At 33.2% G+C, this 72089-nt stretch overlaps 5 protein-coding genes and 1 pseudogene across 5 annotated transcripts; 3 read left to right on the top strand and 3 right to left on the bottom strand.

The window, feature by feature from the left end:
- Positions 1 to 9667: 9667 nt before the first annotated feature.
- LOC114180735 (protein NUCLEAR FUSION DEFECTIVE 4-like) lies at positions 9668 to 11032 on the bottom strand. The gene has a single exon (XM_028067032.2). It carries the CDS (start codon positions 10976 to 10978, stop codon positions 9752 to 9754), a length of 1227 nt encoding a protein of 408 aa, XP_027922833.2. The 5' UTR covers positions 10979 to 11032; the 3' UTR covers positions 9668 to 9751.
- A 22892-nt stretch (positions 11033 to 33924) lies between these two features.
- Positions 33925 to 36088, top strand: LOC114182168 (UDP-glycosyltransferase 74G1-like). Its single transcript, XM_028068961.2, has 2 exons — positions 33925 to 34745; positions 35111 to 36088. The coding sequence occupies exons 1-2, from the start codon at positions 34098 to 34100 to the stop codon at positions 35843 to 35845; spliced, it is 1383 nt and encodes a 460-aa protein (XP_027924762.1). The 5' UTR covers positions 33925 to 34097; the 3' UTR covers positions 35846 to 36088.
- Positions 36089 to 44070: 7982 nt separating this feature from the next.
- Positions 44071 to 45013, bottom strand: LOC146887119 (uncharacterized; annotated as a pseudogene).
- A 3040-nt stretch (positions 45014 to 48053) lies between these two features.
- On the top strand, positions 48054 to 50466 carry LOC114182473 (UDP-glycosyltransferase 74G1-like). The gene is made up of 2 exons (XM_028069348.2): positions 48054 to 48827; positions 49488 to 50466. The coding sequence occupies exons 1-2, from the start codon at positions 48180 to 48182 to the stop codon at positions 50220 to 50222; spliced, it is 1383 nt and encodes a 460-aa protein (XP_027925149.1). The 5' UTR covers positions 48054 to 48179; the 3' UTR covers positions 50223 to 50466.
- Positions 50467 to 50785: 319 nt separating this feature from the next.
- LOC114182472 (laccase-14-like) lies at positions 50786 to 54542 on the bottom strand. The gene is made up of 7 exons (XM_028069347.2): positions 54340 to 54542; positions 53910 to 54061; positions 53242 to 53486; positions 53033 to 53158; positions 51654 to 52251; positions 51181 to 51533; positions 50786 to 51076 (listed from the first exon to the last, which is right to left on the bottom strand). The coding sequence occupies exons 1-7, from the start codon at positions 54436 to 54438 to the stop codon at positions 50943 to 50945; spliced, it is 1707 nt and encodes a 568-aa protein (XP_027925148.1). The 5' UTR covers positions 54439 to 54542; the 3' UTR covers positions 50786 to 50942.
- Positions 54543 to 58528: 3986 nt separating this feature from the next.
- On the top strand, positions 58529 to 61824 carry LOC146887118 (uncharacterized). Its single transcript, XM_085672034.1, has 6 exons — positions 58529 to 59740; positions 59879 to 60037; positions 60293 to 60377; positions 60780 to 61257; positions 61612 to 61734; positions 61800 to 61824. The coding sequence occupies exons 1-6, from the start codon at positions 58529 to 58531 to the stop codon at positions 61822 to 61824; spliced, it is 2082 nt and encodes a 693-aa protein (XP_085528160.1).
- The last annotated feature ends 10265 nt before the right edge of the window (positions 61825 to 72089 follow it).

The raw sequence follows: 72089 nt of genomic DNA, 5'->3' as shown, positions 1-72089 counted from the left end.
GACTTTATTATTAGTTTATTTGATTAGATCATAAACTAGTTTAATTAATATAAAAAATGATATTTGATTATGCTAATAAGTTCCTTACTATGTTATATAACTATTTATAAACTAATTTGATGAATGTAAAAATATTTGGAAAGTATATTAAAATAGTTTACTTTAAGAATTTTTAATTTATAAGTTAAAAGCATTTTGAATTATTTTGTAGGTTATTTAATTTTTTTCATTATTATATATATATATATATATATATATATATATATATATATTTTTCAATTTTATGGAGACATTTAAGTACTTTATTTCAGTATTTGTTGAGTTTTTTTTAATATTTTATGTAGTTCAAATTAAAAAGAATTTGATATTATAAATTTAAATAACTAATGTTTCATTATATGAAAATTACATATAATGAAACGTATAGAAAATATGGTCAATGTAATAATATTTTTTTATCTTAAAAAAAAGACAAATTTCATTTATATAATGAGATTGATGTAGTTATATTCTTTCGTGTCATCTTTTATTTATATCAGATGATTTTATTAAGTACTTCTAATTCCATAAGCTAGCTGATATGCTTTAAACTTATAAATTATGAAATTATTTACTAGTTTTTTTGCAAAAATGATAAAAAAATTATTTGAATGTCGTTGGAGGTAGCTTATTTTAGAAACGTTCAACTTATAGAGTATGTTTGGTAAGATTAACTAGTCCGATATATGCTACTTGGTAAAAAAATTAAAAGTATGTTAGTGATGAAGAATTCATTTAAAGAATGCTTAAAGAAACTTGTGAATTATCCCACACATTAAAGGAGTTGAATTAGCAATGTTTTTATTTTTTATTTTTTTTATGTAAAGGGAATATAGAATTCACGTGATTCTTGAAAATATGATTCTTATGAACTTGATTAATCCCAACATATATTTTTGTAGTTTATTGATTATTAGTTTTTAAAAAATCGATACATTAACAAAGTTTCTTTTAACAAACTTTAACAAAATACTAAATAAGGTAAAAGAGTATTATTTTTATTACTTTATTTTCATTAAAAATAAAAAAATTAATGTACTTTAATTCTATTTATAGAAAGTTTGTTAAATTTGTAAAAGATTTTTTTGTCAGAAACTCATTTTTCTAGTCTTTAAAGTGATAGAGTTCACGACTGATATTCCGCATAAAGTTTCTCGATCATCTGTATAAAATTATTATAATAGGATGATAATATTTTTGACTATTTTTTATTTATTTTTAATCATCATTTTAATTATTATTCAATTATTTATTTATTTTTTTAATAGTGTAATGTGATGAATTAAAAAAGATCGAAATGGTGTGTTAAAAATAGATAAAATAACATGTAAAATTATAATTATCCTTACTTTAATCTAAAGTCAATAAAAAAAATACAGTTTTTGTTTTATGTAACTTATTTTATAATTGATGTAAAACTCATCTTTCTACCTCAATAATATATATAATAGTCAAACAAAAAAAATCTACTGTTTTAATCAAACTCTCTATATCATAACTTATTGGGATGATGTTGACCTTGTCACTTAAACAAACCTTAGAGTTGCGTTCCCAACTTGGAAGACCTTTCCCAAGACCATGTGCCAATCACAGGTCATGTACAGGTTGCTTCATCACATGATATAAGTACGATTGAAATTTTTTTGTTAAGTTTTTAACAGTTAAATGTATTTACCATTATATTTTTTTCCAGGAAATTAAAAAAAAAAATGTTTGAAAATTGGTAGAAAAATACAATAAAAGTTAAATTTATTACTCCACAGGGAATACCACAAATACCATCTATTTATCCCCTAATTCTTACATGTTGATTGAAACGGTATGGTTTATGTTTGGGCTGTTGCTTTCTGCACCAATCTTGTTTCTTCTTGCACTCCCAATAAAACTTATAAATAACAAATTACTTCACATTAAAATTATAATAAAATGGTAAAAATTACTCCTGCAGTTCCATTTTTTACATGCATTCTGGGTATAGAACAGAGATGGCAACGGCGCAGATGGAACGATTTTCGTTATCCTATAATTATTTTTATAGAAAAAATTCATCCTCATTTTTATATCTAAATTCAACCGGTATCAAAATTTTGTTTCATCTCCATCTTCATCGGATAACCGATATAATCATATCCATACTCATTTTCTTACTACTTCAATATTAATTTTAATTAATTTTTATAAAATAAAAAAATTATGATATAGTAAATATAATATTATCAAATATTCAATATTAGGAGGATTGTTGTTTGTTCGATATCAAATATTTTGAAATAAATTATAATTGTTCACATTTAGATTATAATACCGAATAAAATTTCATGAGAACCAACACATTTATTAAATTTGCAAACATTAATGAAATCTAATTGATAAAATTTAAAAATATTTTTAAAAAAATATAAAGGAAAAACAAATATTCAAATTAAAATATATTTTAAATATTTGTTTACTTCAATTTTTTAAATTCTAATGAATCTTTTTTTAATACACTAATAAAATTTATAACACATACCAAAATGATACAAAGAACAAATAATAATTATAATAATAAAATTTTAACATAGATCTTGTATATTTTGAACTCCAATATATGTTGGATGGTGATAAAAAAAAATATTCATGGCAATTACATTAAATTTTTATATTGTAGTAAATAAAAGTTATTTATACAATTATAGAGAAAAAAATATAGTATGATTGATAATGAGTTAGAAAATAAAAAATAATTAGATAACATATATCAAAATAATATTCTACATGATGAAAATAAACAACAAATAAAAATATTAAAAAATTAACAAATGTTTAGAAACAATTTGAGAGACTATTGAAAGAAATCACACAAAGGAAAACAAATGTATAATTAAGGGTATGATAAGATGAAAAATATTTTATAGATCTAAGAAAACTTTTCAAATATCAACATATATACTCAATGGTTGAGAAATAACAAAAATTATTTTAGTGAAACAAAAGAGTTCTTTAAGTAAAACAAAAATTAACAATAATAAGTAATTTTTTTATATTATTTAGTAAACGAAAGTGTTATTAAATACTTAAATTGAGAGTATTAAACATTCTCATGTGAAAGAAACATATACAATAAATAAAAATATTAAAAAATAATATAAATATTCAAATATGAGACACAATTTTTTTTAATTGGCTTTGTAAGATATTATCACCTCTTGTAACATGACCATTAATTGGCTTTGTAAGATATCCTGCAGAAGTTCTTCACATCTCCTTTCATGTGTCTTGAACATCCATTATATAGAAACTACATTGTTTTCCTTGCATCAAGACACAACTGAAACAAAGATTAAAGAGAAGATGCAGGTACCCAATTGAACTTGGGTCCTTTCATGTTAGTGGTTTGAGGTGTTCCTTTAGGTACCCATTTGTACTCTCCTTTAGGAACCCCACAATTTTTAAAATAGCAGGAATTTGATGCATGCCCAAGTTCAGAACAGTAGGAGCAAATAACAGATGTTGGTTTACTCATATTTAGAAAATTTCTGGTGCCTAATGGATTAGATTTGCCACTGTAACCTATTCCTTCTTTGTTAAGCACACTCCTTTGAGATCCTAACACTGCATCAAGGTTTGATCTTCCCAAGGTAAATTTTGAGAGAGTTGCCATTAGATAATCTATCTTTTCTAGCTGTCCTGGACAATTTTCACATTGGGGAGAGTTTGTGCCATCTTTGGACCTAGAGTGTTTCTCAAATTTTTCTAGTTTTTCAAGACTTGATATCAAATTTTCATTTTCCTATTCTAGTTGCTTTACTCTACCTTCAAGCCATTTAATTTCTCCTCTACGCTTATGATTTGACTTTTGCAGTTTCGTGGCTTCCTTATGCAATTCATTAAAAGCATCAAGTAATTCATAGTAGTTATTCTCATCATCATTGGAGTTGAAACTACTCACACTGCCCTTAGAAGATCTCTTTCTAGCCATCAAGCACAAATTGTTTTCTTCCTTAATGCTTTCGTCAGATTCACTGGATGTGCTGGAATCATTTTCTTCCCAAGCAATGTAGGCTTTCTTTTTCGTCAGATTCTCTGCCTCATTCTTTTCTTCCAGCTTCTGTTTCATCTTGAGCACAGGGTAGTCTGCCTTTATGTGTCATGTCTTGCCACACTCATAACAAGTTTGAGCATCAGAACGTTCCTGTTTTCTGGACTGCTTCTTGTTTCCTGCATAGTTGTTGTTAGTTTTATTTTTAAACTTCAAGAATTTTGAGAACTTTTTCACCATTAAACTCAAGGCTTCACTATCAGAGTTTCCATCATTAGAGTCATCTGCAGAATCTGCTTTCTTCAGTTTTGCTGTAGATTTTACAGCACTCTTCAAGGCTATTGTGTGCCTCTTTTCTCCATCCTCTTCTTCCTTAAGTCTTCCAAGCTTTAGTTCGTGTTATCTTAGCTTCCCAAAGAGTGTAGCTATGTTCATGCTAGTGAGGTCTTTGGATTCTGAAATTGCAGTGACTTTGGGCTGCCATGTCCTGTTTAAGCTCTTCAAGATTTTGATATTCAGGTCTTCTTTGTCAAAGATATTGTCAAGAGCTAAGAGGTGATTTACTATGTGTGTAAATCTCTTATGTACATCACATATGCTTTCTCCAACCTTCATTCTGAACATTTCATACTCTTGAATGAGAGTATTCTTCCTTGCTCTTTTAACCTCATTCGTGCCCTCATGGGTGACCTCCAAAACATCCCACATCTCTTTGGCTGATTCACACACAGATACCCTGTAAAATTCATCCAAAGTTAGTGCAGAGGATATAATATTTTTGGCTCTAACATCATAGTGTGCCCTCTTATTTTCATCAAGAGTCCACTGTGAGAACTCTTTAAGAACAATTTTGCCTTCCACAACTTTAATGGGTTGAAAAGGTCCATTAACTACAACATCCCAGACCCCTTTGTCCACTGATTCAAGAAAAAATTTCATTCTAATTTTCCAAAAGTGGTAGTTTTCACCAGCAAATAGAGGTGGCCTATTGATGGATGCCCCTTCAGCAAAGGTTTGAGATGTATTATACATATCAGAATCTTTCTAATCGATTATCGTGCGATTAACCAGCTCTGGTGCCAATTGTTAAAAACATATATGTCTAATAGCTCAACTCAGAAAGGGATCTGAATTGATTAATGAGTCTTTCACTTGTTTAAGTTGAATCTTGAAAGAGTCTTTAAGTCTTATAACCTAATTAATCAATTTCACAGTTTTGTGTTAATGGACTGTTTAAGGCAATTAAGAAAGATTGTAAGAGAAGAGAAAAACCAAGACACAACAGTTTATACTGGTTCAATTCAAAAAGAATCTACGTCCAGTCTTTCCTAAGTAAACCCACTTAGGAGGATTCCACTAACACAATAAAGATCCAAGAATTACAAGAACATCTATATAATTCTAGAACCTAAAAACCAAGGAACTTGATCTACCAATCAAGAACTCCCCCTAGGAGCAATGCATCCACGCAATTGTACCTAGGCCTTCACTTCACACAGTGAAACAACTGTAATCAGAAATACAACCAAAAAAGAATCAAGAAACGAATACACCTATTATTGTGCAGATTTGTCAATTTGCTCCTAGATTCAAGCTAGATCCATCAAGGTAGAATCAACCATCAATCTCCTTGAATCTTCACTTGAATGATCTTCAAGAATGCTTAAGAACTTTGTGAATCTCAGAGGGTTGTTTCTCAGAATGTTTTTCAGTGATTTGTACCTTTTTCCAGACTTGAAACAGATTTTAAAAATAACTTTTATACAGAGTTTTTTGCTGTCATTAATGGATTAGGAATTTACCTAATCGATTATCGTGAGTGTATTTTCACTGCCTTAGTGCAGTACTCACAGCTAATCCATTAGTTAAACAGCTAATCAATTCATGATTGCACAAGCAAGAGTGTGATGATTAATTACAACTTAATGCAGGTTTGATTTACATCTGATAATTTCATACAAACAGCCTAATGCACAACCTAACTAAAACATGACTAATTCTAAACTAGTAATGCACATGAAGTGTAGCCTTGGACATCATCAAAACCATCTTCATATGAGTTGAAGTAGCTCCCCCTTTCAACAGGGCGGGTCAGGGTAGTGAGCCCGCAGGCCCGCGGCCCCCGTGCCCTGCGCGGGCTGGCCGCGGCCTGCAAGCTCGTAAAAAAAAAAAAACTTACACTTATGTATATTAATTACTACTTTTATGGACTCTTGCATTAACATTTCAAATTCTTGTATAATTGGAAAAGACAAGTATTATGTAATTTTTAATGTGCTAAAAATTAAAGAATACATTGTGTATGTCATAGTATGAATATGATGAAAATGTTGAATTATTAATTTATCATCTAATTCCCTAAAGTCTTTACTTAATTTTGTGAACTTCTTAAAGTTTCCCAATTTTTAAACATTAAAAGTTTTATCATAAAAATGAAAAAAAAATAAAAATAAAAAAAAATAAAAATAAAAAAAAATTAAAGAAAAAAAGCAGGCCAGTCCACAGGCCAAGGAGTATGCGGGACATGCCAGTATTTTCAGCCCGCATAAAGTGTGCGGGGCGGCGCGGACCAACCCGCGTTGGGCGGACCAGCCCGCATTGCTACCCCTACTAAAAACTACGATTTTAACACAAGTAACAATACCAACCAACCTGTTGCTTTTAACGTTTTGACTGTATTTTTTTTAAAGAAGCTGACATGCTGTTATATAAATTCTGAGAAAAGCGCTTGCTTTCTGAAATATAACACAAAACTTACAATAAACAGTTATATTGTACATGGTTCTCCGATTATGGTTCTCCGATTACTTTTACCATTTGCTTGCCAAAAGTCACTTATCTTAGTAGATGCATCGCATTTAAAATGATTGGTTTTAATTTTTTTTTCTAAATAATATATTTGAATAGAGTAATTTGAATACCTTATATTTTAATTTTATATTTGGATAAAATAGTTAAATTTTATTTTAACAATATTTATTTTAATAGAAAAAATTTTGAAAGTAAATTTTAAAAAATATAATAGTCAACTTAAAATATTTAAATTCAATCAAATTTTGATTTAACTGATTATATTGAAATTGGCCAAATTTTGGCCAACGTAAACTCAGTCTAATTTGGCCAAATTTAGGTCAGGGTCGACTTGGTCAAATTTGTCCAAGCTCGATTTGGCCAAATTTGGTCAGGCAAAATCTGCGGCATTTGTTTAATTTTAGCTGGGAATGACTCGGTGGAATTCGGATAGGTCAACTCGGTCGAATTTTGACTATGTCTACTAGGTTGAATTTCGGTCAAGGTTGACTCGATCAAAATTTTGACTAGGGCTGACTCAACTAAATTTTACCAAATTTCGGGTGGGGTGAATTCAGCCAAATTTTTGATGGCACCATCTCGGTTGAACTCGGCCAAATTTGGGACGATGTCAACTCAGTTAAATTTGATTGAATTTCAAATGTAGTGGTATCGACCGAATTTATCTCAAGGTCGACTTGGTCATATTTGGCTAAAATTTTGCAGAGGCCGATTCGATCAAATTCGGCAAATCAGTCAGGGTTGACTCTGCCTAATTCGACCACATTTCAACCAAGGTCAACTCTGCCAAATTTGGCCAAAATTTCAGACATGTATGACTCGGGAGAATTTAGCTAAATTTCAGCTAAGTTTTTGTTTGGGACGACTTGGTCGAATTTGACCAAATTTCATTCGGGGTCCACTTGGCTGAATGTGGCCTAATTTCTAATGAGGTTGACTCACCCTAATTCGACTAAATTTTTGTCATATCAACTCGGCGAATTTTGACCGAGCCTACTCCCACCAAATTAGGTCAAGTCGGCCCTAGCCAAAATTTGTCCATACTTGGCCAAAAAGAAGTCCTAAATGAAATTTGGCCGAATTCGACTGAGTCAGTTTGGACCGAATTTCAGCCAAGTCTACTCCGACTGAAATTTGACTGAATTCAGCCGAGTCAAATTTGGTCGATTATCGACCAAGTCGACCTCGACCTTTTTTCATCTTGAACTATGAGGAATCCTACAAATTATGGAATTTTAATTTCCTTCTTTTTTTTAGTGAATTTCAAATTCTACTATTTAGTTATTTGAAATACCTTTTTAAAATTCCTCATTTTCAATTTTCTCTTAATTTACTCGCCCAAACAAATCATTTTACTTTAAAGAAATTCAAATTCTCCAAATAAATGAATTACTCTCTTAAATTGCCTCATCCAAAATCATCATTAGTCTTCATTTGCATCTAATGATTCAATCGTGTTGCAACAAGAATCTTGTCTGCACACTGAGCAGTAAAGCAAGGCATTGAGAAATGAAGGAAATCCTCTAAAAAACCTAAATTGATAGAGAGCTTGAGCACCAGAGTCAAGAGCTACGCCTAGAGAAAACTTTCATAGAGAGAAAACATTCCTAGAGACAAAACCTCACAGTTGAACATCAAGGAAGAAACTTAATTCACAAGAAAGCGGGACATAAGAAAAAACCACTACTCTTCGAGCATTGAATACAGAAGTTAGGCATCAAGTCTTATTTCTATAAAAACAAAGTTTTGTTCTATTTTTTAGGAGCTTCCTTTTTAGTCTCTAGTTTAGAAACTTTTTCTCTGTACTTCATTATAAATCTTTGAGAGACTTATGGTAGAGTATCAACTCCTCTCAAGCTTGTAAGAAGAATTATTATGAATAGCTGAACTCTCTTGTATTGAGGTTAGGTGTAGTCTTTTCTAATACATTGTACTATTTTTGATTTATATGATTATGCTTTATTCAAGTCTTAATAATCTGTATATGTTTTAAATATTGAGATGAACTGATCACTCATCTTATATAATATATTTGGATTGAGTTGGAAAATTAATCTTAAATCTATGATTTAACCAAGTCATCTAATGCGTTTGAATACAAGAAATAAATTTGAATGATGTAGTTGAGTTAAAAGTCTTGGGCTTAAAGCAATTCATTCATTAATAATTAAGGAATCATCACTATAATTGAAGTCTTTAAATTTTTTTAACTCAATAAATTTATTTAGAATGAGTCACAAATTTTCAATGATACTTGATAATTGCATTATCGTATATAGGTGAATTTTAATATCAATATGTTATATACATTGCTTGTTTCAATCTTGCTTAGTTCTCGTTTAATCCTTCACTGTACTTCCCAAAACAATGTTTTATTGAAAGTCAAAACATTTCAGAATTACTTGACATCTTAAACAAGTCCATGTGGATGCGATAAACACTCACTCATAGGAACATTCTAAGAAGAGGCTCATGATACCGATCTATAAGGTTTTTTTATGATGGAAACATAAAGTTGATAAATGAAGGAAAACAATGTAATTATTGGAAGAAAAAGAAATAATTTATTCTCATCCTGTTATTCAATGAACCAGAAATAAGATGCACTTAACAAATTTAAAACAGAAACTTTAAAAGTTCCTGAAGTTTAGGAATTTGCTGACTTAATTAACTAGCAAAAATATTAATTAAATTTCAATTACTAAAAAGCACGATTTTAACACAACTAACAATACCCACTAACATGTTGCTTTTAACGTTTTGAACGTATTTTCCTCTGAAGAACCTGACATGCTGTTATATAAATTCTGAGAAAAAACTCAGGCTTTTTGAAATATAACACAATTACAATAAACAGTTATATTGTACATGGTTCTCAAATTACTCTGACCATTTCCTTGCCAAAGTCACTTGGTCTTCATTTGCTGCTGCTGATTCAATCCTGTTGCAACAAGAACCTGTTTCAGTTTCATCAGATTTAGCTTCTTTGAATCTCTTGTATAGGTCACTTCTGTAGAATTGTTTAGTCCTAAAGACCAAAATGAGTGACAGAAGTGCCCCTAACAAGCAAACTGCAGTGATTATAATGAATGCTAACTTGAAGCACTCTTCCCCATTGCAGTTCAGCTCCTCCCCTGGACTTGTTTTTTTCCCCATAGCTTCCATTTGCCTCATGGCTTCCCTGTCATACAGATACCCTGCAACCCTCACACTGAGCAAGTATGACCCAGTTGGACCTGCTAGCTTCCCCAAATTGTACAGTGTTGAATAATGTTTGAGGCCAAAAAGTTCTGATATTACAGAAAAGAATAATGGCCAGTTAGCCCCAAAGCAGAACCCAATAACAATTGAGGCTACATAGAGGCCATTCGGGACATTGAAGGCAACTAAAAGATGACCAACACAAGATAACAAAAGCAATGATGTGAGCATGAGAGGTCTAGGGACTCTATATTTGAGTATGATAAACTCTGACACAACCCCTTGAACAATCTTACCCAAATACATCCAAATGGATGTAAGAGACACAAATGTGGTTATGGTATGAGAAGGGTATCCGAATGAAATTCCAATTTGACTCAAGTTGGTTACCATTGTCATGTTGCTACCAAGTGAACAAATAGAGGTTAAAAAGAGAAGCACCATGTCAAGGGTAAAAGTGGCTTGAAGTATTGTATGATCTTCACCTCTTGCTGGTGGGTTGAATATGTTTTCCCAAAAGGAGACTTCTTCTTGTGGAGCCTGGGAAGATTTCTCTTGATTACAATTTTCTCTAGCTATGTTTGGATAGTTTTCCAGCAGCTTCTGACTATCTTCCCTATTGATGTTTTCTAGCTTTCTCTTCCAAATCTTGTGTTCTTCCACAATAACAACAGATAGTGGAAGGATGAGTAAAAGAAGCATCACAGTGGTAGTAACACGATACTGAAACTGAGAGAAAGTGAAAAATTGTGGTGCTACAGTTACAAACATGAGGAACCCTGCAAGGACTAATGTCAGATAGAGGAACCTGTATAAAGCTTTGGTGTCATTTGGCTGTTGAACACTCTTGTGGATTCTAATAACTGGAAGAAACAGAAAAACTGCAGCAGTTGGTAGCCATGCCATGAGAAAAATGAGGAATTTGGAGTCATTTCCATAGAAGGCATAGTATAGCTGAGGAATTTGTGAATATTTATTGATAGTTAATTTGCAACATTGTAATTTTTAAAGCTATTTGAGATGGTAGTACAAGTTGTTAACATATTTGAAATTTCAAATTGTTGAAGCACGATGTATCATTGACCAAACTTTACTTATCAATAGATCTCTATAACTGAATTAGTTTAATCTAAAATCAAACAACAAAGTACGGTTTTTTTTTTATGTAACTTATTTTGTAATTGATGTAAAACTCATCTTTCTACCTCAATAATATATATAATAGACAAACAAAAAAAAAATCTATTGTTTTTATCAAACTCTCTCTGTATCATAACTTATTGCTATGATGTTGATCGTGTCACTTAAACAAACCTTAGAGTTGCATTTCCAACTGTAATGGAACACCTTTCCCAAGACCATGTGCTGCTTATCACATGTTATGTACAGGTAAGTGTCTTGCTTCGTCACATGATATAAGTATGATTGAATTTTTTTATTAAGTTTTTAACAGTTAAATGTATTTACTATATATTTTTTTTCCAGGAAATTAAAAAAAAAATGTTCGAAGATTGGTAGAAAAATACTTTTGGATCCAAAAACAGGATTTCCGAAATATATATAAAAAATGAATTTCAAGATACATATCTTGAAAAATATTTTCAAATCTCAAAATATCTCCTAGATTATATATTCCATAATATGTTTAAAAAATATATTTTGAAATATGTATTTCAAAACATGATTCCAAATCACAAAATATCTTTTGGAATATACATTCCGGAATGTATTAAAAAAAATACACTATGAAAAGATGAATCTGAAATGCATCAACATCTCATGTCCACTTAATCTAGGGGTCTACTTTCTGCACTCACATTTTTCTTCCTGCAACACCAAACTTTTCCCATTTCCCATTTCACCCCCCTCAATAATACTCTTCGAATAAGATAATTTAGTAAAAATATTTGTTAACCAGAATGGTCACTCCAAAAGTTTATCCTGGATCTGGTATTGAATACCGGATTACTGAATTTGGGAGTTATAAGAACTAGAATCTGTAATTTCGAGATCAAAATTTGAGGATGGTGCTTAACGAAATCTGCAATCCGGAATGTCACCAGATCTAGGAATACGAACTAGAATGACCAATATGATGAATATGTTTGTGTTCCAAATTGTTCAATCTTGGGAGTAATGTTTGTGTTCCGAATTGCTCAATTTGGTGAATATGTTTGTCCTCTATCTTCATCTCGCTCATCCTCTCTGACCAACAAAACCCACACATAATAGGGGTTGTTCCTCTATAATAAAACCTAGTTAACTACATGAGAGATGTTTCTCGAGCATCATGGTAAGGTCGAAGTTAAGTTTGGCATGGAGAGAATGTTCGTGAAGATGCCATTGGCGGTATGCGACGAAGTGTAAACCTCCATCATACCTCAGTCCACATGCATCACCAAAGTGGGCTACCTTCAACACCCGCTCACCATGAACAGTGCCCATAGTGTTTTTGGTTGTTGGAGTCTCCGATCATCGTTGTCACAATAAATCTCCTTCTTCTTCCTTTCGTTCACGTTGGCACCACCCCCAAGCCTCAAACACCATTGTCCACACTATTGGCGTGTGAGTGTTGGTTGTTCCATTTTCACTTTTACCCATTCCCATCTTCAATTCTTCTCCAAAAGCGAAGAAAATAATAAAATATAATCAAGAAAAATAGAAATTTAATTAAGGAATAGAGGAAGAGAAGACTAGAGTGGTAAGGGAAATAGAAGAAGACGCTCATGACAAATCCCGATTTGGAGAGAAAGAAGAAGGAAAATCTCGTACAATGGTAGCGTCGACGACACTATTGGCAACAACGACATGATGCAACGAACATGGAGTGTTGACGGTTCCTGTAGATCTTTTGAGTTTAGTTTACGGTGGATAATAAATTGAGTGGAGCGTAATTGAAAGTTCGATTTCTTTAGAAAGATAATTTATATTTTAGAGAAAAAAAAATTATTATTTAGTTGTGTAGGACAATAATTTTTTTAATTATTTTTATTAATGATTAATCTTAAAATAAATTTAGTAAGTTTGTGAAAAAATTAAGATACAATAAGAAGAAATAGATTTAAGACTTCAAAATAATATAAATTATTTTTTAAATTTACTTTCTTAACAACCAAAATTAAATTTTATTGTTTTAACTCGATGCATAGTAAAAATAGATTTAAGACTTTAAAATAATATAAATTATTTTTTAAATTTACTTTCTTAACAACCAAAATTAAATTTTATTGTTTTAACTCGATGCATAGTAAAAATAGATTTAAGACTTTAAAATAATATAAATTATTTTTTAAATTTACTTTCTTAACAACCAACATTAAATTTTATTGTTTTAACTCTATGCATAGTTAAAACATAGTTTTGTGAAAGTATGTCAGTGACTCAAAGTACTTTCATTTAGGAATTCATCTATATATTAATTGTTTTCTTGAGATATCATTACTTGAATTTTAAATTGTTATTCAAAACATTATAAAACAATCATCCATTATCCAAAATTCAAAGTTTCAAACATCCAAGGATTTCTAAACAAAAACATAGGTGTAATTACTTACGAATCTAATTTGTAAATAAAATTCATAGATAACTATTACTTATCAGAGATTTACTTACATATTCTTTTGTCGGAGATAATTAATAGGTAAATCATAATTACATACGGAGTTTGATTATTACTTACAAATTTTAGTAGTAGATAATTTTTTTTTTTTTTGTGATTGTCCTTGTATAGAAATGAAAATCTTCATATTTAAAACATTTATCCTAACATTAATCAAAAAGTTTAAATAACTTCACTTCTTTGTAATTTATTGTTCCAAACAAAATTCTTGTTGAAAATAACTACTTAAAATCTGGATATCTCTGATAAAATATTCAAACATAACCAAATTTAACTATGAACTTAACAAGGTTAAGAAGATCACTTACCATGACAAATTTATAAGGAATGCCAGAATAATATTTTTTTTAATATAATTAGCACATGAATATTTTACTCATTACCTTACAAAGATACACATAATTGCTTAGTACGTAAGATTTGTAGTATATATTTTTATTATTTATTATAAAAATAGTCTGAATTTGAATAATATGTGCCACAGGAATGGATAAGTTTCATCTGTGTTTGAAAATTCGTTTAATTATAAAGGGTTACTTCTCTTAACTCAAATATTTAATCATCTAAAGATTGTTTCGTTTTCTTAAATATTAATGAGTTAAGCATGTGTAATATATATGCTCTACATATATACATTCTTAAGTTAAATAAACCTTTATTGTATACAAATGAAAAGTTTCACTCAGAATTAATATAATAACATTAACAGTTAACAATTGTATCATATGAATATTAATTAATTAATCTTAATACTACAAAATCTCTCTATAAAAGAAAATAAAATTAGAAGACTTTGAAGGGTTGGGGCTCTCCTGTCCGAACTAAGTATCGCCCCCAGAAATAACTATTATTAGATTATGGAATATCAACATAACCGAAATATCAGGATTGAATGATAAGTTTTCAACTAATGTAGAGTGTAACAAAATTCTTAAAACTATAAAATTTAAAGGAAAAATTTAAATAAAAGGAAAAGAAAGATTTATGGAGAGAGATGGAGAGAAAGAAAGGAAGGTACTTTTCAATGAAACAAAGAAAATAATATCTTCTATTATTTATTATGTTTCAATAACTTATTAAATTAACACTATTCTTTATTAACATATAAAACGTATATTTAAAGCTACTAAAGAATAAAATATTGCATAAGCTTCGCATGGAAGTTTCTTTTTAGTTTTAAAATTGTAAGGCCATTAATTGTGACTTATTACTTTCTGCCGTAAAGTTAAGGACTGCTCTTTTGTGTTTGGGCCTATGGCTGGCTCAATTGTTAAAACCCTCTCAGGTTGCCCTAACCCTCACTTTGCACTCTTGTAGAAGATTCAGCAGCGTCACTCTTCCTTTCCCCTCACAAAACGCTCTGCTAGGGTTTGCCCTAAGGTCCACTTCGAGCTAGCTCAAACTTAGTTCCTACTCACGTAAGTCACCCCTCAGCTCATACTTCTTACTTTTCATGGTCTATGTCTGCTGTTATCGTTAGGGTTTGGTAATAACCCGCCCCTTCTTCTGCTTTACCGTTCGTTCTAGTTGCTGACCATCCTAGGGACAGTTTTACTTCCTGTGTGCGTTTCAAAGCGTTCCGCTAGCTTGATTTCCAGGTACGGGAAGTTAAGGTTCCAGTTTTTGTGTTGTTTTGGCTTGTTCTTGGGTTGGTTGCGGATTGTATGGATTAATCCTTCTATTTGATGCGTGAGAATACCTTGTATGTGTGGTTGGTTTGAAAAACTTGGCTGCTGCAGGTGAAACAGTGGTGAGACCTGTTAATCTCGCCCAAGCGAGCCAGTCTCGCCTAGGCGAGACAAACAGGGATTCGCCCAAACCAGTTTGCGCGAGAGGTCGCCTAGGCGACCCACTCAAATTTTGAGCGAGCGAACATCTCGCCCAGGCGAGAGGGGTCTCGCCTAAGCGAGATCCCGCGTTGCGTCTTGATGTCCTTTTTTAGCCCTCGCCTAGGCGAAGGGGACTCGCCTGAGCGAGACCCTTCAGCCTAAGCGAGGAGTTGGGCGAGACAGTGTTGGGTTTGGTTGTGAGTTTACTCTTGGTTGATTGGAATTGTTTGGGTATGATTGCTATGATGAAATGCATGTACTTCTGTATGGATATAAACCAAATGGATTGCTATATATGCGTGACATGATTCATAAATGGTGAATGATGGGTATTATGGGAACTTGGCATGTGAAATGAATGAGTGGGTTGGAACTAAAGTAACATGGTTTTGATATGAAATGAGGCCCTAGACTCATGGGATGGTGATGATATGTGGTACGGATTCAAATGTGATGTGTATGAGGAATTAATCCCAGGGGTTGGTATGAAATTGTAAATATGATTTAATGTTCTCTTATTGTTGATTTATGAATGTTGGTCCGTGTCAGCGTGTAAATTCCTTGGGGTCTCTAGGTGAGACCTCTGGGGTCGCGCTTCAGTGATCGGGACGTAATTCCATGACCCATGTTAGTGGGTGTTCATGGTGGTGCCCCATCTGTATAGCTAAGTAAGGATTCAAGGTAAGGTTGCATCCTGACACTCTGAGGAGTCAGTTAGTCTCACTTAGAGCGGACTGACTCCTGTGGTGAGAGTAGCAGGAGGCTTGAAATTTACTATGGGCTAACCTTGTGGTGAGGGAAAATTGATCCATCGTAACACTTGTAACACATAGTTCGGGGGTGAGCAGCTCGGGGGTGAGCAGAGGTATCCACCACAAGTGCAAGCATCCGCTAAATCCGACAAGGTTATACGTATCCGGATGAGTCGAGTCGAGTCGTAGTGTATTGAATGAAGAGTCATGACATGCTTTGTTGTATGGATATGGGATGGTGAAAATATAATTGACTATATGATGAATATGTTATTGGCTCTAGCTTACCCGTTTTGTTGTATGGTTGTATTGTATGTGGCTGTTCTTTCTTGCGATGATCATCAATTTGATTGATGGAGCAGACGGGCGAGGTTCTCGTGGCCAACAAGGGAATGGTGATTCCGCTGCTTAGCCATCTGGGTTGGAGTTATTTTCTTCATGTTTTCTTTAGGGCTACGGTCCATGTATCGCTTTATGTATTTCTACCCTACACTCTCTGTTAGACTTGTATCTGATTTCCGTTGGCATCGTGGTGTGCCCAGGTTGTAGGGGTTGGGTTAAGGACCCCAAGACTACGCTATTGCACTACCGTTTGCATGACGTTTCCTTTAATTTCGTTTAATAATTAAATGGAATTTTACAAAAATTCTCATCAACTTCTAACCAACTTAAAAATTATAATAATGTGTTCTTTTTTCAACTCCAACTAAATTCAACTCATCGTAATTTCTTAAATAGATTGAAAATACAATTTTAAATTCAAATTTTGGGATACGTTAGGATTTGGAATATTGTTTATTATTTATATGAATTTAGTTGACATATGATCCACTTAAACAATATTATTTCTTGTAAAACATGCATAAAATATATTCAAAATGTGTGGTCAGTGGCTCGTGATATGCGACCTGAAATAAAAAAGTAAAAAATATCGAACTGAGGTTTTAGGCTTCATTTGAATTATTTAGCCATAAAACTGGAAGAGCATAAAAGATAATTAGTAAACAAGAAAGAAAAGTTAGTTTACATTATTTGGACATTTGAATTCACTAAAAAAATTAGATTTATTAACGAAAAAAAAACGTTGTTAATCATAAAAATATCTTAACAGTTTACTAACCATACAAAATTCGTCGATAAAATGTGTATCGATAAATTTTATTTAGATAAAAAAATTCATCAATAATTATTAATAATAAATATTTATTTATATGTAATTATTTTTTATAGTTATTAATGACTTAAAAATTCGTTTACAATATCAATAGATATTTTTTCATAATTTGATTTTTTTTTTATCTTTTTCTTTGTTGCCACGACCATTCACATGTTTTTTTTCATTGTCATATCCGATGTGGTCGTTGTCGCCATATCTATCATCATTGTGCTGCCATCCCCAGTAAAAGAGAAAGGAGAAACAAATGAGATGTAAAGAGAAAGAGAATGAAGAATGGTCACAACTTGTAAATTGCTATTTGTGGTGCTGACTGTGTGCATTTAAAAGGAAAAAATGAGGTTTTACATTAATTACTTAACTTATTTTTTTGATATTATTTCTACAATTTATGATCACTAATTCCTTTTAAACCTCATAATACAACAAAATGCATTTGTAATAATACATGTATAAAAGAATTCTTTTTTTTATTTCCAAAAGATTTCGTAGTAAATAAAAACAACTATATTTACTTTTAATAACAATTAATTCTTTTAGGTTTTAATTAAGATTTTCACTTAATTAATAATCTTTTTTTCATTTTTACTATTGATCATACATTTTAAATATCAAAGCAATTTTCTTAAGGGTTAAATATGTTTTGATTCTTCAACTTTTAGTGAAAATCGGAATTAGTCCCTTTTAAAAACTTTAAACCAATTTAGTTTCTCAATTATGTAAATGCGTGAATTTAATCATTCTAAACAAATTTTATGCATCTCTAAATATAATGGTTTAGATTGGTTCAAAGTTTTCAAGAGGAACTAATTCCAATTTTCACTACAAGTTAAAAGATAAAAACATATTTAACTTTTTTTTCTTTTACTAAAAAATCATTTTCTTCTTGCACAAGCTTCCCCATACTTCTATTATCTTTATTTAGGTTCTCTTTGCATTTTTTTTTTCATATTCTTCAACAATGTCTAACATGTCGTCGTCAATTTATTATTATTCTTCCCCATCATCGATGGCCACCGTTGAGTTGTTGGAATATAAAGGAAAGAATAGCTTGCTCCTTTTCTTGTGTTGAAAACGAAAAAGAAAAGAAAAAAAAGGAAACTTAAGGAGGCACAAATACTAATAATTTCATATTTTATTTCTAGAAAGTAATACCAAAATAGGAGTGGACATCAATTGAAATTTTAAAACTCCAATCTAGATTATTTTAGATCTAAATAATTTGATTAAATTTTGAATCCAAATCTACTTTTGTTACAAAATTAGTTTAGATTAAATTTATTTAAATATATATTTAAATATTTAGATTAAGATTTAAATTTATATTCAAATATTTGAATCATAATTTAAATCTAAAATCTAAATATTTGAATTAAGTTGAAAATCTAAAATTCAAAATTCATTTTAGATCCATATTTTCCAATGAAAATAAACTCTTTTATAAATCTAATTTTAATTTTCTAAATATGCTGAATCCTAAGCTGCCACGTCAGTTTCATTCTCTCCAACACACAACAAACCGGCTTCGTCACTGCAGCTCCAATGCACATCATCGACCACCACATTGGAGTAGGTCGGACTCGTTGACCGCTAGGAGCGAAACCCTTTTTATAAATTTATTAAATGATATGAGAGTCGATGGTTAAAATTGGCTCATACGAATACAGGTTCTTATATCAGGAAGTCTTTCTAGCAAAGGTTTCAGGTAAACATGTTCCGTTAAATAGATTCACTTTGAAGGGAGAATTGTTAGGATTAAGTTTAAGTTCCACATTGGATAGAAATGAAAAAGTAGAATACTATACACAAATAAATATTCAAAACTCATTATCTTAAGATGTTGGGTTGAGAATACTATCAATGCTTAATGTGGTTGAATTTATATTTCATTATAAACCTCTCTGTAGACCAAACATTGACCACCGTACCTTCGTCGAAAATTGAGACGGCCATCCATTTGCAGTAAGCCGAAAAGCACGAGTCACCGAATATGCGAGCTCCTCCATGCAAGAGCAAGACGCACTAAAAACATCGTCCATCATACACATGGACCTTCACGCACCTGACGGAGAACGCTGCAATCAGTTCATCGTCTCAAATTTGCACCACGAGATATCCATGAAGCTTGGCCGGAGCAAATTGGAGCCCCACAAACGCGAAAGGCAACACTCCATCATCTTTTTTGCCCCACAATTAGACCAGTTTCACCGCAAACCACCATCAAACTATCGTCCCTGTGTCGTTGTCGTTCCTACACAAGTTATCACCTACCCACCAACGTAATAGTGGCACGAATGTGCATTCTATGAAACAAACTCTAACGAAAGAATGAAGGGAAAAAGAAACTCACGGATTTGAAATTTTTGAGTGAATCGCAATAGTGGAAATTATTTGAGTGGCCACTGAAATCTTCGAGTGAATCGCAAAATAGAATGAGCCAAGAGGATTTAGGGTTCTTAGAAGGGTGGTTAAAATAGGTTCAGATTATATCTCAATATAATTAGCATTTAAAATTTGAATTTTCCAATTTTAAAAATCTATATAACGAACGAAAAGAGATATCTGATCCGGTAAAATCATAAAATACAGATCAGAAATGAAAAAACATATCTAATAAAATGGAGAACAAAAATGGATTAGATCGAAAAGCTCACCCTTACTTTTTAGACCAAATCTTCTATTAATTCTTTCATAGTTTTTTTCCTTCGTTCAAGGAAGGTTTAACTCTCATTCACAATTTTAATATTAGAATATACTTTTAGATATAACATCTAAGGTTTATTACCAAGATATCCAACTATTAAAAGTGGCTGTATAAAGGGCTTTTTATTCTGACAAGAGAAAGATAACGATTTGCGACCTCACCCAACTTAGCGAATTTGACACATGTTTGTTTTAGGGAATTACTTCCTGCACCCCGTCGTTTTTCTTTCTGCACTCTAGCACTTCCAATTTTTTTTTTTTTCCGAATTTTTGGACTCTTGGTCAACACAAAAACAGTTTCCGAATTTTTTTTCCGAACAGCAATCACCCCTCCTTGTGATAGGGTGCAGGAAGCAACGTCTTTTACTTTATACCTTTTATTCGTTGAAGCCCAGTGAAAGTTTGTCTCTCCCAATTTATTCATTCAACTATGGTTTTCTTCGATCCTTTAGAAACTCATGTCTCAATTTGATAAACTACATATTTATCCTCTAAAAGATGCAAAATTAACTTTTATTATTCCCTAAAAGATAAAAGCTTCTAAAAAATCTTATAAGAAATACTCCAAGATTATGTTTAACTATCTATCAAGATTTTCCACCGATACTCCAGGACTTCAAGATTAATTAATCAAAAAATATTGTTCAAAACACTTATTCATTCTTCTTTTATAGTTTGTTCTACTTAGCCAAATCCTTGAATCACCTAAAATGGATTTGAAAACTTTGCTTTGTCTCTAATGTTTTCAAAAATGTGCCAATAAAAACTCTGTTACTTTAATCAAATTATCTTCTCATCCCTACTTAAACTTACTTGAAAATATGCTTCCCAGTGGTTAACAAATATTTGACATGTCAAACTTTTAACCAACACTCCTTGAGGTGAGGATTCTCAAACATCTTTAGTTCAAATATTCTCAAATTGATATAATTTTCAACCTATTTAAATCTTTATTTTCAAAAAGTCAAACAAAAAATGGGGCAAAAAAAAAAACCTAGATATTGGGACAAAGGTCATGGAAATTGTCCAACCACACCACACGTAGAATAGGGTTTTTCTTTCTGCACCCGCGAGTTTTCTTCCTGCACCTCCAAGTTTGATTGTGAAGACCATTATATCCTTCAAACAAATAAAAATAAACTATAAATTAAATATCTCCCCACCCCGCACCCCGCACCCCAAAAATAAAATTCGATACCCCGATTTCTGAAAGCCGGTAACCCCAATTTTTGTTTTTAATTTTTTTATATATATTTTTATATATTTTAAAATTATATTTATATATAATTAATTATTTATATTAAGTTTAAGAAAATTTCTAAGAATTTTATTTATATATTTTTTAGTTGTATATCTTTATTATTTAAAAGTAAAAATTAATTTGATGGATGTTGGTTGATAAAAATGATTAAGGTTCTATCTCTGGTCATAATAAAATTATTTCTCAATAAATCATCAAGAAAGTATTAAAGTAAAAAAGAAAAGGTAAGGAGATAAATGATTATCTCAATATCTGTCATAAATCATTAATATTTTATTATGATTTATTTATCTTAAATTTATGATTCTCCTATGATATTTCTTCCAAATTAAGTTTTACCCAAATTAGTATGAACCCTAATTATGATTTTAGGAATTCTTTTATTAAATTGGCATAAACCTTAATTATATTTTTACCCAAATTAGTATAACATTAAATTATGAAATTTAAAGGTTGTTGTGTTTTCTGCTGAAATGGTAAAATTTATGGATATATTTTGGGTTGCATTACAAATTTTGTTACACATAATGAATTAGTTGGATAACCTTGATTTGAAATAGAAATTTGAATACCTTTGTTGTGTGAATTCAATGATTTAGAAATATTAGAAATTGAAAAGTCCATATGTGAATCACTCTATAAAAATGGTTTAAGTAAAGAAAATGAAGAACTTTTTATTTAACTAGAAAATTATTTTTTATATAAAAAAATAAATTTGGCACCCCTAAAAATTTTATTCATGTTTCGCCACTGTTCGTATCTTGAAAATCGATAAAATTGGATTCTGAAAGCCAGTAACATCGGCTTCTGAAAGCCGGTAACGCCGGGTTCTGAAAGCCGGTAACTCCGGCTTCTGAAAGCCGGTAACTCCGGCTTCTGAAAGCCAGTAACTCCAAACCAAAAGGGTACCAATGAAATTATAAAAAAGTTGGGGGTGTAGGAAGAAAAATTGGTGGTGCAGGAAGAAAAACCCCGTAGAATAAAGACACAGAGGACTAGAGGCTTGACCAAGAGTATGTTTGAAGACTTGGGCTTTCACTAACTTTGGTGGGCCTAAAACCATATGTTAAGAAGGCCATCCGGTGTGTAAAATTTTTTACAAAGTATTATCAAATTGGGGGCTTCTCCCTGCACCCCAACGTTTCTCCTATACCCCTGATACTGCGCGCTACCAATAGTGTTCTTTTTTATTTTTGCTTCAGATGCACCTCCAACTTTCCTCCCACCTTTCGTTTTATTCACTCTCCGTTTCGTTTTAGTCTCTCTGATTCACTCTCTAGTGGTCCCATTGTCCTGTCTGATTCAACCTCCCACAATGGTCCCAGTGGTCCCTCGCTCAAGCTTCATCTGTGCTTCAAGCTGTGTGGCTCTGTTTCATTAATCTTTGAAGGCTCCTTCTCTTTCAGGTAAGTATTCATTCTCATTTAATCATATTTCATTCCATTGTTGTTATCATTGTATTGTTTGTTATGATTGGAATGTTTGGTATTGAAATTTAGTTTTGTGTACATTGCGGATGTCGACATCCGTTTTAGAAAAATTGAAATAGATGTCGACATCCATTTTGTTAATTTTTGTTTTTTTTATATTACGGATGTTGACATCCGTTTCAGGAAATTGTGAAATGGATCTCGACATCCATTTCGTTTTTTATTTTCATTTTTTTGTGTTGCACATGTCAACATCCATTTCGTGATTTTTGTTTGTTTTTATAACGAGACGAGTGTCGAGATCCGTTTCCCATTTTCTGAAACGGATGTCGACATCCACAACATAAAAAACCAAAACAAAAAATAATGAAAGGAATGTTGAGATCCGTTTTACATTTTCTTGAAACCGATCTTAATATTCGTTTCGTTACTTTTTGTTGGTTTTTTATGTTGCGAATGTCGGCATTCGTTTCAGAAAAACGTGAAACAGACGTCGACATCCATTTGTTTTTTCTTTTTTTATGGGAAGTAATGCGCCACTTGTTAACGCATCCATTGCAAGTAGGGATGTCAACAGGGCCGGTAGGGTACGGGTAGTAGCTCCCTCGTACCCTACCTGCTGGATAAATATTCGCCCCGTACCCGTACCCATATCCGTCGAGTATCCGTCATGCGGGTATCCGTCTATTTTTTTTCAAATCCGCAGGTATCCGTGGATACCCGCGGGTATTTACAAAATTATTTAAAAAATAAATATGTAATTATAAATTAAATTAAAATAAAATAAAATAAAATACATCACTGTCATAATTTTAAATAAAGTTCAAACAAACTCATGTCCATACAAGTCCAAATAATTATAAAAATAGATATAAAATGACATTCAACACGATGAAAATTCTTTAATTAGTGTTTTGATCAACAAGCTCACTTTCTCCGATTGATTTCTGAAAAATAATCAAATAATAAACCTCAACTGCCATGTGCCAAGTATTTTTATTTTTATTCCATTATTTGACAACAAGCATACCATAAATGTCACTGTCTATATAGGATTTGATGTATATGCCCAATTTCAAAGAAGAGAAAGAGAAGAATGTCAAGAGGTGTACTTAAAAGAAGACAACGTACCAATATTTGAAACGGGAAGAATGAAGACAGAAGAAGATAAGATGTGCAACTTTTTTAAAAAAATATTAGATCAGAATATTTTTTTACTAATATATATATATATATATAAGGATATTTTTATGAATTAAAGTTTAGCGGATACGGGTATCCACAGGTACGGATACTATGATACCCGTACCCGCCCCGTTAAAATGCGGGTATCAAAAATACCCGTATCGACGAATAACGGGTATCCATTTTTAATATCTGTTTCCTACCCATTGCATGTTTTATCCGCAGATACCAGCATGTACGGATATTTTTCACATCCCTAATTGCTAAGACGTTTTCTTTCTTTTGTTTTATCTCAATTATTTCGTTTGCTTTTGCTCCTGCTTTATTAGCTTGTTCCAGAAACTTATCTATATTATTGAATATACTATTATTACAGTTCAGGACAGTGAATTAAGGCGTGTTCTATTGTTGCAGTTTTTTATATGCAAAAATTCAAAATACAATTAAATGATGAAAGTGGATTTAAAGGAAAATGATTGGACAAGAAGAGTAAGACCAATCACCACCCTTATTTATTTCTTATTTTCGGTTCTCGTACCCTTCTTTTAATAGCATCCTTCATCAATTATTTTAAAAAATAAATCATATTAAAATATTTTCTTCTGAAGTGGCATAGTGGAAAATATCAATTTGAAAAAAACTAGCTCTGGAAAAGTTGTATGTAAAACCACCTTTCCATAACATTCCATATTTAAGTCGCTTTCACATTCATCCTTCTAATTTGCAGCTCAATGAGTTCAACATGGAGCCTTCCTCCATGAAAAAATTTAATAGACTAATATCTCTCAAAGTCAGCAAAAGGAAAAATCCTCTAACTAATAAAACCTCAAAGATAATTTATTTTTCTTAAATTTTATTACAATTTTAATTAGCATAATATCACAACTCTATAGCAGTTCTCACTTAAGAAAGGAATTATGATTTCAAAAAGTCCTTCTATTAGCCTTCCCAATTCCTTTTAATCCAGATTGTAGTTCAATAATATCTTTTTCTCTTGCCAATTTATCTTTTATTTTATTTTTACTATGATTTTTATTTACAGAACCTCATCGATCCCTTTGACAAAACAAGAAAAGGCAAGCTTCTTCCGAAAGAAAAAATTCATCGAAAAGAACCAAAGCTTCAACACTTTAGTTCATTGCATTTCAAATATTTGTTATACTAATTTACTCAACAAGCTATAATTTCTACTTGATTCAAGGTCGCTTTAACAACCAATATTTCTAGCAATTTTGATTCTTAAATCCAGATATTGAATACTAATGTTCAAATCAAGGAACCTACTACCATCAATGCTATCAAGCTATATATTCAATTTTTTTTCTTTTTACAAAAAAAAAATATATATTTTCATCGACATTTTTACTTCTCCATTTCACTAAGTCATCATATCTGGCTTTATTGTTCTAGAATGATGTTGAAAATCTCAATAAACTTATTTATTCTTACTTCTTTTTAGTGCACGTTTTCAAATCATGATTATTTAAACTTTATCTCTAAGAGATTATGAGGTTTAATAAAAGAAACAATTTCAACCCATCCCCATTTAATTAAGAAGATGAAAAAGGAATAAATCGGGGAATCTCCACTAAATCTGGATGACATAATACATTAATGTTAGACAAATGTAAGTACCTCCAACAGCTTTATCAGTGATGGAAACCTTTAATCTTCTTAAAGAATTTAAGAAATATTATTTTCCCGATATTATACATCAACAATTTTGAGTCTTACAAAGTTATTAACTTCATAACACCATTATCAATGAAGTCTTACTAGTGATAATATGTTTAATTAGTCGAATGATACTCACTTTCATTTGGATATGTTAGTTTAATATTTGTTTTTGAAAATGTGTTAATTGTATTCTAATTTTTGAAAAAGTGACTCAATTAGGTCTCCTCCAGAAAAAAATTATTAATGTTGTTAACGACATGCCACGTGTCAGTCTTTGATTTTTTTTTTATTTCTTTAGTTTCTTTTTAATTTTAAAATTTTTATTTTGAATTTTTGTTGTTGCCATGTGTTAGGTTCTTGTGTGACATGTGACACTGTCAATGTCATGTGGCAAAGTACTGCCACGTGTCAGTGTCACTACCAAGTGTTATTTAGAGATGTCAAAATGAGTTCTAACCCGTGAGTCAACCTAGCTCACCATGGGTTCGAGCCGGGTTGGGTTGAGAAAAATTAAGTTTTTCAAAAGTGAGTTGAACTCAACTCCTAATTATATATAGGTTCACAATTTTATGTTTTTAAATTCTAAAATGTTGCTCGATAATATTTGAATAGTTTGATTGTTTAATTATTTTAATTATCAAATTATATACGTTGATACTTTAATCTTCAATTATTATCTTTATAATAAATCACTCAAACAATTGTCTTATAAACAAATTTTTATAAACTAGCATGACAAAAATGTGTAGTTTTTTCATTTATATTTTGTTGAATAGCATGACAAAAATCGTGTAATATTAGCCATATTTTCTTGGACTATATAGACATTTTTTTTGGAAACAATTCATCATATATCGACGATAAGTATGATAAAGACATTAGTTCTTAATTTTACTGTGATTGTCATATCATGGGTTGCTTAAAAAATTATTCAAATATTTGAGTACTTAAAAATAATTTTTTTTTATGTGGGTTGGTGAGCCAACTCACTTAACCCACTAACCCATGGTGGATTGAGGTTGCAAAATTTTTAGTTTACCATAAAGTGAGTCAGGTTGGGCTCACTCATTTTTAACCTGGCTCGTGGTGAGTCAATCCATGTGAGCCGGGTTGACTCACTTTGGCATGTCTAGTTATTGTCTTGATTTCAATTTAGTCCCGACACATGTCTATTTGTTTCAATTTAGTCACCATATCAATTTATCGGTAAAAGTCATGAATAATGTTATAACGTATTACATATTTTCTTAATTTTTAACCCATGTTTTGTTATTTATGACTTTTACCACGAAATTTTAATATAAATATCAATACTTAATTTTGTAATTCATTTTTTAGTGACAAATATCAATATAACATTTATATAAATTATAAATTTCGTCTTAAGCGAGAGATAATATTTCTCTATTTTGAAAAAAAAAAAGAATTGAGACTAAATTGAATCAAAAGGACATATGTAGGGGACTAAATTGAAACAAATAGACATATGTGAAGATTAAATTGAATCAAATAGACAAATGTGGATGCTAAACTGAAATCAAGAAAAGGACATTTGGTAGTAACACCAACACTTGACAATACCTTGTCACGTGGCATTGATAGTGCCATGTGTCACACCAAGGATCTAACATGTGACAAAAGAAATTAAAAAAATCAGAGACTAACATGTGGCACGCCTGCATTAATAATTTTTTTTTTCTGAAAAAGAATTAATTGGGACTCTTTTTCAAAAGTTAGGATGCAATTAACACCTTTTTAAAAATGGATATTGAATTGACACATCCGAATACAAGTGGGTATCATCCGATTAAACGAAGAAGTCAAACAAAGAATAAAAAGAATAAGAAAGAAGAAACAAAGGACTCAAAAGATCGAGACTTGAATAATAATAAAAAAAGAAACTCTAAACTTTTTATAAACAAAAAAAACAACTAAAGAATTTTTTTTCTTAAAGAATTTATCACAATTACGTAATAAGTTACAAAACTTAGAATTCGAGACTTAAGGTTTGGAGACTTCAAACAAACAAAAAAAAAATAGAAAAAAAAAAAAACTAAAGGCTAATCGTTAGAAGTTGATAGTGTCGACAAACGAACTTGTCATTTCTTTTTCAAACATTATGAATGGTCTTACACAAATCGAGCAATAATTCTCAACCACGCAAAATTCTTGAAATCATATTGCGTGTCAATATATAGCTTCTACAAGATCATGTAATCTTGATAATATGACAATTTAGCTTTTCATATCAAATCCCTTTTTTTTTTCTCAAATATCTTTTCCCAAACTTCTACAATTAATCAAAAAAAAAAAAAAAAACATCATAGTTTAATAATCTTGACTTGATAAATCATGTTGCCTTTCCAATGTGATTGATTGCACAATAATTTTAATATGTAATAGAACATCATACCCGTAGAATAATTTATAAGGCGTAATATTGATGAAACTTTTAGAAGATATTTGATATGTTTATGAAACATGTGTCAATATTTCATGCCAACATCTCCCATTGTACTTCTATATTAAATTAATCAAGATTTTATTAATAGTTTCAACTTGGCCATTTTCTTGATCGTATATAATAAAGAGTTCATGCAAACAACTTCATATTCCTTAACTTTACCATCAAACTAATTTTTGTCTAATTAAATTTGTAACTATAAGTTAGAAAAGTAAAATTAAATAATAATAGGATTGTAGCTCAAAATATTTCTAAAGAAATTTATAGTAATATTCATGAAAAAACATTTAAGTTTATTTATAACAAAATTATTTTAAAAAACTATTAGAAAAGTATACAATTTTTTATTAGTTTTATTTATAAAAAATATATAAATTTGCTATATTTTAAATTATGTGTTTTAACAGCAAAAAAATGACTTTTTTCTCCATTTTAGTATTTTATTGACGTGATTAGACTATAATATTATTTTTTTTCAAATCAGTCACGTTTAAGTACAATTTAATTTTTCAAAATACTAAATTCTCATCATATATTTTTCTAATTTTACAGGTTTGTCACTGCTGAAAAGTTATACTTTTTTAAAACGAATTCTTACCAACATTTTTTCTAGTTTTATAATTTTGTATATTTATTTATAATAATATATTTTATTAAAAATTTATAATTTTTGATAAATTTATGTGAATATAAATTTAAAAAATATATTTAATTTAATATTTATACATTAATTAAGAATAAAATTTTTTAAGAGTCATGATAATAGATAAGTTAATTTAAATATGTTGTAGTTATGATAATAAAAAAATTATTATAATAAAATATCTTAATTATGATTGTTTTCGTAAAATTAATTTTGATAAATATATATTTATTTGGTTAAAATAATTTATATAATAAATTTTTTTATTGTAAAATAAGTTAGAAAAATATAATTAAATAGTAATATGATTATATGTATTAGAAAAGTATTGAATTCTTTTAAAAAAAATTACTTAGAAAAAAAAATATAAATTTAAATATAACAAAATCCCGAGGACATAATTTGAAATATAAAAAATTTATATATATATATATATATATATATATATATTTATATTTATATATTTAAATAAAACTTTAATAAAAATTTCTCTGTTTTTTTAATTGTTTTTTAAAATATTTTTTCTTATAAATGAACCTGTGTTGCTTTCTTATTACTAATTTTTAATTTTACATTAAATTCTTTTATAAATACTTTTAGCTACGATTATATTATTATTTTATTTTTATTTTTTAAGTTATTACACACAAATAATTAGTACATAAGTTATTTTAACTTAATAAATAAATATGCATTTCAAAATTATTTTTACAAGAAAAACCATAATTATTATATTTTATTAGGACACTTTTTTTTTTTAAAGTGAGAGAGGTTGTGGGTTCAACTCTCTCCACTAACATTTAGGAGATATAAGATTGGTTTGAAGGATTTGGAAGGGAGGGTAAGAGAAATTGTGAGTTTAACTCTGCGTACTAAATAAATAATAATTGTCGACGATAAAAGCAAATAATTTTCTTTTAATGGACATCTTCTTGCAAAACCCGTTCATTGGTTTGGTTCTTTGGTCATTTCGTTTCTCTTGGTTAATTCACCATGGTAAATAAAATGGAATGGAAAAACTCCACATGTGTTGAAGGTGAAATTTGTAAATAAAAAGATTAATTCCTTTTATCGTGTATCCTCGATTAATGAAACCTTAAATGCTTGAATTTTAGGTTTCTAGTATTAAAGAAGAGGTTATACTTATACTTATGGGGTTAGATCAATCCCACATTACTAGTACTGATAGGCAACATTGGGAAAGAAGCATTACACTTGAGAATCAAGGACACGAAAACTTTGTATATATCTACATCCATGGCTTATCGAGATTGGGACTAACAGGAATGATTGAGACAATAAATATTCATTTTGCTCATATTTTGGATATCTATAGAACCATCGAAGATTATTGAATTGACTAATTCCATGAAATTAAGCAGCGTAGAGGGAAAATCTACTTAATGTGGACTTAAGACTCACATTTGGATTACTCTCAACGATCTTCCCTCAAGGGTGAGTTTCTTTCATATGGTATATTTTTCCTCAGGTGTACAATGACGTTTACTTATATCGATGGTTTTGTGGTTATGGTGTTGTTATAATAGGTCTAAGTGGTCATTGTAACGAACCAATTGCTCTGATACCATTGATGAGTTTATTCAATGAAAGTTTATTAGGGAGAGATTATATTTATATGACTTTAGCCCAGCTCACATAAGAAATTGATATTTAGAATATTAATATTTATTAAAACACTAATATGATGTGTTTTCACTAATATTTTTTCAAATGATTTATAAAACACATAAAATCATATAACATGATGTGTTTCCTAAGAAAATGTTTTGCTAAAAGTATGTGCTTTTATAATAGTGTGTTTAATTAATTGATTCATATTTAATTTCTTATCTTAAACTTCCCAAAGAATATCATAATTAAACAAGGCTGAGTAATTAGTTTGTCATAATTATTACCAATCTCTATTTGTAGTTCTTAAAACTTTAATTTCGTTGAAACTTGACAATGAAAGTTTTGTCACATTTATACTATTTAAATACCTTCATTTGTAAGTAATTTTATATTTTTAAATATATTAAGTAAATGCTCATTTCTATATCTTAGTTATAATAGGTATTCAATACTTCAAATTATTCGTAAATTTGATTAAGTTACAGATGCCAATATTTAATTAAATTTTTAATGAATTTCTAAATATAAGTTAGTTGGAGTGGTGGAGTTAATATAGGACAATTATTCTCTTTTATCTCATCTACACATAGAAATATTATTATTATTATTATTATTATTACTATTATTATTATTATTATCTACCCTTTAATAAATATTAATATTCTAAATATTACTCTTGACTGTTAGGAAAAATGATGACACTTACGAAACTAAAATATATTTTTATATTACTCTTGACTGATAGGAAAATTCAGTCTACAAAACTACAATATATTTTATATTTTATATTACTTTTGACTGATAGGAAAAATGATCACATCTACAAAACTAATATATTTTATATAACTTTTGACTGTTAGGAAAATGATCACATCTATGAAATGAAATGACAACATATTTTATGTGTAAGTTACTGCATTTTGTTTCATCATCTTCTTTAAATAAAATCCATGTTAAAACATTATTATTTATCATTATAATATTTCAACTAGATTAACATCTTAAAATAAATAAATAATTTATCATTATAAAAATATTAAAAAAATAATGAAAACATTCAAGAACCAAACTAAACCAACACACAAAAGATATATAATTTTAAAAAAAATAAATTAAACAACTACTAAACGTTACTATTTTACACATATTATTCTTCAACTATTCAAAGAAACACTCACGTTTACATAATTATTTCATAATTCGTTTTCATATCATCTTCTTCAAATTAGCCACACATAATTTATTTATTTTAGAATGTTGAGTTTTCTCCAAATTCAATGCACTATGTTAACAACATTTAAATACGGCTATATATATATATATATATATATATATATATATATTTTGTCCCCTCTAAACTGCTACACTAAAATATAATATAAATTCAACCATTTTTACGGAATTAGGTTATTATCTGCATGGTTGGCCACCGGAACACTGACATCTGTCTAGTGACAACATGATTTTTACACTATTGGATGAGAGTGACCAAAGCTCACCTCATTTCTTTATTCTAGATTTATCTAACACCAATGAAGTAAATAATATTTTAATTTTATAATATGAACTGATTTAAAATAAATCAAGTTGACAAGTAAAATTATTAGTTTTTTCGTTTATATTAAAAGATATAATGTGATTGAACGTTCAGATATAAAATATTCCATGAAACTATGGTGGAAAAACTGAGTGGTGTTTCTTGCTTGCTTGTACTAATTAATAATTGTACAACAAATAAATGAAGATCTGTACACACTCCTGTTATCAAGTTTATGATTCTGTTTTTGAATGTAATCAAAATTTGATTAGATCAAATAACATAATTATTCTTCTCTTAAAACAAATGCTTTTGTAAAAAAAATATATATTATGGTAGAATTTAATCATAAATACAGTTAAAAGTTAGTCAGCAGAATATCACTAATATTATTAGTTTTACGATATTTGAAAGTTTTGATTTTCTTAGAGTTTGTATTTAACTCAATTACACTAAATATAAAAGTATCTTCAAAAAAATTAAAGAATAAGATAAGTATGAATCCTGTATTGATTTTTTTTTTATATTTTTCTTTATCATGTTTTAATATATTAATATAATTGTTTCTACTCCAAAATGAATATAGATATAATATATAGATAATATATATATATATATATATATATATATATATATATATATATATATATATATATATATATATATAATATCAATAAATATTTCAATGGTATGCCTCTGACATCAACATTTCATAATACTTAATGACATTATTCACATTTCAAATACAAATATACACTATTTCATATTATAACTAATTAACACGTGATATATTCAAGTTCACTTACCTAAAAGAAAAGAGAAACTCCACCACACATTTTCTTACCCAATATGATTTGAAGAATTAAACGATTGGTTGCACAAAATTGTTCCTCCTCAGCCCACTCACTATGTGATTCTTTATAAGACATCAGAACAAACTTTTCATGGAGAAATACTAGGCATAAGATTCCTAAATGAAAAGGATGTAATAAAATTGGTTAAATTAAATTTAGACAAAAAATATATATTATTTTTACTAAAAGAGGTAAATATAAGATAATTAGTCCAGAAATTGGCGCTAATTAAGAAGAGTTGTGCATAATCTAAGTTAGCTCTACCACTGAATTTTATAAGAAATTACATATTTAATCAATAATAAAAACTCAACTTCAATATTACTATATGAACTCATTTTTATTGATGTACATGATTAAGTAATGCATGTTTGATTTTATTTAAAAGGTAAACAATTAATTTGGTTCAAGCTATCAATTTAATCATTGGAAGAAAGAAATATGTATATTTATCGCTGATTGTTGAAAATTTATGCAATTACGTCATATTAAGTTTTGTGGAATTATTTTATTATTAAAATATATTTTTAAAGACTAATTTCACATTTAGGGATTAATTTTGTTTTTATGCTATATTAAAGACTTATTTTGAAATTTTTATAAATATCCAAACTCAAACCTTAGTGTGAAGAAGAAAAAAAAAAAAAACTCATGAAATAGCATTATGGTTAGTTGTGGACACACCCTATAAATATTGGAAGAAATTAAAATTTGGATTCTATTGTTTATTTCCGTTTTATTATTTCTCTGTTATACCTTAAAAAAGAAATAGGTATCTTCAAAATAAGTTGATGTACTTTTATATCTCAATTTTGGAACATTTTATGTTTATCACTAACTGGTGGTATGATAATATTGTTTCTTTCAAGCTTTGAAGGTCTTTTTCAGATTTTTCGTAAGAAAGTATTTTTATCTGATTTTCACTTTCATTATAGGTTATGTGATTGAAATTGACATTTATTTTCGTAAGATGTGTCCTACACGGTTTTTTTAATCAGCAGTGTTCTGCACGTATTATTTTCTGCATCTACTTCTTTAAATATTCACTTGATTTCAAAAGTTGAAGATTAAATATAGATTTTTCTCATTTGAATATTGTTCACTACATTGACCGAAACTAACCGTTCGCACTAAGTTATATTTACATCGATTGCAGCATTTATTAAATCAGATATTGTCTCTTCCCCACTGAATTTAAGCACTTGAAGCAGACCGCAATGGATACAAGTGTGTGGTGAAGGATAACACAAACCTAGGAGTAACAAATGGAGGAGAGGAAAAACTATGTAGCTCACTGTCTTGTTCTACCTTATCCTGCACAAGGTCACATAAATCCTATGCTTGAGTTTTCAAAGCGTTTGATTCAGAGAGGAGTGAAGATCACACTGGTAACTTTTGTGTCCAACTGGAAGGTGGTTAGCAGAAAAAACTTCACTTCCATAGATGTTGAGAGCATCTCAGATGGCTATGATGAAGGAGGCCTTGCAGCAGCAGAGAGCCTTGAGGTTTATGTTGAAACCCTCAACAGGGTTGGAGCACAAACTCTTGCTGAGCTTCTCCGCAAGCTTGCAGGATCAACCCACCCTCCAGATTGTGTAATCTATGATGGTTTCATGACTTGGCCTCTTGATGTGGCAAAAAGCTTTGGGCTACTTGCTGCTACTTTCTTCACTCAGAGTTGCACAACAAACACCATATACTTGCATACTTATAAGAAGTTGCTGGAACTGCCTCTTACACAGACAGAGTATTTGTTGCCAGGGTTGCCAAAATTTGCAGCTGAGGACTTGCCATCATTCTTGAACAGATATGGAACCTATCCAGGTTATTTTGATACAGTTGTGAACCAATTTTTGAATATTGACAAAGCAGATTGGGTTCTTTCAAACACATTTTATGAACTGGAGCAAGGGGTGAGTGAGTTCACAAGCTGAAAATTCTGTTCATTTGTTTGCTCTGTTCTTGTTTGATGAAATGACTTACAGGCAGTAGTAGTTATTTGGGTAAATGTGATTTAAGTTTCTTTTAGTTTTTATCAAAGTTGGTTCTAGACTCTACTTTAAAAACAATGATTTGGTCTCTATGTTCTCTATATTTGGTAGATTTTGTTTTGGAAAGAGGGACAAACTCTACCAAGTTATGAGGGCCAAAATATTTACTTTTGGAAGCATAAGAAGTAAGGCTAATTTTGATAAAAATTGAGAGATCTGAATCATATTATTTCCTAGTTTTTGAGTTGGTTATTGATGATTAGATTTTGAAATGAAATTCGTTTTAGGTTGTGGATTGGCTGGTGAAGATTTGGCCATTAAAGACAATAGGACCAACCTTGCCATCTATGTACTTGGACAAAAGACTCCAAGATGACAAGAACTATGGTATTGAAATGTATGTTCCAAAGTCAGAAGTTTGCATGAAATGGCTTGATGATAAACCAAAAGGGTCAGTTGTGTATGTTTCTTTTGGGAGCTTCGCAGGGCCGAATGAGGAGCAAATTGAGGAACTAGCTTGTAGTTTAAGAGATAGTGGAAGTTATTTCATGTGGGTGATTAGAGACTCTGAACAAGGAAGGCTTCCAAAGGGGTTTCTTGACACAGCAGAGAAAGGTTTAATAGTCAATTGGTGCCCCCAACTACAAGTGTTGACACATGAGGCTTTGGGGTGTTTTATCACACACTGTGGTTGGAACTCCACATTGGAAGCTTTGAGCTTAGGAGTTCCAGTGATTGCAATGCCATTGTGGACTGACCAGATCACAAATGCAAAACTAATTAGAGATGAGTGGAAAATTGGAGTCAAAGCTGTTGCCGATGAGAAAGATATAGTTAGAAAAGAAACTATCACACATTGCATAAAGGAAATATTGGAGACTGAGAAAGGAAAGGAAATAAAGAAAAATTGCATCAAGTGGAAGAATCTGGCCAAGAGTAGTGTTGATGAGGGTGGAAATTCTGATAAGAATATTGCAGAATTTGTGGATGAATTGGTTCAGCGCCGTGCTGCATTAAATTGATGGGAAAAAAGTGCTTATAGAAGTTCTGTGCCACTGCCAAAGTATGCTATGCTGATTCTGCTCAGAATAATCAACTGAACAAGGTTGTAAATTTAAGTTCGTTTTAAAAGTTGTTAGCTTCTGAATTCTGAATTGTCATGTCGTTTAGAACATCCGTTATTTTAGCATGCAGTTCTTTGTCATTTGTGTAAGATGATTTGCTCCATCATAATAAGAATGTATTTGTCTCTTGTTGGAACAAAATTGGACCAATAATTCAACAGTTTGCAACGTGTCTACATAAAGCATCTCGCACTCATCAGAAGATGTCAATAAATCAATACCTCTAAGGTAAAGAAAGGATCATCAAATGCACTGGACATGGTATGTACTATTCCATCAGAGTACAAAATCACAATTTGGTAACTAGAGTTGACTTCACTTGATTGTGATGGTTTTCTTTTATATATGATGATGTGATACTAAATAAATAGATTAAAAATAAAGAACAAACCATTAATTGGGATAACGAAGAGTTTCCCAATTATAACTTTACTTGATTCACATTGCATGCTAGCAAATGGAAAAGAAAAAAAGAAAAGAAAACTTCAGCATCATTGACAGGCAATAAGAAAACTTTACTTTAAATGAGCTTAAAGTGAAACATCATGGTATGTTTCTGTGGTCTGTGTTCCACCCTCGTTCAATAAATTCATACAGGGTGAAATGAGATTTACATCGTTTTTATTAATAACAAGGTGGCATGTAGTTAGGAGGTGGAACCATACTAGTTTGCATGGTACCTCCATCTCTTACTATGAGCACAGTATCCATACCCCAGATACTGTGCCTCTCAAGATGACAGTGCATGTACCAAACACCTGCAAAAGCAAATTATTTGAGTGTTATTTCATCAAGTGATGTTTCAAACTAAATGCTAATTTCATTATTCGTGAGTATGAGTAGCATGTGTGAAAACATTTCCAGGATTATTAGCAACAAATCTCATTGCAAGCCATCCATTCTTAGGAAAATGGTATTAACTTCTGGTGGATCAATTAAATTGTAATGTTTTGGGTCCGTCACGTTGTTGAAATTCCTGTTCCCACACCCACAACAAAGAAGCTAAAACCATGAAGGTGCATAGCATTATTCTCTGCAGTGAGAACACTAGTTCCTTGCCACACAAGTTCAACAACCTCGTTATAGTCAAACATTAGCACCCGTGTCCTGTGCTTTGGATCAATGTGCAATACTAAAAAATCTCATATTTCCTATCAATTTTGTTTTGATTTTTTTTTTAGAAAATACTTATAAATTTTATTATGAATTTTTTTTTTGCAGGAAATTGTTGTCAATTTTTTTGCAAAATATTTTGTATAAAACACTTTTCGTAACAAATTTTGTAAGAAATACTTACGAATTTTATAATTTTGTAGGAAATAATTACCCACGAAGGAATTACCTGCCAATTTATATCCTTAGAAAAAATAGCAGGAAAAAGTCTTTTCTTGCAAACTTTTTAAGCAAATTTGCAAGAAAATTCTTATGTAATACGAGAATTTTTAGTAGTGGCATTGCTTCCTGTTCCACCATAGTTTTGTTGGGTAAATTTAAATGTTAGTAGCTGCATTTAATGGTGTTGGTAGAAGTGTCTTAGTAAAATGCAATGGTCAGGAGTGCATCTAGTAATAATTGTGACGTGCACTAGAGTTCATTAATTATGATTTAGATAGTAGTTGTACTGATTGCTTGTAGTTGAAGGACCATGTCTAAAGGCTTATAAATTGACCATGTACTACTCATTGTAAAACACAACAAGTTATAATATATAAGAGTGTTTATCCAGAGACTTTTTTGTCAACAAATTGGCCTCAGAGCTTGAGAGCTTGAGTGTTTGAGAGAGTGTTTAAGAGTTTGATTGAGATGGCCAACTTAGGTAACAACATGCCCCTATCGAAGTTATCAAAAGGCGTCAGTTATGATAACTAGAGTCCATAGATGAAGGCCCTCCTTGGTTCCCAAGAAGTATGGGATGTGGTTGAAAATGGGCACTAAGAACAAGAGGATATTGAAGAACAAACGATTTCCCAACTTGCTACGTTGAGAGCAAAATGAATAAATGACAAAACAACTTTGTGCATGTTGTACTGAGCTGTTGATGAGTATGTTTGTGAGAAGATAACAAATGCTAAATCTTCAAAAGAAGCGTGAGATATATTGAAAAGACATACAAAGGGGATAATCGTGTGAAATGAGTTAGGCTTCAAACTCTCAAAGACGAGCTTGAAAGCATGAGGATGAAAGAGGCCGAAGGGGTTGTCGAGTATGTCTCTCGTGTTGAAACAATGGTGAATCAACTCGAAAGGAATGGGGAGACGTTGCCCACTTGCCAAGTGGTTGAAAAAATCTTAAGGTTGTTAACCGACGACTTTGAGAATATTGTTTGCGCAATCAAAGAGTCTAAGGACTTGTTAGTGCTCTCGATGGAAGAACTTATCAGGTCGCTTGAGGTGCATGAGCAATAGAGAAGGAAGAAGATGGAGAAGTCCCTCGATCAAGCATTCCAAGTAAAGGCAACCATTAAGGAGAAGAAGGTTCCTTAGACTCAAAACACTCGAGACCGAGGTGGTAGAGGCATAGGAAGATATGAAAAAGGTAAAGAGCAAGTCGGTCAACAAAAATGGCGTGGCCAAGGATAAGATATAGGTTGTGGTAGAGTTCGAGGAAGCTAGTCGAGCAACTCAGGAGTTGAGTGCTTCAAATGTGGGAAGTACAGTCATTTTTCTAAGGATTGCTACTTAGGAATCAAATGTTATAATTGTGGGAAGATTGGACATTTCGCTATGGACTGTTGATCTGAGAGTAAGAAGGAAACAAACATCCTCTCTAAAGATGTTGAGGAAGAGGGAGTATTGATGATGTCAAGGAGTTTGGGTGCCAAGTTAAGTCTAAGCTATTATGACAACTCGGTTTGATACCTTGATATAAGAGCAAGTAATCACATGTGCGGGGACGAGAACCTTTTTAAGGAGCGCACTAAAGTTGAGGTTAGACATGTGTCATTTGGAGATGCATCAAAGGTAGCCGTAAAAGGTCGAGGTATAATCTGGTACCAGTAGAAGAATAGCAAAATTGGAGAAATCAAAGACGTGTACTATGAACTCGATCTCAAGAGTAACATATTGAGCATAAGCCAACTGGTGGAGAAAGGCTACTCAATTCTAATGAAAGACTGAGTACTATGCTTGAAGGATAAGTCAGATCATTTGATTGCCTGAGTAGAAACGAAGAAGAACAAGATATACAAGCTTAACTTGAAGATAGTCCAAGAGAGGTTTTTTAAAACTTAATGTGAAGGATTAGGCCATGATATGACATTTTCAATTTGGCCATTTGAGTTTTGGTGGGCTGACCGAGTTGGTAAAGAAAGAGATGGTGTGAGGACTCCCATCTATGGAGTTTGAAAAGAAATTTTGTGAAATGTTTGTTCTCGGGTAGCCTTCGAGAAGCTCATTCCAAGGATTGCTAAGTATCGCGCAAAGGAACAACTCAAATTGATTTAAACATATCTTTGTGGACCAATTACCCCTAAGTCTTTTAGTGAGAAAAGGTATTCTATTTCCTTCATAGATGACTTTTCAAGAAAAAATTGGGTGTATTTTTTGAAGGAGAAATCCAAGGTGTTCGAAGTTTTTAAAAGGTTCAAAGCAATGTTGAGAAAGAGACAAACATGCCTATCAAATCTCTTTGGTCTGACCAAGGAGATGAGTTTATTTTATTTAAGCTTATGAAGTATTGCGAGGAGTAAGGGATACTGATATTTTTGATAGCATCATAATCACCCTAACAAAACGAAGTTGTCTAGAGAAAGAACCGAACCATCCTTGATATGATTCAAAAAATTTTGAAAATTAAGGACATGCCTAAAGAGTTTTGAGCAGAAGTAGTGCAATGTGCCATCTATGTGCAAAATAGGTGCTCACATGCTAAGTTAAACAAGAAGACACCACAAGAAGTTTGGAGTGGAAGGAAACGATTGTGTCTCATCTTAAAGTGTTTGGGAGCATTGCTTATGGTCATGTTCTAGCTCAGTAGAGGACCAAGCTTGAAGATAGGAGCAAAAAGTACATGTTCATTGAGTATGATGAAAAAACTAAGGCGTACAGGTTGTTTAACCAATAACAAAGAAGGTTATTATGAGATGAGATGTTCAGATTGATGAACCTCTACAACCCAAAGTGCAAAGTTTACAAGATATATACAACTCTACTGACAAAGTGCATGTTGTATGTTTCTTGACAAATTCAAAAGACTTAAGTTTTGAAGAGGCTATGTAGGAGAAGAAATGGCAAAAGGAATGTATGGGGAGATCACGACAATATAACACAACAACACATGGGAGCTGATTGATTTTCCTAAAGGAGCTCGACCTATTGGCGTGGAGTAGGTATACAAGAAGAAGACAAATATCGAAGGAGAAGTTGAGCAATATAAAGTTTGGTTCGTAGTAAAGTGATACAAGTAGAAGGAAGGGATAGACTATAACGAGGTATTCGCCATAATGACAAGGATGGAAACAATTCAGCTGCTGATTTGCTTAGTAGCTCAACATAGATGGACGATCTTGTAGATGGACGTGAAGTCGACATTTCTTAATGGAGGCTTGAAGGATGAAATATTTGTCGAAGAACCACTCAGATACATGCAAGAGGCGAAGAGAAGGAATTGTTACAATTGAAGAAGGCATTTTATGGCTTGAAGCAAGCTCCACGAGCACAAAATGAAAGAATTGACACTTACTTAAAGAAGAATAGGTATGAGCATTGTTCTTATGAACATGCTCTATGCATAAAGAGGAATGGAGAAAATGTGATGTTTGTTCATAAGGAATAATGTTGAGTTGATTGAAGGGATAAAGATGTGATGAAGAAGGAGTTTGAGATGAAAGACTTGGGACTTATGAAGTATTTCCTTGGTTTGAAAGTTGTTTAAGGAGAGGAAGGCATCTTTGTGTCTCAGAGAGGTATGTTGAGGAGGTCTTGAAGAAGTTTAAAATGATAAGTTGCAACTCGGTTTCCACTCCTATGGAACCTGGTACAAAACTTTATAAGTTTGCAAATGGAGACCAAGTTGATGCGAGCAAATACCAAAGTTTGATTGGAAGTCTCAGGTATCTTACAAATACCAGAGCAAATTTAATGCTAAGTGTTAGAATAATTAGTCAGTATATGGAGGAGCCGAGCTATACTCATTGGAAGGAACTAAAGAGAATTTTAAGGTCTATAAGAGGAACAATGTCTCTTGGCCTAATGTATACTAGGTTGGATAATTATCGACTAATTGGCTACTCAGACAATGACTATTGTGGAGATGTTGTTGATCGGAAAAGCACGTCTAGATATGTATTCTTCATGGGAAACACAACATTCACCTAGCTTTCGAAGAAGCGACCCATTTTAAAGTTGTCAACTTGTTGCAACATCTTTGAGTGTCTCCCCATGCAGATTGGCTTAGAAACCTTCTAAGCAAGGTGAAGATGAAGCAAGAAAAAAGGAATGTGATTCGAGTTGATAACAAGTTGAGCATTGAATTGGCGAAGAATCCAATCAATCATAAGAGAAGCAAACATATTGATGTTTGGTTTCATTTCATTGGAGAACAAGTGAAATAAGGAAATGTGGAGTTAGAGTACATTGAAAGCTGAGCACAAGCTATAGATATGTTCACAAAGCCACTTCTGACCACTCTGTTTGAAAGTAGCAAGAAGATGCTTGGAATAAAGGAAAAGAAAAGCATTTAAGTTTATGGGGAAATTTTATTAAGTAAACTTAAATGTTAGTAGTTGCATTTAATAGTGTTGGTAGAAATGTCTTAGTAAAATGCAAAGCTCAATAATACATAATGATTAGGGCATGCACTAGAGTTCATTAGTTATAATTTAGTGGTTGTACTAATTGCATGTACTGATTGACCATGTATTACTCATTGTAAAATACAACAAATTATAACACAAAAAATTATAATATACAAGAGTTATGGAATATTTTATATTTGAACAATCAATTACATTATATCTTTTAATATCAAACAAAAAAACTAATAGTTTTACTTTTCAACTTGATTTATTTTAGTTTGTATTATAAAATCAACATATTATTACTTCATTGGTGCTAGATAAATCTAGAATAAAGAAATGAGGTGACCTTTGGTTAGTTGTGGTCACATGCCTATAAAAATTGGAATAAATTAGAGTTTGGATTTTATATGTTTATTTCTTTTTTATTATTTATATGTTATATTGTATTGATATATATTAATTTTGGAATTTATTAAAATGGGATAGTATGTTTCTGGTTATTATATTTTGATACAAAATTAAAATTTTATCATGTCCAAAATTTTGATATATTTTAGTTTCCAAATTAAAAAAAAAGAATGAATATATATTTAACTCAATTATTTTAATTTTTTTGGGTTAATTATGTTTTTTGTCCCTCAAGTATTCGACGATTTTGGTTTTTGTACCTCATTCAAAAGATGCGCTATTTAAGTCTCTCACGTTCTGAAACACATGGAATTGGTCCTCATTTTTAACTCCGTTAGTTTTATTAAAAAGCTGGCAGACAGAGTGCCACGTCAGGATCCCGATTTTAACTTTCACTCAAGCTACAATAAACATGTGTTTTAAAAGGGGGTATGAGGTTATTGTTTGAAACCTTAAATTTTGAATTTGTGAGATCCTTTGTGAGGAGCTTGAAGAGATCATTTTGGTGTGGAGGAAACATAGGTGACAATGTTTGTGTACAACATTCTATAGTGATGAAGAGTGGTAGTTCCAGAATTGATTGTAGGCAAAGGAAAATTGGTTTGAAAATTTCACAAAGCACAACGTCGTGTTCAGAAATAGCATCGAAAGTGTGTGGGTGTGGGGAACGATTGTTGCTCCTAAAGGCAGGTACTATGAAGAACAAGGGCAGGTTATTTTGGCGATGTAGAAATTGGGCGGTAAGTGACAAATTGCATTTCTTTTACTCAAGCTTTTTTTGGTGTGTGTTATAATGGTTTCAATTTTTTGCAGTCCAATTCACATTATAATTATTTCAATGGGTTAATGAAGAGGAATGTAGAGGTGAAGGTGAAGAATCTGAATTTGAAGCTGTCGCAGGAAAAAGAGTTGAGGAAGACGAAGTTTGTTTGGAAAAGGAGAAATTAATACTGGACTTGATTAAGAAAAACGAGAAGTTGAAGAGGAAATTGCAAAAAGAGAAAAGATTTGGCAAAGTGCTGCAACTTTTATTTGTACTGTTGTGGGGTTTTTCAATTGTATTTGTAGTTATGTTTTTGTTCAAGTTTAATTGTAATTAGTTTTTGTAGTAGTATTTGTGGTAGGTCTTGCAAAGATTGTTTGTGTATTTCTGGAGAATTATTTTGTAATGATGAAAATGACATTACTAGTGATTTAAGTATTGCATGCCATTCACTTGACTTTGCCATAACCAATGGGATCCAAAATATTTTTTAGGCTCGTTAATGTAGAGGAAAATTGATATCATTGGAAAACTGATGTCTGTTTCTTTAAACATTTTGTATTTAAAGGGTCTAAAACATATGCAAGGGTTCAAATTACAATCAGTGGCTTATATTTGCCATAACCAATTCAATCTTTTACTGGCGCAAATTTGGACTGAATTAAGTTTTATATTTGCCATAACCAATTCATCCATTTTTGTCAATTAAATACAATAATGCAAAAGTGGTCCCTGCTATTGCAATGAATAAAGTATTCCATAACAGATAAAGTGGTCAACATCTTTAACTACAATACTGCAAAGTTTAATAAAGCAACAAAATAGTAGTGCTCCAAAACAAAATAGTGGTCCACTATCCCTATGCCCAATGTGTCAAAAGTAATTGTCTATTACAAAATTCTTTAATAAAGCAAAAAAAAGTTTGGATCTCCATTCAATTTCACGTGGGCTGTGCAGACATTGTATTACTACTTGCTTGAGAACCTAACACTTGTGCCGCCATGCTTCTTGTTTGTGTTGGTGCTCTTTCTCCTTGGTTCCTGTTGGTTACAACCATGGGTGTGGATCTCCTTCTACTGGTTGAGCTTTGGTTAGATGGGCCTGTATTGTTGGTAGCTCCACTCCCAGTTTGGGTCCTTTAGGTGTTTCCCTGTCATTTAGGTATGTATTCAACATTGAGATTTCAGTTTGTACAAATTCATTAATTAAAATAAATTATAGATGAATATTTACCTTTCCTCTCATGCCCTTTCTACAACTTCTGATATTATGACCATATTGGTTGCACCTGTTGCACTTTCCCATGATATTTTTCTTTGAAAGTTTGGAGTGACTGACATGTTCATCAACTTCCCTTCTTCATAGTTTTTTGGGTCTACCAGGTGGGGTTTTGTAAATTGGAAGAAGTAGTTCACGTTGACTACTTCTTGGCCAAAGTTGTTGTCCATTTATTGAGGTAATTTCAGGTTCATAGCAAGCTTGATAGGCATCTCTTTTGTAATATGCGTGGACATAAGCTTCAGGATTTTCTATCTTATAGTTAATTGCTGCCACAACATGCCTACAAGGTATACCCACCAAATCCCAAAAATAACAACTGCAGTTGTGCTTACTTAGATCAACCATAAACTTTTCCATTGTGAATCCCTGTGTGACTTCAAACTTAGCATCCCCTGCCCACATAAGAAGCCAATTTCCACTTTTTTCTAATTCCCTATCAAGCCTTTTTTGGGGTCTAGGCATTACATTTCCCGGATATGCATTCAACTTCTCTCTAAGTGTTGCAAACCTACTCATTATGTATGATCTAATCCATTCCATCATGCTAATGATTGGTTTATCTCTAGCCAGTAAAATGGTGCTATTAAATGACTCAGAAAGGTTATTCATTAACACATCACATCTAGGGTAAATGCTGAATGCATGTTTACACCATGAATTGGTAGGAATGGCAATTAACCAGTTATAAGCATTAGGATTTAAACTTTTCAACTCATCCATTTTTTTCCCATCCCGCATAAAATGTAGCCTTTGTTGCCCCCATCATAAGGTCTCTGATGACTACACCACTACCAAATTTCTTCTTAAAATTGCTGTATAGGTGCCTTTGACAGAAACAATGTTCAACACAATTCAAAATCTCATCAAATACAGTCATAAGTCCCTGCAAATAAATGTAATACTAAATCATCATTTTCAGTCAATTAATTTTAAATCTGTTAAAAACAATATTATGTTTGTGCTTTACCTTTTGTTGGTTTAAAATGAACACCCAACGATGATTATCAATGTCACCAATATCCTGTAATAGCAGTGTCAAAAACCATCTCCATGTTTCCTTGCATTCGTTTTCAACAACAGCAAAGGCTAATGGGAAGTACTGGTCATTGGGATCCTACCAACTGCTACCAATAATTGACCACCATAAGTTGTCTTCAAGTGGCAACCGTCAAAACCAATGAAGGGTCTACACCCAGCCACAAACCCCTGCTTACAACCATCTAAGAACATATAGAAACTTCCAAATCTTGGTGGCAAAGTGGGTTGTGGTTGGTTGATCTTAACCTTGAAAGTATCAGCTTTAACTCTCAATAATTCACCAACATAATCAAATAAACGGTTGTACTGACGTTGTCCATCCCCTACCAAACTGTCAATTGCTATTCGTTTTGCTTTTCCAGCCCTCCAAGCAGTGATACCAATATTGTATGTCTTCTTTATTTCATCAATAATTTGATTAACTGTCATTAAACCAACATTCATGAATCTGTCTATTAAAACCTGAGCGATCCAGTCTGTGTTAGCATTTTTGTTTCCGAAAACCGGTCCACATTTATGACCACCAACTAGTGTCTTCACCCTAAAGGTTTGCTTACCTCCAACCTTGCTCACCATAATTAAAAACCCACATTTTCTCTTACAAACAACCCTCACTCTCTTGTGGTCATTCTTGACAAATTTAACTTCTTTATGATTTAAGACACTATGCTCCATTAGTGCATGTTTAAAATCTTTCAAAGAACTAAGCTCCATTCCCAATTTAAATTTGAAATCCTTCTTCATATCTTTCGGTCTATACTTTGTAAACTTTGGTCCAACATTAAAAAGACCGCCATCACTGTCCACATTAGAATCTAACTCATCACTAATGTATTCCTCATTTATCTCATGATCTCCAATTTCTTCATTAGTCATAAAAGACCTTTCACTAACATTTCTTTTATTCCTCACTTTGCTTGAATTTCGTTTGAACTCTTTCCACCTATCCAAAACAGGGCCAATCTTTCTACGACTTGAATTGTTGTCCATCCCAAATCCATCATCATCATCAACCATCCTTTCTTCTTCACTATCATCTAGTCTATCTCTAGGTGCATCTTCTTCATCTTCTTCCTCTTCAGCCTGTACTTGTTCACCAACCACATTCTCTTCACCAATCACAACCTCTTTACCATTCACTTATGCCTCCCTAACCACATCCTGTTCACCAATAACAGCCTCTTCACCATTCACTTTTGCCTCCCTAACCACATTCTGTTCACCAATAACAACCTCCTCAACTACCACTTCCTCTTCAACGACAACTTCCTTCTCACCTAAACCTTCATCCTCACACACAACTTCATCCACTCCACCAATGAAGTGAACTATTTCATGTTGACTAGGAACATGTTGGACATAGATATGAACTTCCTCTTTACTCTCCTCTGCAAAGTTAGCTAACACTATAACTTCTTTATCATCACTCAACAGTCTAAGGTTGTTTAACAAACTTTTTTTTGAACCCTTCCACCAAAGTTTCACATCACCACCGTACTTCAATCCCCTTAACAACATGAATTTCACCCCCAACGTACTTCAATCCCCTATTTCGTTCGAACCTACCCATATGATGAAAAGCTACATCGAACCCCATTCCCAACCCTACATTTCAAATAAACACACAGACCACATTAATCGAACCATAAACGGAATCAACAAATTGCAAACCCTATACAATCGAACAGGGAAGAACAACTAACCTACTTTCCACAAATTGCAATACCCTAGATGACAACACTATCTTCTTCGTTGAAATCTCGCAACTTCTTGTTGGTTCTGCAATTTCGTTGTCCCTTTCCATGATTGTGCTTCACGAACGAATATGAATCTTTGTCGAATCCCTTTTCTCGTCACCAAAAACCCCTTCTTTCTAATTTTAACCTAAACCCCAATATCTGATACATTAAACATTTCAATTAAACTATTTTACTACGTGCTTAATAATACAAACGCAGTGCTTTCTTTACCACGTGTCAATCATAACTTAAACACTGTTAAAAACGGGATCCCGACGTGATACTCCGTCTGCTAGCTTTGTAATAAAACTAACGGTGTTTAAAAATGAGGACCAATTCCATGCGTTTCAGAACGTGAGGGACTTAAATAGCGCATCTTTTGAATGAGGGACAAAAACCAAAATCGCCCAATACTTTAGGGACGAAAAACATAATTAACCCATTATTTTTTGCCTCATCAAATGCACTTTTTAGTTGTAATTGAAACAATATTATGTCAAATGATACAGACAATTCAAATACTAACATAAACATATTCGACAGATAAAAAATAATATAATTAAGTTAAAACATTATATAGATTAATTTATAAAGTTAAAATATTATATAGACTAATTTATAAAGTTAAAATATTATATAGACTAATTTATAAAGTTAAAATATTATATAGACTAATTTATAAAGTTAAAATATTATATAGACTAATTTATAAAGTTTAAAAACTAAAAATATATTTAATCTTATAAAATATGTAAACTTTTATGTCAACCAACTTTATGTACCGAGGTGGGTGCATGTTCAAAAAGTATCAAACTATAATCTGTCGAAGATTATCACTAACCGGTGTTATGATAACATCATTTCTTTCAAGCTTTGGTCATCTTTTTTCAGATTTTAAGTAAGAAAGTGTCTTTTTCTGATTTTCATTTTACTCATAGGTTAAGTGATTGAAATTGACATTTATTTTCGTAAGATGTATTCTATACGGGTTTTTTAATCAGTAGTGTTCTACACGTATTATTTTATGCATCTACTTCTTTAATTATCCACTTGATTTCAAAAGTTGAAGATTAAAGATAATTTTTTCTCTTAGAGTTGTGCATTTGAATATTGTTCACTACATTATTTGCACTAAATTATAATTACATCGATTGCAGAATTTATATAATCAGATATTGTCTCTTTCTCACTGAATTTATGTACTTGAAGCATACCGCAATGGACACAAGTGTGTGGTGAAGGAGAACACAAACCTAGGAGTAACAAATGGAGGAGAGGAAAAACTATGTAGCTCACTGTCTTGTTCTACCTTATCCTGCACAAGGACACATAAATCCTATGCTTGAGTTTTCAAAGCGTTTGATTCAGAGAGGAGTGAAGATCACACTGGTAACTTTTGTGTCCAACTGGAAGAAGGTTAGCAGAAAAAACTTCACTTCCATAGATGTTGAGAGCATCTCAGATGGCTATGATGAAGGAGGCCGTGCAGCAGCAGAGAGCCTTGAGGTTTATGTTGAAACCCTCAACAGGGTTGGAGCACAAACTCTTGCTGAGCTTATTCACAAGCTTGCAGGATCAAGCCACCCTCCAGATTGTGTAATCTATGATGGTTTCATGACTTGGCCTCTTGATGTGGCAAAAAGCTTTGGGCTACTTGCTGCTACTTTCTTCACTCAGACTTGTACAACAAACACCATATACTTGCATACTTATAAGAAGTTGCTGGAACTGCCTCTTACACAGACAGAGTATTTGTTGCCAGGGTTGCCAAAATTTGCAGCTGGGGACTTGCCATCATTCTTGAGCAGATATGGAACCTATCCAGGTTTTTTTGATACAGTTGTGAACCAATTTTCAAATATTGACAAAGCAGATTGGGTTCTTGCAAACACATTTTATGAACTGGAGCAAGGGGTAAGTGAGTTGACTAGCTAAAAGTTCTGTTCATTTATTTGATCTCTTCTTGTTTGATGAAATGACTTACAGACAGCAGTAGTTATTTGGGTAAATTTGATTTAAGTTTTGTTTCTACCACGTCAAATAGTCCTACATCGATTAAGAATTAAGGTCTAAGGAAGTTTATTTACTTCTTCTTCCTTCTATACTTCGGATATCTTTTAAAAACAAAACTACGATAGAGGACAATCTCCAAAGCAGAAAATACCTCAGATTAGAGGTGGTTGATCCTATCGATGTCATTCGTTGGCGCCTACTATGAAGTCGATAACGAGGTTCTAAGACAAATGTCGGTCCTAATTGATGTGAGACTATTGAGCATGGTAGGAACAAGTTTCTCTAAGTTTTTATCAAACTTAGTTCTAGACTCTATTTTGGAAACTATGATTTTGGTTTCAATGTTCTTTATATTTGGTAGATTTTGTTTCTCTTCTTAATATCTTTATGTTTTGGAAAGAGGGACAGACTCTACCAAATTATGGGGCCCAAAATATTTCCTTTTGGAAGCATATGAAGTAAGGCTAATGATGATCAAAATTGAGAGATGCAAAAACACATTTTATCCTAATTTTTAGGTTGGTTATTGATGATTAGATTTTGAAATGAAATTCATTGCAGGTTGTAGATTGGCTGGTGAAGATTTGGCCATTAAAGCCAATAGGACCAACCTTGCCATCTATGTACTTGGACAGAAGACTCCAAGATGACAATAACTATGGTATTGAAATGTATGTTCCAAAGTCAGAAGTTTGCATCAAATGGCTTGATGATAAACCAAAAGGGTCAGTTGTGTATGTTTCTTTTGGGAGCTTCGCAGGGCCTAGTGCGGAGCAAACTGAGGAACTAGCTTGTGGTTTAAGAGATAGTCGAAGTTATTTCATGTGGGTGATTAAAGACTCTGAACAAGGAAGGCTTCCAAAGGGGTTTCTTGACACAGTAGAGAAAGGTTTAATAGTCAATTGGTGTCCCCAACTACAAGTCTTGACACATGAGGCTTTGGGATGTTTTATCACACACTGTGGTTGGAACTCCACATTGGAAGCTTTGAGCTTAGGAGTTCCAGTGATTGCAATGCCTCTGTGGACTGACCAGATCACAAATGCAAAACTTATTAGAGATGTGTGGAAAATTGGAGTGAAAGCTGTTGCTGATGAAAAAGGTATAGTTAGAAAAGAAACTATCACACATTGCATAAAGGAAATATTGGAGACTGAGAAAGGAAATGAAATAAAGAAAAACTGCATCAAGTGGAAGAATCTGGCCAAGAGTAGTGTTGATGAGGGAGGAAATTCTGATAAGAATACAGCAGAATTTGTGAATGAATTGGTTAATCGCCGTGCTGCATTAAATTAATGGGAAAAAAATGCATATAGAAGTTCTGTGCCGCTGCCAAAGTATGCTATGCTGATTCTGCTTGGAATAATCAACTGAACAAGGTTGTACATGTAAGTTCGTGTGAAAAATTGTTAGCTTCTGAATTCTGAATTGTTATGTCGTTTAGAACATCCGTTATTTTAGCATGTTGTTCTTTGTAATTTGTGTAAGATGATTTGCTCCATCATAATAAGAATGTATTTGTCTCCTGTCGGAACAAAAATGGACCAATAGTTCAATACTTTGCAACATGTCTAAATAAATCATCTCAAATGTCATCAAAAGATGTCAATAAATCAAATACCTCTAAGTTAAAGAAAGGATCATCAAATGCAATGGACATGGTATGTATTATTCCAACAGAGTACAAAATCACAATTTGGTAACTAGAGTTGACTTCACCTGACTGGGATTGTTTTGTAAGGCTTTATATATGTTGTGATAAAAATTAAATAAATTAAAATTGAAGAACAGAGGTTTTATATACTGTTCTTACATGGTTCACAAGACATGCTAGCAAATGGAAAAGAAAAAAGGGAAAAGAAAACTTCAACATCATTGACAGACAAACATTTCTACAAAGTTTGATTTTACTTTAAATGAGCTTAAAGTGAAACATCATGGTATGTTTCTGTGGTCTGTATTCTACCCTCATTCAATAAATTCATACCGGGTGAAATGGGATTTACATCGTTTTTATTAAGAACAAGGTGGCATGTATTTAGGAGGTGGAACTATACTAGTTTGCATGGTATCTCCATCTCTTACTATGAGCACAGTATTCATACCCCAGCTACTGTGCCTCTCAAGATGACAGTGCATGTACCAAACACCTGCAAAAGCAAATTATTTGAGTGTTATTTCATCAATTGATGTTTCAAACTAAATGCTAGTTTCATAATTCGTGAGTGTGAGCAGCAATGTGTCAAAAAATTACCAGGATTATTAGCAACAAATCTCATTGCAAGCCATCCATTCTTAGGAAGACCAATGGTATTAACTTCTGGTGGATCAATCAAATTGTAAGATTTTGGGTCTGTCACGTTGTTGAAATTCCCTGTTCCAACACCCACAAGAAAGAAGCTAAAACCATGAAGGTGCATGGCATGATTCTCTGCAGTGAGAACACTGGTTCCCTGCCACACAAGTTCAACAACCTCATTATAGTCAAACATTAGCACCCTTGTTCCTGTGCTTGGGATCAATGTACTGCTTCCTGTGTCTCCTGTGAAGTTGTAAAAGAAAGGTGGTTGATCCGGAAAGTCCTCACTGAAAACTCCTGACATGTTCCTACCAATGCATACAATTTATAAACGTTACTTAGTTATAATATAAAAGAGCAATTCATGTCATTAGTCTTCAATTTTTGCATTAAATAGGGGGATTGTAAATGAAAGTAAAAGCATATACCAGTAGTATGCTTGAAGAATATCAATCTGTGGGATCTGAAAACTTATATTGTTTAAGCTTGAAGCTAATCTTGTTCCATTAGGTCCTAAACATTTTCCATTTGGGTTTTGACAAGGTAGTTCATTCATGGATACTGTCATATAAATTCTTCTTGTCACATTAATTGGAACATTAGCAGGGTGATGTTGGCTTGCCAAACCCCTCAAGCTCTTGGTAAAATTGAATACTGTTCCTGAGTCATTCACTGCAGGAAGCACAGGCATGGGGATGGATGATGGTGATGGTTTAAAATTCTCACTGTACTCAAGAATAGCTGTTGTTGGGGAATTTTCATACTTATCAATGCCATCATAGAAAGGACTTGCAGCAATGTAATAGAGACCCTTTGGCTGGTTTGCTGAGAGCAACACATCTATTGCTTGTCCTGGGGTTATCATGATGAAATTGGTGTTTAAGGGCTTTGTGTAGGAACCATCAATGCCTACAACTGTAAGGTTGTGATTGGTAACCCCAAAGAAAAACTCTTCGTTCATTGCTGCATTTATTATGCGGAAAAGATATGTCTTTCCGTGATCAACTAAAAAGCGATGAGTGTTCTCTGCAAAACAAATCAATTTTGATGAACAAATTGGTGAAACATGATACAAAAGACAATAATTACTTGTAGTTTTATGATCTATAATACAGGTGCATCTCTAATATAGCACGGATATCGAATATGACACAGATATGGACACAGACACTTTGACGTTTGTAGTTTTTGAGATATAGCTACAGAGACACAAGAATTTATATATTAAATCATTATGAATTATTTAATATAGTAACCGGTATATACTCAAAATTATTTATAAACAAATATAGTCAAATATAATAATCTAAATATGTTGTCTCCTAATATGAATTGAATTTAATTCGTCTATCTGATATCTAAAAAGTAAAAAATAATAATCATATAAATTTTTTTTCTTATTTTTATAATTATATTAGAAACTTTTGCATCAAGTTGATAAGTTAATGGGTATTCAGAAAATCATTGTATCTGTTTTTGTTAACATTATGTTAAAACCATGTCAAAATTATGTCAGAACACATAAGTCTTATCCCACTACCCAGTTGAAGTTACATGAATCATGCAGTGGCATTAGAGCATTAGACTCGGTTAAAAATCAATTTACCATGGATCCTTTTAACAATACAATGTTAGTCTTCTCACCGATGTTTCCAACAACCTTTTTTTCATGTGGGATTGTGCATTCTCTGTTTGAAGTCCAAATGGGATTGTGTAAAGGGAAGTATTAGGGATATTGAAAGATTATTCATGTATCTATAGCTAATAGCTTAAGCTTTTATGATAGATTTTCAAGACATTAATATACCTTTAGAGCAATTGTAGAAGTCACCAGGTTGGCCGTTGATTGTGTAAGCATCTGATGCATTTGGCTCTCCACCGGTTGCTCTGGCTGCATTTACAATTTGCATCAGATCTCCCTTGTACCACTCACCTAAAACATCACCAAAAAGCATAATCAAGAGGGTGTGTGTGTGTGGTTGAATAAATACAGGATTTGAATGGAATTTTCATTACCAATGATAAGAATGTTTTGTCCCCAAGGTTTAGGGAAAGGATATGAAGTTCCATTGGCTGGTAAAATGACAATGGCACCATGCACAGTGGCACGAGTCCAACTACTATGTGCATGCCACCAAAGAGTTCCTTCTTCCGATGTAAAGGCCACCTTCTGAGTGAAACTTGTTCCTGGTGGAATAGGGCACTGTGTTATGTTCTCAGGTCCATCTGACCAAGGATCCCTTGGTTCCCTCACACCATGCCTGTAAAAAGTGTTCCAACTTTTTCACCTTTTCCTACTTTTGGAGGCATGTAGTTATAATCAAATTCCATTCACACTCCTCAAGTTAAGCCATAATGCATCTGTTCTAATCAAAGGCATTTATGCTCTATAAGAGGAAAGAAAAGAGAGGAACACCTTTTTTCCTTGGTTTGTGCTAAAGACTAATTCCTTCAATGTAGAAATCATTTGGGTGTCCTTATAAAGTATTTTCTATACATATGATCAGGAATTGAATCCCTGAAAACATGGTCAAGGAGCTTAACTATATATCAGTTGTGCTGAACATAATTTAACCGTGTGAATGAAAATTTATCCTATAACTAATGCATGTGGTTGTGCACAAACATGAACAGAGGGAGGAAGCAAAATGATATAAAAAGAGAGGCAAAGAAGGGGAATTAACCAGTGAATAGTGACCCCATATCTTCCTTGGTTATGGACAGTGACAAAAGCTGTATCTCCTTTATGAACACGAATGGTTGGCCCTGGAAAACTACCATTTACTGTCAGAGTGCTTTTTGTGCTGCACAATTTCGTGAAGTTCTTTTCCTTCAGCTGCAACAAACCACCCAAATGAAAAATATCACACACTTATCACTTCTCCGGTTTTGTTCACTTCAAAAACCAAACACAAAAAGCCACTTTAGTTGGTGTGAATTTGAGTAATGAGAACATCTTCAGTTATCACTTTTGTTAGTACATTGAAGATGATAACGCTGTGTGATGTATAAGATTCTTTGCCAATTTGATAAGAAAATTTTCCCCTTCTTAGAAGGGAAGAATGATATTTAATCACTACAAAACACTTTATGTGATGGAATTTGGAAACCTACAACAAAATCATAATAATGAACGTTGCCTTGGCTCTTGCAGATAACCAGAAAACTCAAAATAAGAAGAAGAAGGACACTATGATTCTCTAAGATGATCATTTTACTGGAAGCAACTGCAAGATGATAAGTGCTTTCTTAATTATTTGGTTTTCATGAAGTTGTTATATAGGTTAATTTCATGAACCTTAGAGATTCTAAATGGTCTTTCACTTTGGTACAATAAACACACACACACACATATTGTTTAGGTACCAGTTTACTCTTATAGTCATATTTGTAAATGACGTACCTTTTCATAATGTACTATACTTTCCTAAAGTAGGGGAATATATTAATGTATTAGACATAAATGAAGCTTGTGTGAGCATGTAAAATTTCACTTAGGATAGGTTTTCCTTGTTTTCCTTGTTTGTATGTATTGCTTTAATTCCTTGAACCAAACGCTCTTCTACACATTAAGAACAAAATGATAAAGAAATCTATAACAAAAACAACAATGATAACGTTAAACACGTACGGACATGGCTAAATTTGCCTGAGTCTGAAATTGAGTATGATAATGATATTTTGGATATTTCATATCCTTCATTTGGTTAATTACTCATTTTCCTCCACTAAGTTCTTGTACAAAATCAATGGTAAATTACATGTAGTCAACAAAGTTTTCATGGTGGCAAGACTCAAATACTTGTTTTTGTGAAATATGACTATTACTTATGGGTCTTTTGAGAGTGATACCAATGAGTTACATGCCAATTCGTATGAGAGATTATGATATTACATCAACTCAAAACAAAATAATAGATTTGTCAATTTTTTTTCTTTAACTTTGTTATTTTTACTTAGTATAAAACTCAAGTTCATGCATGAATTCTTAACATAGATTGCAATAACTTTTGTTTACTGATTGATCTTCTTATTACTTATAAAGTGATTGCCCTTTAGAGGATGGTGTTGCTAGTTATACATCGTTTTCGAACGGACAAAGAAATATTTAGTTATTTCATTATTTCAGAAAACTAAGGGAAAAGTTGCTCCTCTAAAGGAGTTTACAAACATAGGTTATATAGATTTCTATAAATTTGTTGCTAACTTCGAGTAAAGTGAGACGATTACCACTTATCGAAGTATGTTATTCATTACATGGGGAGTATTTAATCAAGACTTTCAAATTTCTTTTAAGAGTGTAAGAGTGTAACAAAATTTAGTGGTATTTGAAAGAGACTTTAAAAGGTTAAAAAATACTAATAGTATTTAAAATCATATAAATTTCAATGGATTATTTTGTTAATTAGATTGGTGTGGATTTTGTGTCACTTTTTATTTGTGAGTATAAATATCATTCTGATGAAACAATCTCGTCTAACTATGTGAGACCCCTTTATTCTTATCCAATGTTTTCTCAATCTCAAAATGAAAAGAGTTCCTTGTTAAAGGAAATTCAGGTATTTCTTGTTATTGCTCTTAATTAATTTTTTCTTTCTTTAACTTTTGAATTATTTTTGTTATCACTATATATGATTGTTCAGTGAGTGAAAATGAGGAGATTTTCATTTGGCTTTTATATGTGATGTTCTTTAACTTACTTGCATTTTAAACATCTTTTAACAATAGCACTACCATAATCAAATTTCAGCAACATTGTTTAGATTCGTTTATGGTCAACCAGTTGAAAATGCTTCAACTTATAAATTCCAAGGAAATCAGGATAAGAAAGAATTAGTAAAATCCAATTAGAAAAAATAATAGTTGTTTGTATGTTAAGGATTAGGAAATTATTTTTAGATATTTACTTGAATATAATTTAAGTTAATAGTAATATACACACACAAGTGATGATAAGGCATAAAAGAGTTTCATATGATTATACAAATGTCTAAATTAATAATTTTATCATAAACACACATGGTTTTGGTGATAATAACTAACATTATGTTTTGGTGTGTCTAACAAGATTATTTAGTGTGAAACAAACAAGTAATATATATAGTTGTATAAGATTACATGATTATATAAAGTTTGACAAATCCTATATGCATGCAAAGAAATTTAGACAAAGTCTTCAAGAGAAGAGTAGACACACACTACAAAGACTATAGCGAATAATAGATGTAGTTTACAAGAAGCGTAAGATCAGTAACGCAAAAAAAAAGTCATTAACGTCACAAAATTTATGTTTGACACGAAACCAACACACGTAAAAAATCACAACGGCATACTTATATATAAATGAACAATCTTTATGTCCAACTACCAGTCAGACGTTAAAGAGACTTTTTTATGTTTGACACTTACGTAAGTTTCCACTTAGGTTATCTTCTCCGATGATAAAGGTTATACATTGTAGGGCTTGGATTGGTGGCCAAAAGAGGTTCTTTGTTCATTTCCCATCGGCATTTATTCATGATACAACTTTCTCTCCGTTTATTTTGCTAAATTGATGTTAGTTTCCTACACTTCTTAAACCGTGACTGTTTTGGGAAACTTAGTCATGATCGTGCTTGAATGTTCTCTTTGTTTGGATTGAATATGAGTTTTATGATTTAGGATTTAGGCTTTGTTCAAAGTTTTTATTTTTAAATAGTCTTAAAAATTCGTAGAAACTATAGTGAAATTGATTAATTAGTTATTTAAATTATAATTTTAGACGTAGACATTGAGTAAATCTTAATTTCCATTTGAGATTTAGTTCAAATGATTAAACATTAATTGTTTGTATTAAATTTTGAATTGTTCAATTGGACAATTTGAAAAAATTATTTTCATAATTCATTAAAAGTGTACAGTATAAGTCTACGCATAAATTTGATAAAATTTCGGTTAGAACCATTTTTTGTTGTTTTCGGATATATACTTGATTGTGATTATGAGTGACCATTTTCATTTTGTATACTTCGAAGACCAATGTGAAATGCTACTAAATTTTTTATCAAATTTGTGATGATAAATTTCTTTGTGTCCATATTAGAGCTTATGTAAAATGTTTTTCCAAAAGGGTAGGGTCTCACCTCACTACAAAAAAAACGCTTATTACCGAAGGTCAGAATCCATCGGTAATGGCTCTAATCCGTCGGTAATGATGTTTTACCGACGAACTTTTGACGACAAAAAATTCGTTAGAAAACTTATCGTCGGTAATACTTTACCGACAGATTATAAAGTTCGTCGGTAATTACCGATAGACGCATCCATCAGCCAAGCCGTCGGTTATTACCGAAGGATCTGTCCATCAGTAATTATTGACGGACAAATCCGTCAATAATGGCAGTGGTTGCACGAATGGATTTTTCGACGGATTTGGCCGTTGGTAATTTTATAAATTTGGTTTGGGTTTATTTGTTTGTTTAACATTCCACAGTACCTGCATATAGAAATTCCAACATAGACAAATCCAGCATTCCAACATTCCAACATTATATCAAATATTGTATCATTATCAAACTCCATTACAATATATATCACATGACACACTAAATTGTTTATAAAACATACAAAATAATATGTAGCATAGGAATGTTTGTCAAATATTACATAAGCACGATCAATACCAAGTAAGAATAATAGTACACAAGTTTATTAAGTACATGCTGAAGAAAGTTTTTCTTAAGGACGTGAAGAGCTAATAATCTTCATAATCAGGAGAAGATTCTTCATTTAGATTATCATCCTCTTCATTATTTTGTTGGTGAGAATGAGGTTGAGGGATTTCAGAGTTCTGTTGAGTAGGGTTTGGTTGTTGTGGCTGTGGCTACTAAAGACAAGCATGAGCATTGTTAGATATTGATAACCACAATATCAAACAATATCTTCTATTTAATCTTTTTATTTTCAGTTACTCTTTTTACTTGTACCTCTCTCTATTATAAATAGATTACCCTATGTGTGGTTTATACACAAGGGAGATTAATCTCAATCCCTATTTTCTTTATTCTCAACATGGTATCCAGAGCTTAAGGTATCTTTTCTTTTCGTCGTTGCCTCTGCCTCTGTCGCCGCCGGACCGCCGCCGAACCACCGCCGGACCACCGTCGGACCTTCGCCGGACCTTCGCCGGACTTTTGTCGGACCTTCGCCGGACTTTTGTCGGATCTTCGCCGGATCTTCGCCGGACCTTGCCGGACCTTCGCCGTTGGACCTCTGTTGCTGGAGTGCCAATTCTGACCGGCAACCTTGAAGTCGTGCCTCCTCCATGGCGTCTTCCACTGCCTCTTCCCATTCTAAAAACTCTTCTAGTGTGTCTGACCCGTCCATCTACACTAACTATGTTAATGTACACTTATCCATTGACAAGTTAACTGGCCATAATTATGCCACATGGTCATCAGACGTCCGCTTATGGCTTAAGAGTCAGAGGTATCTTGATCATCTTGCCCCGAAAGCATCTACTCTCACTCCTGCTGAGAACGACCATTGGGAAACCATTGATGCTCAATTATGTGTGGTTCTTAAGGGTATTCTTGATCCTTCGTTAAAGCAACTTTTTCGTTCCTACGAAACGTGTGCTCAAATCTGGGAGCATGCCAAGTTATTATACACCAATGATACTCAATGTCTCTATGGTGTCTGTTCTAAATTTGCAACGCTTATTTCCTCTAAACATCAAGACTCTATGACTGATTATATGGGCAAAATTCATGCTCTATTTCATGAATTCAATGAATTATTGCCTCCTTCCCCCGACCCTGCCACGGAGATCGAACAACGCTCAAAGTTCTTCATGCTCGGAGCATTACACGGACTTGCTGATAAATATTCACATATTCGTGATCAAATTTTGGGTTCCCCGGTTGTCCCCACCTTAACTTCAACATGCTCTACTCTTTTGCGTGTACCAGAACAACCTAACACTGATACACCTGCTTCTGTTGATGATTCTTCTGCATTGGTATCTCATCATGATGACCGGACTCGCCCTCGCAAACAGGGAAAAGGGCGTCCTAAGTGTGACCACTGTGGCAAGCTCGGTCACAAGATTGACAAGTGTTATGCATTACATGAGTGTGAACATTGTGGCAAGCCAAGTCACAAGATTGACCGGTGTTATGCATTGCATGGACGTCTTCCTCGCTCTGCTGCAGCTGTTCAGACCAACCTTTTCCCACCTTCCTCTACTGGGGATCCTCCTTCTGTTTCACCTGATACACCTGCTATGTTCAACAAATTTCTCAAATGGTATAAGGATCATGAGTCTTCTAGTTCCACTGCATCTATCGCTCACACAGGTACATCTTTTGTTGGTCTGACTCGATCTTCTTCTCTTTGTCCTTGGGTGTTTGATTCAAGAGCCACTGATCATATTACTGGTAACAAATCTTTGTTCTCTTCTTTATCCTCTCCTAATCATTTACCTTCTGTTACACTAGCTGATGGTTCTAGAGTCTCATCTCATGGTGTTGGCACTGTTAAACTTTTTCCTTCTTTAACCATTGATAATGTTCTTTATGTCCCTGGGTCTCCTTTTAACCTGTTGTCCATTAGTCGTCTAACTCGTTCTCTTGATTGTGTTGTTTCTTTTACCCAAAATTCTGTGTGTTTACAGGACCGGAGTTCGAAACAGGTGATTGGCACAGGATGTGAGTCTCATGGTCTTTATCATCTCCATCCTTCTACACAAGTTGGTGCAGTTATGGAGTCTCCCTCTCTTCTTCATGCTCAGTTACAACAGCTTGTCCCTGCCTTGTCCAAATTATCTCATTTGGTGTGTGAGTCATGCCAATTAGGCAAACATAGTCGTACTTCCTTTCCTCGTAGTGTCACACGTGGTGCTTCATCCCCTTTTGCATTGGTTCACTCTAACATTTGGGGTCCTAGACGCGTTAAGTCTACTTTAGGTTTTCAATATTTTGTTACTTTCATTGATGATTATTCTAGATGTACTTGGTTATTTTTAATGAAACATCGTTCGGAATTATTTCATATCTTTCAATCTTTTTTTCATGAAATTAAAACTCAGTTCGGTGTTTCTATTCGAGTTTTGCGCAGTGATAATGGCCGTGAATATCTTTCTCATTCTTTTAAACAATTTATGGCTTCTCACGGTATTCTGCATCAAACTTCTTGTGCTTATACCCCTCAACAAAATAGTGTAGCTGAACGTAAAAATAGACATCTTATTGAAACCACTCGCACTCTTTTAATTCATGGAGCGGTTCTTGAACATTTTTGGGGTGATGCTATTCTTACTGCATGTTATCTTATTAATCGCATGCCTTCTTCGGTTTTAAAGAATAACATCCCTCATTCCATTTTATTTCCTCATGACTCTCTTCATCCCTTACCTCTAAGAGTTTTCGGGTCTACATGTTTTGTTCATAATTTTAGTCCTGGTCTTGACAAGCTTTCTCCTAGATCACATAAGTGTGTTTTCTTAGGGTTTACAAGATCACAAAAAGGATACAAATGTTTTTCTCCTTTTCTTAATCGTTATTTTGTGTCTGCAGATGTCACCTTTGATGAGTTCTCCCTTTATTTTAAGAGTCAAACTTCACCTCTACCTCCATCTAGTTTTGACACCTCTTCTCATACCTTTAATGTTCCTCTTGTTTTTGACCCTCTTACTGTGTCTTCGTCACCATCGGTTCCTGCTCCACAGTCCGCTTCTCCACCACCTCTTCAGGTTTATAGTCGCCGAAACCGATCACAACTACCACCATGTGACTCCACTCAAGTGCCAACTGCTCTGTCTCCTCCGGCTCTGACACCTGAGTCTAACCTTCCCATTGCCCTCCGAAAAGGTTATACTCAAATTTTTGATTTGGATTATGGCGATACTTTTTCCCCCGTGGCAAAGATGGCTTCTGTTCGTTTATTTATCGCCATGGCTGCTCTTCAACAATGGCCTCTTTATCAACTGGATGTTAAAAATGCTTTCCTCAATGGTGATTTGCAAGAAGAAATCTATATGGAGCAACCTCCAGGGTTTGTTGCTCAGGGGGAGTCTTTTGGGATGGTATGTCGTCTTCGCAAATCACTATATGGCCTAAAACAATCTCCTAGGGCCTGGTTTGGAAAGTTTAGCAATGTTGTTCAACAATTTGGTATGACTCGGTGTGAAACAGATCATTCTATTTTTTATCAACACTCGAGTGCTGGATGTGTTTACTTGATAGTATATGTTGATGACATCGTTCTTACAGGGAGTAACAACCATGGCATCTCTCAGTTGAAACAACATATCTGTCACCATTTTCAGACAAAAGATCTTGGCAAACTCAGATATTTCTTGGGTATTGAGGTGGCACAGTGCAATGATGGTATTGTTATATCTCAAAGAAAGTATGCCATGGATATTCTGGAGGAAACTGGGTTGGTGAGTTCAAAGTCTATTGATACACCCATGGATCCCAATACTAAACTTCTACCAAATCAGGGGGAGCCTATATCTGATCCTGAGCAGTATAGAAGATTAGTTGGAAAATTAAATTATCTTACCGTTACTCGTCCTGACATTTCTTTTGTAGTCAGTGTGGTAAGCCAATTTCTTAATTCCCCATGTGAAGATCATTGGAATGCAGTCATTCGTATCTTGAAGTATATTAAAAGATCTCCTGGAAAAGGATTGTTATATGGTTCTAATAATCATTCAAGAGTTGTTTGCTATTCAGATGCTGATTGGGCAGGATCTCCTTCTGATAGAAGATCTACATCTGGGTATTGTGTCTCCATTGGTGGTAACTTGATCTCGTGGAAAAGTAAGAAACAGAGTGTTGTAGCAAGATCCAGTGCAGAAGCAGAATATAGAGCTATGGCCTCAGCTGCCTGTGAACTTGTTTGGCTCAAGCAATTGCTTCAAGAGTTACAATTTGGAGATGTTACTCAAATGACACTTATGTGTGACAATCAAGCTGCTCTTCATATTAGCTCTAATCTTGTCTTTCATGAGAGGACCAAACACATTGAGATTGATTGTCATTTCATTCAAGAAAAGGTTTTGTCTGGAGACATCAAGACTGAATTTGTTAACTCAAGTGATCAGTTAGCAGATATTTTTACTAAGTCTTTACGGGGGCCTAGAATTGATTATATTTGTAACAAGCTTGGCACATACGATTTGTATGCTCCAGCTTGAGGGGGAGTGTTAGATATTGTTTGATATTATTAAGATATTGTTAGATATTGATAACCACAATATCAAACAATATCTTCTATTTAATCTTTTTATTTTCAGTTACTCTTTTTACTTGTACCTCTCTCTATTATAAATAGATTACCCTATGTGTGGTTTATACACAAGGGAGATTAATCTCAATCCCTATTTTTTTTATTCTCAACAAGCATCAAGAGGCAGATATTGTAGGACTAATGATTGATAGGATCGAAACTCAGACCTCAATTGCTCATTTTCCTCCAAGCTGCGTGAAATTTGTTGCCTAATATTATCAAGGTCCTCAATATTAGAAGAGGAAGAAGCTGGTAGTTGGTTCGGGCTTTCATTTGAACTCGTATATTTTGAAATAAGTTGACAAATCCCATAAAGTCTTCCTTTCTTTTTTTCCTCATATTGTCTCAATCCAACACCTAGTCCTGATATTCTCATCCTGTGTAGGATCAGCAGAGGACTACTCTTGTGTTCCATCAGCACATGAGGAAACCTCAGATCTAACTTGAGAAAGCCTAATCTGAAATTCTTCCTGTAAGTAAAAAATGAACAATTATTATTATGTGGTGGGATACACATATAAGTTTAAGAGTAAATAATATTGAACAGTAGAAGAGATTTGCATTTGTCTTCCTAAACCTTTCATCCACATACTCGCTAGTACCCTTCCGGATATGTGTCTGCTGAAAGACTTCATAAAGAAACACATGTTGTCCCAACTCATGTGCCTGCAACAAAATATGTTATAATGTTAGATTTAATCTGATTTTCAAACTTTAAAAATGTAGTTCAAATGTGACAAATACAAATAGTTAATGTGTATACCATGCGAAGGGCATGCTCGTGAGTGGTAATGGATCCACCTATGTGTAGGGCCCCCGTTTCAAAAGCCCTATTCTTTTTTGCTGCAATACATTTGCTTTGATAACTTTGAGATACCAATGTTTTAGCAACCTTGTCCACATATCATTAGGAATCCATTCTGACCTTTCTCTAGCCATTCTAGCGTCTCTAAACAGTTCAGATAGACGATGAGAAACTCTACTGTTGAAATTTCTCTTAATTTCAATTTCATGCTCTAGTGCCCACTAAACTCTCCTCTATAACAACACAATTTAAACACATAAAACATTATAAGTATATTAAGCATGGAATAGTAGTTAACAACTTAATTTACCTATATAATAAGTTAGAACACGTTACCTTCAAATGTTGTTAGAAAATATCCTTGTCTTTTTCAGGTATTGTTCCCCATTATGGCCAAGGATTAAGAAATTGTTGCTTGATTGTCTTTGTGATATCCTGTGAAGCAACTCTAAATGGATCAAACTTAGAATTCATGGAAAATTGACAGAAGATGAAAGAAGTTACATAATATAAACAATGAGAATAATTGAATTGAAATATTACCCTCGACTGATAAGTTCAATCATCGGGCAGTCCTGTAGAGGAGGCTCATGTTTTGCATCTAAATCAGGATCAACCATAGATTGTGGGGCAACTATATCACCTGTAACTGCAGATGGTTCAGACCGTTGACCAATAGCAGAAGATGGACCACCAATTGAGGCTGAGGATGGTACAATATGAGGTGAAAGGGATGCTTCAATGTCTGCAGAAGGGGTATGTAACCTTGTGTGTGGAGTTGAGGAAGATGAGGATGGTATATGTGAGGGTGGTACAGAAGGAGGCCTAGGAGCAACAACAGGGGTATGCAACCCTGTGGGTGGAGGTTGAGAAGATGAGGACGACATATGAATCACCAGGATAGAAGTAGGGTTATGTAACCTTGTGGGTGGAGTTGGGGAAGATAAGGATGGCATATGTAAGCCCGTGGTAGGGGTGATGGGTCTGAGTGGAATCCGAAGAACATAATTATTACGTCTCTTTCTTGGTTTTGCAATACCTTTCCCCTTGTCAACTAGGGCTGGTCGAGGTGATCTCCTGGTGACATGGTGTATGAAGTTTACGATCTAAGTTTCAAACAAATTAAGATGGTGTATGATAACAAACAAATATATCAACAACTTAATAAGTATTCATTAGACATATTAAAAAAGTTGAAGTACAACAACAAAAAGTTCTAAGGAAATGAAAAAAAAATCAGACATATTAAAAAGTTCAAGTACTAAAACAAAAAAGAAAAAATTAGTCATTAGCATCACTTCCATCCTCATCGTCCTCCTCCTCTTCCTCCACTTCTTCTTCATCTAGATCTTCTTCTTCCTTCTCCTCTTCTTCTTCTTCCTCCTCATCCTCCTCCTCTTGTTCCAGCTCTTCATCATGACCTTCTATGTGATGAAATCCAAATACACGTTCTACTTCAATTACTTCGTTGGCATGTGACATTTCATCAACTTGGTCAGGGATATTGTCTTCCACCTCATTTGATTCAATGTGATCTCTTGGCTTTGTTTTAATTGCAACACATCAACCACAGTTGTCTTTTCGAGATGGTGGATATTGTACATAATATATTAGTCTAACATTGTATGCCAAAATAAATGGATCAAATCGTTGGTACCTTGAAGTCATGTGAATGTCCACAATGTTATATTTAGGATCCACTCTTGTAACTTTTCTTGAGGGATCAAACCATTCACACAAAAAAAAGTACAATTTTCTTCGGTTTATTAGAAGTATGGTACTATAGTTCATATATTCTATGAATGATCCCATAAAAATCATCTTCACCTCCTTTGGTAAGGCCCTTGACATGAACACCACTATTTATAGTCTTTTTCCATTTGCTCCATGCATTAGTATGGAACTTGTACCCATTCACAAAGTACGTGTGCCATTCTTTGACACATTTCACGGGCCAATTTGACAAATCCATTAGGTCTTGGTTCCTAACACTTAATGGCTCGTTATAAACCTACAAATATAGAAAGATAGATGTAGAATTATGATACATTAAAATCCATTTGTTGTGTAATTAATGGTACAATTCATACTTGATATTGGAACCATTCAGGAAACTCTGAATGAATATGAGCACAAGCACTGATCTCAAGTATTTGAAAGTACATAAGGAATAAGCTGGCAAAAATAAATTCCAATGGTAAATTTTTAGAGGCTTATATATAATTGACCACAAAGTTGTTCACAAAGAAGGATATAACTTACTCAAGATATGGCTTGACTTCAGTGCAATTGATTAACACATGAACATAAGCATATTTGAACTCGACATTAGTTAACCAATGAATCGATTATTTTTCTGCATGTCGACCTTGTTGTTGAAAAACAAACAACTTTGACACATCTCTTTGACATTCAACTTCATTTCTCCAATTGTGTGGTGACAACATGAAGTTGTTGAAGTAATGAGAACAAAAGTATGTTGTCTCATGTTGTAAATAAGACGCACAAATAGAACCTTCAACTCTGACTTTATTTTTTATTGATCATTTTGAATCACCCATGAATTTATACAAATAAAAAAATACATCATGATGAAAAAAATTGGTGACAAAATTAATTATAAATATGAATAGGGAGGTCCTTTAATACCTTTCAAATGGATACATCCTTTGTAATCTTGGGATTATAGGCAAATAGAACGTTGACTTAACTGCAATTGATTTTTTGAGCCTTGATACTTGATGAAGTGGGTGATATCTTGGTTTGTTACAAAATTTACATTCAAGCAACAATTAATCTTCTTAGCCTCAAATCCCAACTTTAATACTAACCTCTTAGCGTCATAATAACTCTTTGACAAGCTCATATTTGGTGGTGTAAGATCTAACAAAAGTTTGGTGAAAGCCTCTAAGCATAGGTTGGGAATATTCCAATTAGACTTATAAAATAAAAGTCTAACACATATTGACAATTTAGAGTCTCTCACCCCCTTCAAATAAAGATTGATTTGCCTCCACCAAAAAATTATAAAACCTTTGTGGGGATTCATTAGAACACTCTTCTAAGTTAGTGTCGTTGGGTTGTTGGGTTGATTGAAATTGACACAAAGCATTCTTGACCATCTCTTTCGTGTCACACAATTTCTCCATTTCAACACTACGTACACCATCTCTTGGGACAAAATTATCACCTTCATGTAATAGACTCCTTCAACCCCCTTTTACAACTATAACAAGGATCATACATCCAAGTACGATTGAAAGGAGGTTCGCCCATGTTCTATAAGACAATAAAGGCCTTAAATTAAATTGTCAAAGGGAGAATTGAAATTAAGTGGAGCAATGTGGGGATATATCTCACTTATTGTGTAAGATATCCAAATAGTAACCAAACATCATTGTCCTAATTGGAATGCAAGTCCCATGACTATGCAGACCAAAAGTGGTAATTGGAATTACCTAGTTATAGTAAAATGGATCCAAGATGGATCCAAGAATATAAAGTTACAGTCTCTTTAAAAACAATTATAACAAGGAAAATGTGACTATGCAAGGAAAAGGGGAAAATTAATATAGTACCATTCAAATTCAAATAATTATAATATGTTTAATGTTAGAGGATGAATCTAACTAAAAAAGTAATTATACTTTCAATATAACATGTTTAATGATGCATAAAAGTTCATATGGATTATGGCTATAGTTTCAAGGACAACAAAGAGTTGTACTATAAGTCTAAGAAGGGTGCAAATATTATTTTACGAAACATATAAAAGGTTAGATAAGGTAGATCAACTTAAAAAAGATTAGAAAATAGAAAGCGAAATGAAATAATGGGCTAGCATACAACTTTTTTCTAAATTTAGCTAAACCAAATGGGTTGGGCTGGATTAGAAATTAGATTTATTTGAAGTACATATATTTGATCCATTATAGTTTAACAATGGTGGAGGAAATTATAAGTGCAACATGGATTTGAAGTTCAACAATACAAGAAAAAGACCCAACAAAAATCAAAGTCATTGTGTTAAATGCAACTGAACAACAAGTATTACCTCAAATTTTTTAGCTAAGCTTCAAGACTTGCTTTATCACAAGTAACAACAACAGATAGCAATTTTGGATTTTTCACTTCCTTCCCATGAATTCACATTAGACAACCTTTTCCCTTTCTCTACTTTTGCAAGAGCAATATCTGTTTACCATAGAATTACATCAGCCATTTGTTAATGAACATAAATGCTATCATCTCTAAGTAGCATATTTGGAAAGAGATTTCTAAAATCTGAACCTAGATTTATGCTAAACTAAACTCAAATATGAAAATTGCACTATATTAGCAAAGGAGAAAATAAAGGAACATCCTACTAGTGGAGCATAATTGAGCCCTGAGGTGGAAGAGGTCTTGCGTGTCACTATTTGTGCCTTTGTATGCCATGGCTATGGTAATTAAAAATCTAATTCAGCGCATTCTCGCTGTTAAAAGAATGTCACTAATTGAAAAATGATTTATATAGTTTTAATGAAAAAATGTTTATGTTAAGACAAAACAGCATGTGACAGAATGGTTTATCCAGGTTTCACTAAAACATGTGGACCAATAACTCTTGGTTTTCCTGATGAAATGTGTATGGTTGGTACTGTTGGAGTTGTGTCAATATACAATAAGGGTGGTGGAGGTTCTAGAGATGGGATACAACCCTCTTGAAACTCTTCCATGTGGTGAAATATGTACAAGAGGGAAAACTATTTTTAGTGGTCACTACAAAAATCCAGAGTTAGCACTGATAGAATCAGCCAAAAAGTTAGCAAAATTAAATTAGTATAAGTACTTAGTAAAACTAAATTGCTTCAGCAAAACAAAGTTAGCGACTCAAGCAAAGAAAGGAAGAAAGGAGTAAACTAGTGCCCAAACTTCAACAAAAACTTGACAACCAAAATTTGAGAACTTGAAAACAGAACATGTTAGTGAACTGGTAGTTAGAAAGAGATGATTAGAAAAAGGAAAACTAAAATTGAAAACTATTCCTAGACTAATGAAAAAGAAAAGAGAACTAACCTAGTATTATTTAAAGAAAACAATCACACAAAAGGAATCTAATAAATGCTATAACAACAACAAACACAAAATTTTTAATCCATACACTTTAGTGCAGTAAAGAATGCAGCACAACAAATGCATTTTAGCACAATTCAAGGTGAAAAAGGTGGTGGCTATTTAAGTGCATGACTTAGTGTATGCTTGAGCAAGTATAGCATCATAACATCGTGAACAACCCAATTATAGGATAAAAGAAAAAACTCATTCGTGGTTTAGTGCAGTGGTGCAGAATAAAATCCAAAAATGCAGAATGCCACTAAAATAGGACTCGGCCATGAGCAATCCGTTCTAAGCTAATATGATGTAGAATGCCATTGAGCTGGACATTGCAAGATGCAAATGAATCACAATATGCTTGCATGAGACATGAACACAATCAGACAATCCATGAATCAACTTAATAGCTTAATGGAACCCAAGTCTGAAATCAAGAAATCAATTTGGGCTCGAACATAACAATAAATTCAGAAATGCAATAAATTCAAAAAGGGAAGTTGATCAAACCTAGCAATGTCTCAGGTCACACGCAAACTGTAACATCCCTAAGGAATATTACTAATTTAAGTAATCACATAAAGAAAATAAAATAATACCTCACAATATTATTATTCCCAAGACGCGGGAAAATTAAATATGTTTAAACATCACGCCACAATATTTAAACTCATAGTATTTAAAACTTTACAATTTTAAAAAATCCAAATAAAGCATAAATGAACATCATAAATATAATCCTAGCTTAATCCCAGCTAGCCCTCACTCCGTCGCCTGAGCGTCCTCAGCATCACCTATAGCAACATTTGCTCCCGTGTAACGAATTACACGATTATCGCCATACACAAACAGAAAGGGTGAGCTGAGAAATAAAACAACATGTATATATACATATATATTAGCATCAGATAAATCATACACCCGTCTAGTTCAACCTACTTAGTTCTTGGCCAAGACCTTAACCCCAAGATTGTTTAGCCTTCAATTCACACAAACGGTTAGCCTTGGACTCGAGAATATGATGCTCACACGAACCTGCCTGCTCGTGGTCCTGCCTCTACGAACCTCCCCGCTCGTAGTTCTTCTCTACGAACCTCCCCGCTCGTAGTCCTGCTCTATGGACCTACCCGCCCGTAGTCCAACACATGTCATCCACCAGCCTCGTACTTCCCCGCACGTGTCATCTCTCAAACGTGAGCACAGAACATACGAACCTACCTCGCTCGTATCCCCACGTGAGAGTAATTGGATATGAACCTCCCCGCTTGTAACATCCCTGGCCCGCCAGACCATGTCAGGTTACTGCAGCCCAATGCACCCCAACCCCTCACCCTTCTCCGTCCATTCATACTGGGTGGGTTGTTGCCAGTGGGAATCGAACCCCCAACCTGACCTTTAACACCTCTGGCACACCAGCAGATGCTACCAGTTGTGCTGAGCATCTGCTTTTGTAACATCCCTGGCCCGCCAGACCATGTCAGGTTACTGCAGCCCAATGCACCCCAACCCCTCACCCTTCTCCGTCCATTCATACTGGGTGGGTTGTTGCCAGTGGGAATCGAACCCCCAACCTGACCTTTAACACCTCTGGCACACCAGCAGATGCTACCAGTTGCGCTGCAGCACAACTGGTAGCATCTGCTGGTGTGCCAGAGGTGTTAAAGGTCAGGTTGGGGGTTCGATTCCCACTGGCAACAACCCACCCAGTATGAATGGACGGAGAAGGGTGAGGGGTTGGGGTGCATTGGGCTGCAGTAACCTGACATGGTCTGGCGGGCCAGGGATGTTACAAAAAAGTGCACTTTTTTGTAACATCCCTGGCTACCCCTCCTCGGGCCCCAGAGGCTGTCAGGTTACTACAGCCCAATGCACCCCAACCCCTCACCCTTCTCCGTCCATTCATACTGGGTGGGTTGTTGCCAGTGGGAATCGAACCCCCAACCTGACCTTTAACACCTCTGGCTCACCAGCAGATGCTACCAGTTGTGCTGCAGCGCAACTGGTAGCATCTGCTGGTGAGCCAGAGGTGTTAAAGGTCAGGTTGGGGGTTCGATTCCCACTGGCAACAACCCACCCAGTATGAATGGACGGAGAAGGGTGAGGGGTTGGGGTGCATTGGGCTGTAGTAACCTGACAGCCTCTGGGGCCCGAGGAGGGGTAGCCAGGGATGTTACACCGCTCATATCATCACATGTTAACCACCATCCATGAACTTACCCGCTCATGTCACAGCATCTCTCGATCCAAGTATAGCATTATCGCTTAAAAACAAAGCACACAAGTCATAATCTGTTGGGTTTTCGCCCGGCGCTACACCAAGTGCTGCCAGGCTAAACTGACCCAGACCGCCTGGCGGTACCTTCCCACCGCCAAGCGCCAGCATTACCACAGACCCACTGTTTTTCAATCATCGCCTGGCGGATCTCACCTTACCGCCAGGCGTCTCTTAGTGCAAGGTTTTCTCACGCTGTGTCTATCGCCTAGCGGTTATCAGCAAGCTGTCAGACGCCATACCAGAGACATTCTGCAGCTGATTTTGGCACTCAATTTGGTTGGTTCTACAATCCAAATTACTTTAAGGGACATTTCGCCTTTGGGTCTCAGTACTAAATTCTGATTTCCTACCAATCCCAATCTATTTTGATTTCTCTATAACCCATCTTTACCATTCAAACATTTCAACTAGGGATTCATTTATACTTATGTCATGACATCATGTCTTAATTCACCAATAACAGAACCCATTGTCATATATTTCTTTCACACAATTAAGCTCCTTAATAACACTCCTATACTAAATCAATAGTTCATGTATCCTTTCATCCTTCAACTATTCCTTCCAATTCCTCTTGCCCAACTCACGAGAATTCTTAGTTCCAACTTATCTACCATCCTTCTCAACTAAACTCCTCTTCACTATCATTGACCCACAATATCAACTATCAGTTTAACATCATGTTCAGTTTCTATTAGACATCAAAATATTCCAGTTGCACTCCTCTTATTCATTACACTACATATAAGCATAATCCACTTCCTATCCCTGTATATTGCCTCCTTTCAAGCTACCTTTCCTCCCCAACTTCTCACTCATAATTTTTCTCTCTTCCACTACACCAAACTTTTTCAATCACCAAGACTTTCTTTCTCTCTCTCTCTCTCGCAGTAACCCCTAGAACAACACCCAATCAGGGCTGCCACACATTATCGCCTGGCGGACAGCACGAGGTCGTCAGGCGGCATACCAGCATCAGGTCACCTGCACACGTTTTTGCACTCCCCATGAACCTAACTCACTCTTCTTCTTCCCAGATAACCACCATACACTCTCCATTTAGTAATAATATAGCTCCTTGATACTAATTTACTCTAAAACACTACATCAATTTGATTAAGACATCCTTAACATAAATTCCAAGAATTTAGTATGCGATTCTCATGTATTTGAAACCCTTACAGGTTATACTCCCAATCCGAGTTATAAGCATCTCAATCAAAGCATTCACGTATAATTCCACATTCAAATAGAATCATCATCCCAATGGAAACCCATCACACGAAGAATTTTAAGAAAACAACACTGAACAACATCAAAACAAGCCCAAAGACCGCGAGCACTGTCACGCCGCCTGGCAGATATTCATCCCTGCCAGGCGGTTTAAGTTAACAAACCCCAAACCAAGCACAGACT

The sequence above is a fragment of the Vigna unguiculata genome, chromosome 4, assembly GCF_037176805.1.
Source record: "Vigna unguiculata cultivar grain cowpea cultivar isolate G323 ecotype 2 chromosome 4, ASM3717680v1, whole genome shotgun sequence".
NCBI classification, from domain to species: domain Eukaryota; kingdom Viridiplantae; phylum Streptophyta; class Magnoliopsida; order Fabales; family Fabaceae; genus Vigna; species Vigna unguiculata.
The sequence above is the reverse complement of the archived record's forward strand: the minus strand, read 5'-3'. Positions and strand labels throughout refer to the sequence as shown.

Excerpts from the sequence above, each read along its gene's own strand:
- LOC114180735 (XM_028067032.2), bottom strand. The coding sequence starts at position 10,978 with ATGGCATGGCTACCAACTGCTGCAGTTTTTCTGTTTCTTCCAGTTATT.
- LOC114182168 (XM_028068961.2), top strand. The coding sequence starts at position 34,098 with ATGGAGGAGAGGAAAAACTATGTAGCTCACTGTCTTGTTCTACCTTAT. Across the intron at positions 34,746-35,110 it reads TTTATGAACTGGAGCAAGGG|GTTGTGGATTGGCTGGTGAA; the intron begins GTGAGTGAGTTC and ends AATTCGTTTTAG.
- LOC114182473 (XM_028069348.2), top strand. The coding sequence starts at position 48,180 with ATGGAGGAGAGGAAAAACTATGTAGCTCACTGTCTTGTTCTACCTTAT. Across the intron at positions 48,828-49,487 it reads TTTATGAACTGGAGCAAGGG|GTTGTAGATTGGCTGGTGAA; the intron begins GTAAGTGAGTTG and ends AATTCATTGCAG.
- LOC114182472 (XM_028069347.2), bottom strand. The coding sequence starts at position 54,438 with ATGATCATCTTAGAGAATCATAGTGTCCTTCTTCTTCTTATTTTGAGT. Across the intron at positions 53,487-53,909 it reads TATGGGGTCACTATTCACTG|GCATGGTGTGAGGGAACCAA; the intron begins GTTAATTCCCCT and ends CACTTTTTACAG. Across the intron at positions 51,534-51,653 it reads ATTCTTCAAGCATACTACTG|GAACATGTCAGGAGTTTTCA; the intron begins GTATATGCTTTT and ends ATGCATTGGTAG.
- LOC146887118 (XM_085672034.1), top strand. The coding sequence starts at position 58,529 with ATGGCGTCTTCCACTGCCTCTTCCCATTCTAAAAACTCTTCTAGTGTG. Across the intron at positions 60,378-60,779 it reads ACAATTTATGGCTTCTCACG|ATGTCACCTTTGATGAGTTC; the intron begins GTATTCTGCATC and ends TTGTGTCTGCAG. Across the intron at positions 61,258-61,611 it reads TATATGGAGCAACCTCCAGG|AAAGTATGCCATGGATATTC; the intron begins GTTTGTTGCTCA and ends TATATCTCAAAG.